Source organism: Triticum aestivum, chromosome 4A (assembly GCF_018294505.1).
Source record: "Triticum aestivum cultivar Chinese Spring chromosome 4A, IWGSC CS RefSeq v2.1, whole genome shotgun sequence".
Classification (NCBI taxonomy): domain Eukaryota; kingdom Viridiplantae; phylum Streptophyta; class Magnoliopsida; order Poales; family Poaceae; genus Triticum; species Triticum aestivum.
In genome coordinates, this window is record NC_057803.1 from 754043196 (window position 1) to 754115284 (window position 72089).

Here is a 72089-nt window from a genome sequence, read left to right on the forward strand (position 1 = left end):
CAGTAGCCCCTGAGGCTTGAAACAGTTGGCACAACTGATTTAAGGATCATTGTATGCATAGGTTCTTGTAGAGAAGAATACCCACTTAACTCAAGAGCTGGAAGAATGCAAGACCCAGCTAAGGGCAACAGTTGCCGAACGAGAGGAATCCCAGAAGGCCTCCACTGGTAATACTTGCCTTGAGGAAGAAAATTTTAAGGACATATACCAGTTGTTATTCGGCATGGTTTACAAATCTCAACAAAATATTGTGCAGACAATCCTGGAGAGAATCCGGAGATCGTTAAATACGATGAGACAAACTCTTTCAACTTTCACGCAATACATGAGCATGAGCCATGGACATAGCACTATATGTGGAATAGAATGGTGGTTGTGGAGAAGACAAAAAGGAGAAGATAGTCTCACGTCAACTAGGCGTATCAACGGGCTATGGAGATGCCCATTAATAGATATCAATGTGAGTGAGTAGGGATTGCCATGCAACGGATGCACTAGAGCTATAAATATATGAAAGCTCAACAAAAGAAACTAAGTGGGTGTGCATCCAACTTGCTTGCTCACGAAGACCTAGGGCATTTTGAGGAAGCCCATCATTGGAATATACAAGCCAAGTTCTATAATGAAAAATTCCCACTAGTATATGAAAGTGACAACATATGAGACTCTCTATCATAAAGATCATGGTGCTATTTTTAAGCACAATTGTGGAAAAAGAGATAGTAGCATTGTCCCTTCTCTCTTTTTCTCTCTTTTTCTTTTTTTTCTTTTCTTCCTTTTTTTTTCTTTGGCCTTCTTTTTTTTTCCTTTTTTTGGGCTTTCTCTTTTTTTTCTTCCTTTTTTTTCTTTTTGTAAAGTCCGAAGTCTCATCCCGAGTTGTGGGGGAATCATAGTCTTCATCATCCTTTCCTCACTAGGACAATGCTCTAATAATGAAGATCATCACACTTTTATGGATTTACAACTCCAGAATTACAACTGAAAGCTAGAACAAGGTATGACTCTATATGAATGCCTCCGGCGGTGTACCGGGATATGCAATGAATCAAGAGTGACATGTATGAAAATTATGAAGGTGGCCTTGCTACAAATACAATGTCAACTACATGATCATGCAAAGAGCAATATGACAAAAGTAATGCGTGTCATATGGACGGAACGGTGGAAAGTTGCATGGCAATATATCTCGGAATGGCTATGGAAATGCCATAATAGGTAGGTATGGTGGCTGTTTTGAGGAAGGTACATGGTGGGTGTATGGTATCGGCGAAAGTTACACGGTACAAGAGAGGCTAGAAATAATGGAAGGTGAAAGGGTGCGTATAATCCATGGACTCGACATTAGTCAAAAGAACTCGTATACTTGTTGCAAAAATTTAAAAGTCATCAAAAACCAAAGCACTACGCGCATGCTCCTAGGGGGATAGATTGGTAGGAAAAGACCATCGCTCGTCCCCGACTTCCACTCATAAGGAAGACACTCAATAAATAAAATTGTGCTCCAACTTCATCACAAAGCGGTTCACCATACGTGCATGCTACGGGAATCACAAACTTCAACACAAGCATTCTTTAAATTCATAATCACCCAACTAGCATTACTTTAATATCACTACCTCCATATCTCAAAACAATTATCAAGCATCAAATTGATCATAGCATCCAATTCACTTTCTATGATAGTTTTTATTATACCCAACTTGCATGCTCATCATTCTAGGACCAAATTATAACCATATCAAATATCATGTTGTTCTAAGGGACTCTCAAAATAATATAAGTTAAGCATGAGATACTAGCAATTTCTTCAAAATTAATCCACCACCATGCTCTAAAAGATATAAGTGAAGCACTAGAGCAAAAACTATCAAGCTCAAAAGATATAAGTGAAGCACATAGAGTATTCTATCAAATCCTAAGTAAATAGGCTTCGCCCAAAAGGTGTGTTAAAGCAAGTATGATTGTGGTAAACTAACAAGAAAATACCAATATAATACACGACGCTCCAAGCAAAACACATATCATGTGGTGAATAAAAATATAGCTCCAAGTAAAGTTACCAATGAATGAAGACGAAAGAGGGGATGCCTTCCGGGGGCATCCCCAAGCTTAGGCTTTTGGCTATCCTTGAATATCTTGGGGTGCCTTGGGCATCCCCAAGCTTAGGCTCTTGCCACTCTTTATTCCATAGTCCATAAAAGCTTTACCCAAAACTTGATAACTTCACAACACAAAACTCAACAGGAAATCTTATAAGCTCCGTTAGTGAAAGAAAACAAAACCACCACATAAGGTACTGTAATGAACTCATTCTTTATTTATATTGGCGTTAAACCTACTGTATTCCAAGTTCTCTATGGTTCATAAATTACTTTACTAGCCATAGATGCATCAAAATAAGCAAACAACACACGAAAAACCGAATCTGTCAAAAACAGAACAGTCTGTAGCAATCTGTAACTAACGCAAACTTCTGGAACCTCAAAAATCCTACCAAAATAGGACGTCCTAAAAAATTTGTTTATTGAACAGCAGCAAAAATAATCAATGCAAAATCTCGTTTCTGTGATTTATTGAAGTTTTTCTCGTGAGCACAAAGTTTCTATTTTTCAGCAGAATCAAATCAACTCATATCATAGGTTATCCTATAGGTTCTACTTGGCACAAACACTAAATAAAACATGACAACACATCCAAACAGAAAGTAGAAATTTTTTTTAACACTAAACAGGAACAAAAACAAAGAACATAAAGAAAATTGGGTTGCCTCCCAACTAGCGCTATCGTTTAACGCCCCTAGCTAGGCATTGAGATTTCAATGATGCTCACATGAAAGACAAGAATTGAAGCATAAAGAGAGCATCATGTAGCATGTGAAAAACACATCTAAGTCTAACATACTTCCTATGCATAGGCATATTATAAGCAAACAAATTTGCAAGGCAAGCAAGAACTAGCATATGCAAGGAAGAAGAAAGAGACGATAGCAATCTCAGCATGACGATTTAGTAAGATAAAAATTTCTACAACCATATTTTCCTCTCTCATAATAATTACATGTAGGATCATAGGCAAATTCAACAAAATAGCTATCACATAACATATTGTCGACACGATCCACATGCATGCAAAGTTGACACTCTTCCAAAATAGTGGGATTATCATTAACTAAAGTCATGACCTCTCCAAACCCACTTTTCTCAAAAATTTCATAAGATTTAACATTATCCAAATATGTGGGATCTAAAGTTGACACTCTTCCAAACCCATTTTTAATATTAATGCAAACGCTATTATCAATCTCAGATTCATCATGGGGGTTAAATAAATTTTCAAAATCAAAAGAAGAATCACCCCAATCATGATCATTGCAACAAGTAGTAGACATAGCAAAACTAGCATCCCCAAGCTTAGGGTTTTGCATATTATTAGCACAATTGACATCAAGAGAATTTATAGTAACATCATTGCAATCATGCTTTTCATTGAAGGAACTACTAAGTATGGGTGCAATAGCAACGATCTCATGTTTAACATAAGGAACTATAGCAAATTTGTCTTCATAAATATTGGCATCATGGCCACAAGAATAGCAAGCATCATGTTCGTCAAGGGATATTTCAACAAAATCATCAGAATCATCATAATCTATAGATTCATGCATATCATTATTTTCTTCCAAAGCAATTGTCATTCTTTCAATAAATTCTTGTACATGGACATTATGAGCAAAGTTTTCATTGCAATATTTAAGTATGATGGAATTTTCAAACTTGTTAAGAGTAAAGTCGTACTTTTCAATCAAAGAAGCAACTTCATGAGCACCCTTAAAAACGACAAATTCTTCAATTTGTTCTATATCATAGTAACTATAAACACCCTTTGCATAAGAAGATAAAATTTCACTATCATTGAACTCACATAGGTAGGGAAGGTGTTTTTTAGGGTTCTTTGAGCAACAAGTAAAATCACAAATTTCACAAAGATTCCAAGCATAGCATAGCAAACTGTTTATATGGAACCATAAAACTTTCCCTTTTTCAGACAAACGATGGCACACAAAATAAGCATGCTCATCTAAAGATTTCCCATCAACTAGGCTAGTTGGGGTTTCAGCACGAGCGCATAAGGATCGAAGATGATCCAAGTAGAACACTTTAAGTGGATCCATATCAATAGATTTTTAGCAAGCAAAGATGCAAGCACATAGAAGGCATATGGAGACATGAGCAAACAAAAAGACAAGCAAAAGAGAGGAGATTGGGAAAGAGAGGGCGAATAAAACGGCAAGGGTGAAGTGGGGGAGAGGAAAACGAGAGGCAAATGGCAAATGATGTAAATGCAAGGGAGATGAGTTTGTGATGGGTACTTGGTATGTCTTGACTTGAGCGAAGACCTCCCCGGCAACGGCGCCAGAAATCCTTCTTGCTACGTCTTGAGCTTGCGTTGGTTTTCCTCGAAGAGGAGAGGGTGATGCAACATAGTAGCGTAAGTATTTCCCTCAGTTTTTGAGAACCAACGTATCAATCCAGTAGGAGGCTCCTCAACAAATCCCACGAACCTGCACAAACAAACAAAGAACTCGCAACCAACGCGATAAAGGGGTTGTCAATCCCTTCACGGCCACTTGCGAAAGTGAGATCTGATAGAGAAAGTATGATACAATAAATATATTTTTGGTATTTTGTAATATAGATGCAGAAAATAAAGATGCAAATAAAAGTAGATTGAAAGCAAATATGATAAGAGATAGACCCGGAGGCCATAGGTTTCACTAGTGGCTTCTCTCGAGAGCATAAGTTTTACGGTGGGTGAACAAATTACTGTCAAGCAATTGATAGAAAAGCGAATAATTATGACGTTATCTAGGCATGATCATGTATATAGGTATCACGTCCGCAACAAGTAGACCGACTCCTGCCTGCATCTACTACTATTACTCCACACATCGACTGCTATCCAGCATGCATCTAGAGTATTAAATTCATAAGAACAGAGTAATGCATTAAGCAAGATGACATGATGTAGAGGGATAAACTCAAGCAATATGGTATAAACCCCATCTTGTTATCCTCGATGGCAACAATACAATACGTGTCTTGCAACCCTTTCTGTCACTGGGTAAGAACACCGCAAGATTGAACCCAAAGCTAAGCACTTCTCCCATGGCAAGAAAGATCAATCTAGTAGGCCAAACCAAACCGATAATTCGAAGAGACTTGCAAAGATAACTCAATCACATAAAATAATTCAGAGAAGATTCAATTATTATCCATAGATAAATCTGATCATAAACCCACAATTCATTGGATCTTGACAAACACACCGTAAAAAGAGATTACATCGAATAGTTCTTCACAAGAGAGGGGAAGAACATTGTATTGAGATCCAAAAAGAGAGAAGAAGCCATCTAGCTAATAACTATGGACCCGTAGGTCTGTGGTAAACTACTCACAACTCATAGGAGGGGCAAGGATGTTGATGTAGAAGCCCTCCGTGGTGGATTCCCCCTCTGGCATAACGCCGGCGACGGCTCCAAGATGGGATCTCGCGGATACAGAAGGTTACGGTGGCGGAAATATTTCTTCAGGTGGATCCTAGATGTTTTAGGGGTACGTAGACTTATATAGGAGGAAGAAGTACGTCGGTGGATGCCCGAGGGGCCCACGAGACATGGGCACGCCCTACAGGGGGGGCGCCCTCCTATCTCGTGGAGGCTCCGGTTGTTTCTTGACTTGCACTCCACGTCCTCTGGATCAAGTTCGTTCCAAAAATCACGCTCCCGAAGGTTTCATTCCATTTGGACTCCGTTTGATATTCCTTTTCTTCGAAATATTGAAATAGGCAAAAAAAAACAGCAATACGGGCTGGGCCTCCGGTTAGTAGGTTAGTCCCAAAAATGATAATAATGTATAAAATAAAGCCCATAAACATCCAAAACAGGTAATATAATAGCATGGAACAATCAAAAATTATAGGTATGTTGGAGACGTATCAGTCCTCGAGGAGCTCTTGCCTATTTAGGTAGGCCAAGAAGGGCTCGGTCCACAGGGCGATGACAACCATGATTTCATGGGCCGAAGGTGTTATTTCGGAGGCAGAGCCTCCGATTACGTCAGATGGTTCAGAATCTGGGGTTGTGTTCGAAGCCGGACTGGTATTGCCGGTCTCCCCTTCCCATACCACGGATGGCTTGAACAACCTTTCCAAGAAGATATTAGGTGGGACGGGGTCGCGTTTAGCGCCGATGCGGGCGAGGATATCTGTCTCTTGATTGTTTTCTCGGGCCACATGGTGGAATTCGAGCCGCTCGAACCGAGCTGACATTTTGAGGACGGCATTACGGTAGGCCGCTATTTTCGGATCCTTGGCATCGAAGTCCCCATTTATTTGTGATATTGCGAGGTTCGAGTCCCCGCGCACTTCTAGGCATTGAATGCCCATAGAGACTGCCATCCGAAGACCATGCAACAGAGCCTCATATTCGGCTGCATTGTTGGAGTCTGTGTATAATATTTGGAGTACGTATTGGACCGTGTCTCCGGTGGGGGATGTCAGGATAACACCCGCTCCCAATTCGGCCAGCATTTTAGAGCCGTCGAAGTGCATGATCCAATTGGAGTACGCACCGTACTCTTTAGGGAGTTCGGCTTCTGCCCATTCAGCGACAAAGTCAGCTAGTACTTGCGACTTAATGGCTCATCATGGTTTGTATGTTATGTCGAACGGAAGGAGCTCGATAGCCCATTTAGCAATCCGGCCCGTGGTGTCGCGATTATTTATTATGTCATTGAGTGGTACTTCGGAGGCCACCGTAATTGAACACTCTTGGAAATAGTGTCGTAGCTTCCTGGATGCCATGAAGAGCGCGTATGCTATCTTTTGATAGTGTGGGTATCGGGATTTGCATGGAGTGAGGATAGTGGACACGTAATATACCGTCTTTTGGAGCGAGAACTTGTGTCCGTCCGCTTCTGTTCGACGACGAGCACTGCGCTTACAACCTGGTGTGTTGCGGCTATATATAATAGCATAGGTTCGCCAGTATTTGGCGCGGTCAGGACTGGATTGCTTGCCAAGAGGGCCTTTATTTCTTCCAGTCCGGCCGTGGCCGCATCCGTCCACTCGAAGTGTTCGGTGCGTCGAAGAAGGCGATAAAGAGGAAGTGCCTTTTCTCCCAATCGGGAGATATAGCGGCTTAAGGCAACCACACATCCAGTTAGTTTCTGGATCTGCTTGAGGTCTGTTGAGATAGCCAACTGTGACAGAGCTCAGAGTTTTGCCGAATTTGCTTCAATTCCTCTATTGGAAACGATGAAGCCGAGCAACTTCCCGGAGGGTACGCCGAAGACACATTTTTCCGGGTTGAGCTTGATGTCGTATGTTCGGAGGTTGTCGAACGTGAGCCTCAAGTCATGTATTAAAGTCTCGACGTGTCTTGTTTTGATGACCACGTCGTCACGTATGCCTCCACTGTTTTGCCGATTTGCTTCTCCAGGCATGTCTGAATCATGCATTGATAGGTTGCGCCGGCGTTTTTGAGCCCGAAAGGCATGATATTGAAACAGAAGGGGCCATATGGTGTTATGAAGGCCGTTGCGGCTTGATCAGATTCCGCTATCTTTATCTAATGGTATCCGGAGTATGCGTCGAGGAAACACAATGAGTCGTGTCCTGTGGTGGCATCAATGATTTGATCAATGTGAGGGAGGGGGAAGGGATCCTTAGGGCAAGCCTTATTGAGGTCTTTGAAATCGACACATAGGCGCCAGGATTTGTCCTTCTTTGGTACCATTACCAGGTTTGCTAGCCAATCCGGATTTTTTATATCTCTGATGAACCCGGCCTCGAGTAGCTTGGCTAGCTCTTCTCCCATGGCTTGCCACTTAGGCTCTGAGAAGCGCCTAAGAGTCTGCTTGACTGGCTTGTATCCTTTTAGTATATTGAGGCTGTGTTCGGCCAGCCTGCGTGGGATGTCCGACATGTCTGAAGGATGCCAGGCGAAAATATCCCAATTCTCACGTAGGAAATTTCGCAGTGCGGCGTCTATTGTGGGGTTCAACTGTGTCCCAATGGAAGCTGTCTTTGTAGGGTCCGTTGGGTGGACCTGGAATTTGACTATCTCGTCCGCGGGCTTGAAAGAGGTGGACTTCGGTTGCTTGTCGAGTATCACGTCGTCTCTGTCCACTGTGGCGTGCAGCGTTGTTAGTTCTTCGGCTGCGAGGGCTTCAGATAATGCCTCCAGGGCTAGTGTGGCAGTTTTATTTTCGGCATGGAGTGCGACGTCCGGATCACTAGCTAGAGTGATGATTCCATTGGACCCGGGCATTTTGAGTTTCATGTACCCGTAATGTGGTATAGCTTGAAAGCTCATGAATGCGTCCCGCCCTAAGAGGGCGTGGTATCCGCTGCTGAACGGGGCCACTTGGAATGTAATTTCTTCGGACCTGTAATTCTCCGGCGTGCCAAATACCACATCCAGTGTGATTTTTCCTGCACACCGTGCCTCCCGACTAGGGATGATTCCCCTGAAGGTCGTGCTGCTTTGCTCAATGCGGCTTTTGTCAATTCCCATCTTGTTGAGGGTTTCCTTGTAGATGAGGTTTAATCCGCTTCCACCGTCCATGAGCACTTTAGTGAGCCGGAAGCCGTCCACGATTGGGGTAAGGACCAAAGTGGCTGGTGCCCGGACTATTCGGAATTGAGGTTCGTCACTGGCATTGAAGGTTATAGCCATGTCGTTCCACGGACTTATTGTTGCCACGTGGCAAACTTCTGCGAGACTGCGATGAGCTCGCTTGCGCCTATTATTTGAGGCGAAAGTCTCAAAGACTATCAGTACCGCATTGTTATCTTCGGCAGGATGTTGCTCTGCTATATGGTTTATGAGGAGATCCTCGCCGCTCTTCGCTACCTGCTGGAGTATCCAACATGCTCTAAGGCTATGTGTTGGCATGGTATCCGGTGTGCTATGAATTTTGCATGGCCCATTGAGCCATTCCTCCAATACGGTTAGACGCCCTGCAGCGGGCTTTGGTCTTTTGTTAATTGAATCGGGTGACTTACGAGAGTTCACCCTTTTAGTTCGGACGAAGGGTTTAGTGAGAGCCGGATTATCCTAGAAGTTTGTTTCGGTTTTCCAGGCGCTTTCCATCGCACAGTACTTCTGCACTATGGCCGCTAAGTCAGCAAAGTGTACTATGTCACGGCGACTTATAGCGTTGAGGATCCCTTTGTCCGTGCAATTTTTGCAAAAGAGTGAGATTGCGTCTTCCTCGCGACAGTCCTTGACCTTGTTTATCACAAGGAGGAATCTGGCCCAGTAATGATGTACTGTCTCTTGGGGCTCTTGTCTGATACGGGAAATATTGAATAAATCTGGTTGGGTGGGTGGATTTAAATCCGAATCCTGACCCAATCTGAGACCCAGGGGCAGAGAAGCTTCTGAGCTTGGCGGCTCGGGCTCCGGGATGTTGCCCAATTTTTCTGGCCCGCCGCCTGATTCTAAGTTCGGGGTTTGGGTCATGTCCTCTCGCGGGCGGGTGTCCGGCTCGGAGAGCTTGGGAATCCGGACATAGTTCGTCCTCAAGATAGAGGGATAATTCGTACGATGCTCCTCCACTACCGCTATCTCATGGGTGACCGGTGGAGAGTAAATCTCCCTTTGGTCGGGTTTAAGCCCGATCCGGTCATAATCCGTAGCGACGCCCAGAGCGGCGATGCGATCCCAGAGCTCATTAAGGGAGGAGAGCTCCATTGGATTCATCTGTTCGGAAAGTTCCGAATCGACGTGGAGGCTGTTTTTGATGACCTAAGAAGTCATCGTCGGCGCGACAGCCGATCGGGCAGTCATGACGCCGCCGCCCAGCCGAAGAGTTTGGCCTAGAGCCAGAGCTCCCCCAGAGGTGATGTTGTCCTTGACAACGAGACGAGCCATCAAGCCTTAACGCGACGACACAGTGGAACTCTCAGTGAAAGCACCAATGTCGGTGTGAAAACCAGCGGATCCCGGGTAGGGGGTCCCGAACTGTGCGTCTGAGGCTAATGGTAACAGGAGGCTGGGGACACGATGTTTACCCAGGTTCGGGCCCTCTCGATGGAGGTAATACCCTACTTCCTACTTGATTGATCCTGATGATATGAGTATTACAAGAGTTGATCTACCACGAGATCATAGAGGCTAAACCCTAGAAGCTAGCCTACGATTATGATTGTTGTTGTCCTACGGACTAAACCCTCCGGCTTATATAGACATCGGAGGGGGCTAGGGTTACATAGAGTCAGTTACAGAGAAGGAGATCTAACATCCGAATCGCCGAGCTTGCCTTCCACGCAAAGGAGAGTCCCATCCGGACACGGGACGAAGTCTTCAATCTTGTATCTTCATAGTCTAACAGTCCGGCCAAAGTATATAGTCCGACTATCCGGATACCCCCTAATCCAGGACTCCCTCAAGTATGCATATGCTGAAACACATTGGACCCGAGGAAGTGGATCCACTCGGATAATCTCTGTCATAATTTTCTCTGTGAGGCCGGCCTCGTTCGACCGGATTTTGGGCAAGAATGGATCTTGCATTGAATTGTGGGTCACGGTTGACGGTGTCCTAGAATAGAGGGTACTCACCACATTGTCTCCCGACCAGTGGGTCGGGCCGAGGACCCCCATGATGATTCACTAATGGGCACTTCGGGCAGCCCATGCCGAATACAAGGAGGCTTCCACAAGACTTGGTGCACAAGACAAGGACTCCACTAAACCCTAGGCCTACGGTGCATATATAAACCGATGCCAGACTAGTCAATAGACAATCTCATATTCATTAAGTACAATCTCGTGGTAGATACATGTACTCCATACTATCCTCATATCAATACAATCAAAAGCAGGACGTAGGTTATTATCTCCTTGAGAGAGCCCGAACCTGGGTAAAATCCTGAGAGAGCGCGAGGGGGGAGCAGCAGTGACGGGAAAGGATGGGGAAGGCAGCGCGAGGGGGGAGCAGCAGCGACGGGAGAGGATGAGGGAGGCGGCGCGAGGGGGGAGCACCAGCGACGGGAGAGGATGGGGAAGGCGACGCGAGGGGGGAGCAGCAGCTACGGGAGAGGATGGGGAAGGCAGCGTGAGGGGGGAGCAGCAGCGACGGGAGAGGATGGGGAAGGCAGCGCGAGTGGGGAGCAGCAGCGACGGGAGAGGATGGGGAAGGCGGCGCGAGGGGGAGCAGCAGCGACGGGAGAGGATGGGGGAGACGGCGCGAGGGGGAGAAGGGAGGGGATGGAGGCTAGGGTTCTCACCCAATGACCGCAAAGGATATAATTTAATGTACTATGTCGGCAGGCTAGCCTTGATTGTTTCAAATAGTTGGTATCAGTGACCACAAGTTAGTCAGTCTCTGATGAATGGCTTATAGTATTAGCTTTACATTACAAGTCCCCGACGGGTACGATGTTGCAACGGAGGGATATGTAAAATAAAACTAATGGCCGGCCGGCCGCATCGATTTTATCTTCTTGGCCATGCATCAACTTGTACAAAATATTATTTTTTCAAGGATACGTCTAAGTTAGATGTACTTAGACGTATCAGGATAATAGAAGAAGAACGCAAGGATATGACAAACCAGTTGTACAAAATAGTATCAAGGCCGGCAGCTTCCTCCCTCCCTCTTGCTTCCTTCCTCCTCCCTGATGTTCAGTGTTCAACTAGGGGCCGCGCGCCATGCCCGGATACTCCTCGACAATTCATGCTCTTGTGCTCCTCGCACTAATTATTCCGCTCGTCGTAGCACAGCCGTGGCCGGTCTGCGGCAAAGACAGCTACTACTCGGCAGGCAGCACATACGAGAAGAACCTTGTGGACCTCCTCCGCATCCTCCGCCAGGACGCCTACGACTCGCCCTACCTATTCGCCTCGGGCTCCCTCGGACACTGCCTGGGCCCTGGTTCTCTGCCGCGGCGACGTCAGCTCCTCCGACTGCTACGACTGTGTCCACGGGGCCGATCGGGACGCGGCCACAGCCTGCAACCGCAGCAGGGACGTGGCCCTCTGCTACAACCACTGCTACGTTCACCTAGCCAACCACGACTTCCTCGACCCCAGCAGCAGCTACTTGGAGCTAAATGTCTTTAGTGGTCACAAAATCACCAGCAACGACGTCGACGGCTACAACCGGGCGGTCACCGGCCTTCTCAGCGCCACGGTGCAGTATGCGGTGGACAACTCCGCCAGGCTCTTCGCCACGGGGCAATGCATGGGTAGGGCCCGACCCGGGGTTCCGCAATATCTACTCGGCGGCGCAGTGCGCGGCAGACCTGTCGCCGCCAGAGTGCCAGGGGTGCCTACAACGCCAACTGGCCATGTGGTCGACCAAGTTCCACGACGGGGTAGAGGGCGGGAGGATGGCTGGTCCGCGCTGCACCTTGAGGTCCGAATTGAACCACTTCTACTATGGCGACGCGATGCTCCTGTTGCCCACCAAGGCGGCCGCACCGGCGCCGGCGCCGGCACCCACAGCTGTGCCGGCCACTACCACAGGTCAAATCCTACTACTACCGGGTGTAACTACACCCATATCTTATATACTACCATGTGGTAGTATATATATATATACTAATATATCATTTTGAGTATGTTCATATACTATATACAAGATACTCCAAAGTGAGTTACATGAAAATTTTGCAAGTTGACCAACAGTTTTTTATTATATTTGTGAAATACATATGTATTTCACGTAAAAAGGAGTATGCTAAAAAGTAGTATAATACCTACCTAAACATTCTTATATACTACATACTACGCGTACATACACTCCAATATGATAGATACTACCTACAACATACGAAACAAAAATGGGAGTAATTACACCTGGTCGTAGGAAACATTTGTCCTATATATACACCTCAAAAAAGAGAATTGAGAGATGTGACACCCGTATTTTTTTTTCAAACCTGAAAGTCATATATGTATCCATGTCCTACTGTTCTTCACTATCTTGCAGTGTATTTATTTCTTCCATATATTTCATTGGCAAAACTATTGGACGACACAGTTCTTACTCATAAATGCCATGTAATATTCCAGGTAGCAAGAGGACCATCACGAAGATTATGCTAATAGGTAGGCTACAACTTTTGCCATCTTTTCACATGTGACGATTTAAATACCAGTAGCCCACTACTAGTGTTTTCTATGACAAAAGTGCAACTTTAAAATTTACCATGCATGTAATCATTGAAAATTCATTCTGACATTAAAATTTCAAACAAGGAGCTCTCGGTTTGCGTATAATACACGAATTTATGGAATTTAGCTTGTTGATACTTTTGCCACCATGCACTCTTGCATAAAGAGCAATTTAAACTACCGATGATCTTGGAAATCATAACTACTATACTATAGCCTTTGGTTTACAAAGAAGTAACATATGCTTTCATCTCAGTTTTGACATCAGTAGGTGCAACCTTGCTCTTTCCGTGTATGTATGTGCTAATATGGCATAGAAAGGGGAGAAGACTATGGTTTCACCTTTGCAAGAAGAGTAGCAACAACGAAAAGAATTATGAGGCCATGATAGCATCGTATGGATCTCTAGCTCCAAAACGGTACATGTACTCAGAGGTAGTGAAGATAACATCTTCTCGTAACAATGAGCTTGGAAAAGGTGGCTGTGGTGTGGTTTTCAAAGGAAGACTGAATGATGGTCGTCTGGTTGCTGTGAAATTCTTGCATGACTGCAAAGGAAACGGGAGCGAGTTTGTGAATGAGGTTATGAGCATTGGCAGGACCTCTCATGTTAATGTTGTTAGCTTATTTGGGTTCTGTTTGGAGGGATCAAAACGAGCTCTTATATATGAGTACATGTCCAACGGTTCCCTGGATAAGTACATCTACTCAGAGAGCCCCAAAGAAATTTTAGGATGGGAGAAGCTCTATGCGATTGCAATTGGGATTGCTCATGGCCTCGAATACTTGCACCATAGCTGTAATACACGCATCGTCCATTTTGATATCAAGCCTCAAAATATCCTTCTAGACAAGGATTTTAGCCCCAAAATTGCTGATTTTGGGCTCGCTAAATTGTGTCATACGAAAGAGAGTAAAGTTTCAATGACTGGTGCTAGAGGAACAATTGGATTCATCGCTCCGGAAGTTCATTCTCGAACCTTCGGAGTGGTTTCGACAAAGTCAGATGTTTTTAGCTATGGAATGATGTTGTTGGAGATGGTTGGAGGCAGGAGAAATGTAAAATCAATTGTTGAAAATTCCAGCGAAAACTATTTCCCAGATTGGATTTATGACCACTTTGCTCAAGATGAAGCTTTAAAGGCATGTGATGTAACAAGTGAAACTGTGGAGATAGCAAGAAAGATGACCTTGATTGGCTTGTGGTGCGTACAAGTTTTACCTGTGTATCGCCCTACAATAACAGGAGTCCTGGAAATGTTTGAGAGAAGCTTAGATGAACTGGGCATGCCACCAAAGCAAAACTTCTGTGAACTAGTGTAAGTTATTTCTCCCGTATTTTTGTTCAGTTGTTTTTGTGGGAAATTATTATTTGGCATTAACTTGATCTACACACTTATCTCTCATTTGCAGTGGAAGTTCAGTTCACAATACGGATGTACAAACGAATGCAAGTTCTACAAGTGCCAGATCTGAGAAGATAAGTGCTGTGAATTCAGAAATACTAGAACGGTCGTCAACTCTTTGAGCAGATATATAAGCCACGTGGATCCAAAAAATCCTACAATGATTTCCAACTCTTTTGAGAAGGTGACCTGCAATGGAGTACATTCAGAAATTAAACAAGCGCAATGAAAATTCGGCATTGTAAATATTCCATATGTATGCATGACCTACACTCAAGAGCATGAACATCTTCCGTTTTGTCTACATGAACATCTTCGAAGTTTGGGTCATCGCCATCCGATCTCATCTCGAGGGCCAAAACTATGCTCAAAGTACTAAGATTTGGTATTCAGAGTATTATTCGGCCAATTAAGCCTCCAATACTGCCTCAAATGAGAAAACTTTGTACAATAATTGTCTTCATCTCGTCGAAATGGTTGATTTTGATATAAAAATCGCCTCAATCCGAGAACTTATGTAAAAGTTACAGCCATCTGAGTGCGGCTCTGTCATGGGGCAAAAGTGGCGCGCCCCATCAGACACGGTGTCTGATGGGTAGCGCGAGTAACAGCCTGTTTTGCGCGAGCGATTCGGCCTTGAAGATGCCTCGAATCGACAAATGTTCAACACAAAAGTTGTTCGACTCGTTGAAACGGTCAAATTTGCTTTTGGGCTCATCTTCATCCGATGTCGTTTGTGGCCTGTGGAACCTAAAAACCAAACTGATGTTACAGACTTACCTAAATCCGAGTTTGGTTAATTTTGCAAAGATTTGGATGTGATCTGGAGTCCTTTTCTTATACGGGAAGATCATCCGCCTCTTATATACCTAATGGGTGACGGCCGATTAAACAACACACAATCGAGCAAATCATCTACCACTTTTTACCTTTAATTTTATCCCTTCTTCTTCTTCTTCTTCCTCGTTCTTCGTCTGTTCTTTTTGTTGCAGGGCGGCGATCCACGAGGCCCTAGGGGCGATCAGGTCGACCTAGGGCAGCCCATAGCCGCCGCGCGCCCTGACGGGGTCCCTCCCGGGTGTGTGGGGTTTCGAGTCCTTAAAAGCCCCCGCCGGATTGCTCGCGTACCGCGCTTCCGGACGGGTCTCCTTCGACGTGAGCTGCGGTGCATCATCCTCGGTGTTGGAGGTACACGGTGACGTGTTCGTGTGCGAACACACTTTTTAGCGATTCCGCTGGGGATGAAGCTTTGAACGGTCTCCAGCCCATTCTTGCTACGAAGAGATCCTCATCTAGGGTTTGCAATCTACAAAGGTAATATGAGTACCCAATTCCCTACTGTATATGCAAATAATTCATATGGTGTTACTAGATCGTTCAATGAGTATACTCTATCGGCCAACCCTAGTTTTTTTAATCATGCATCTAACTACGTGCAAGGGCCGATTCAAAGTAATTTACACGTTTCAACTTCTTATGATACTAGTAACATGAGACATATGTATTCCAACTCACATGCATCGGCAACCCAGCAAATTCATATGCCAATGAGCAACATGATAAGTTTGGTTAATCAATTTGAAACACCCCAAGTTAGAACTTCTAATAGCATGCAACAAAGTGTTTCTCCTTCTTATTTCATCGGCAACGAACATGCAATATGTCAATCCAAACTTGCCGATGGATGGTAGAATTGGCCATGTTACTTCTAGCTATTCGGCCAGTTACTCTCAACCATCATATGCTACACCTCTTGTTAGTAACTTTTCGGCACCGTATAGAACTATAGATGTTCATAATTTGGCTTCATACCTTCCTGGTCATAGCTGAATAAATGTAAATTTTACAGGAGCGGTTGTGCCCAATATTATAGAAAATGAGGTAGTGGTGGCTGCATTGAAGAGTTTAGCCCAAATAAGAAGATTCGTGCTCTTTGCCTTGAAGAACATGATAAAGGACTAGTTCCTGATTATAATGCAATAAGAGCTAGAGTTTTGCAAGAAGATGAATCTTTGCTAATTGATAGAATTGACGAGCAAAAATATGGTTCTATAACAATGCATATGCCTTCACCTAGTACAACATCATATTATACACCCCCTACGCAATTTCAAAGTTTCGGCAACACACATGTGTCATTGCCAAAAGAATCTAAAAGCACCGAGGGGCAATTATATCCGGAGTAGGCTGAAATTGAGAAAAAACTTAAAGCCAATTTTACCGCTCGCTGCTAGAAACAAATAGAAAAAAATTTAGCTCAGATAAAAGAAGCATTGCCAATTGATAGTATCAATGAAAAGAATGATGATTCAGAAACTAAAAGTGCTTCGGTTGAAAAGGCTGAATTAAGTAGTACCTCCCAAACTCCACGCCGACGCTGGAGCAGATGTCGTCGCAATGGCTGAGCCCGAGGACTCATGTCCACCACGAGGATGCCGTCGTCGCCACACCATCCTTGCTTGAACAGACATGATTCCAAATACATCCGCAATGATAGAAGCAATCGTCTCATCGGAGTAGAATCTGAAGAAATTTTATTCAGCGCCGCCAACGCCGTCGCCAAAGCCAAGACAATGAACAACCTAAAAAAAACTAAGCTATTTTGGCTTAAAACTATCCACGCGTGGATCCGGCGACCCCCCACATCGCCGACGACCGAGATAGTCGACGGCGGAGTGCGAGTCCCTGGCGGCGGAAAGCTAGATGGCTTTTCCTGTCTTCGGGAGGAAGATAGGAAAACGATACCGTGTTATGGACTCCAAGGGCTTTGGCTCATACTCGGACAGTCGGACTCTTAAGTCCTAGTAACGCACACGCGTCTACGAGTACAAAGTAGTAGGAGGAAGGAATTATGTACTACTGTAGAAGGAAGAGAGATACGGCCAGAATTTTTAGTTTACGATCGATCGAGCTGCTTCGTCTCTCTCCTCATCGACTAAGACAAAGACTAGGTCTAGATCCGATCCGATCCGATCGATGGGGTCGTGCACGTCTCGACCTGCGTCGTGGGCCGATCTGCCGCCGGATCTCATCCTCGCAGTCTCCGCCCACCTCCAAGCTCCAACACCCCGCCGATATCGTCCGTTTCCACGCGGTCTGCAGGCCATGGCGCGACGCGGCTGCGCTGCTCTCCCCTGCGACTGCGGCGACCTCGTGCCTGCCGTGGCTTCTCACGTCGCGGGACGGCCGCATGGTGCACTCCGTCGTCGACTTCTGTCACCCCTACCGCAGCAACGATGACATCCTCCTCCCACAGCCGCCGGCTGGGGGTACAACCAAACCAACCACCGTCGCGGAAAAAACAAGGAACCGGGTGGCCAGCGCGGACGGCACGGCGGCTTGGTTCTTGGTCGCTCGCCCCGAGCCAGAACTCATCGACTTTTTCACCGGAGCCGTCACCCACCACCTACCCCCCTTCCCAGAGCAGGCGAGGATGGCCATGGACAGTTTCCGCGGCATCGTCTACGGTGATGGCACCGTTTTTCTCTACAGTTTTCGCAAGCAATCCACTAGGAAAAGCAGAGTTCACGGCGGCTATCATGCGCCCCGGCGACACGTCATGGACGGTCATGGAAAAGAGACTGGATATAGTGGCACGAGGAGGCGATGCCATGTATCATGAGGGCCAGGTCTTGGTGTGGGCCGCCGACTCTCTCTGGTGCTTCCTCCTCCAAATCCAAACTAACGGCGGCGGAAGCGACGACCTTGCGTCATGGAGGTGGAATGCAGACAACAACAATGACAATCATCATGATCACGAACGCAGCTACATGTTAGAGTCACAAGGTGAGATACTATGGGCATCCGTCCTGATGAAAGAGAACAGTGGTCCTTACGACTACGACTATCTGCCATACATACTGCGGGTGACGGTGCGCGCGCGGCAGAAAGAGCAAGGCAGCGGCAAGATGCGGTGGGTCGTCAAGGATGGCCAGAGCCTTTGGCAACCGCATCTTGTTCCTCGGGTCTCCGGCTAGTTTCTCCACACCTCAGCTGGATAATATAGGCAACAGCAGCAGTGCCTACTTTGCCTATTGGGGCGGCGTGTTTAGATACGATTTTGTGGACGACAAGAGTGAGCTTGTCAAGCGGCTGCCGATTAGATTGAGTTACACCGATGCATGCGCGGTGTGGCTCCGCCCCAACCTTACGTTTCCTTCGGTCCATGAGATTCAAGAAAGGCTCGAGGCTCAGAAGAAGGCGCGGTCAGTATCTAAACTCAGAAAGGTGAATCACTATTTTAGCAACTCCATTGTAGTTTTGTCTCGAAATATTCGGCAACCAAAATAACAAGGCGTTCTAGTTGGCGACCTGGGTCTATATATTTGGACACAAGGATCTGGGTTTTTCTTATCCGGCTAGTTATTGGTCAGGTAAAGGAAAAAAAAAAGCATATAAGAGGAAAACATAAGCCGGATGAAGAAATAAGAGTGGAATTAGGACCTGCTGCTCCCACTGATTACAACATGAAATTAGCAATTGAACAAACCCAATTAGTAATTCACAACGCGTCCCGAGGTAGCATGCACATTGGGGGTGTAGCTCATATGGTAGAGCGCTCGCTTCGCATGCGAGAGGCACGGGGTTCGATTCCCCGCACCTCCATTCTCCGTTATTGTTTTTCATTTCAGCCATTCTTTTTTTTAGCACACAAATCATTTTTAGGGATATCTCATATTTCCTTTCTTTTAGGCAATAACGATTCCCTTTTCAGGAGATGAAACATACATAACTGACTATGATGCATTGGTGTGGCACAACTAGGACACCACTTTTGGTTCCAAATTATTTTTGATTTGGGAAATCAATCCTTCTGCAGTTGGGAATGCTTGCAGGCTTGGAGCCAAAGCTGAGTTGACCCTGAAGCCTTTTCATGAATCCCATGGACCAAAGCAAACATAAGGGCGACTCTAACCGATCCCTATACATAACGGAGGATCTAGCGGAGTAAACCCTTAGTGGGATATTTTTACTCCACTAACTTTTCGCCGGACCTAGCCATACCCCTATATATAACAAAGTAAAAAAATCATTTGCATTTCATTTTCGGCTGCCGAAACACATTTCATTGCTTCTTTATTTCATCCAACAATATTTTGATATATTGGAGTACATATTTCATCAATTCTTCGCTACGAGAACAAAACCAAAGAAAAATAAGAACAACAATTAGACACTTTGAAGGATATCCAACTTTGATAATTGCTCCCACTAGTTGGATTGATATTTTTTTATGTCTTCATTGTTGATTCTCTCTATTGGTTTATCGAGCATGCACACTTCTTTCTTCTTCGATTCTGACAAATTCGACGTTGCTTCGCATCTAATCTCATTTATAGCCTCTATTCTAGCAATGAGTGCACGGACATCTACCAAATTTCGTGCTATCAATAGATAGGTGTAATCTTCTTCTCAATACCAAAACATGCATCCATCCTACACACAAATTCGAGCAAATAATGAGCTGCCGAAATTGCGCCGAATCCAGTGAACAATCGAATCAAAAAAAGCACATACCCCATCTTTCTTGCACTTAAAGAACATCTATCCGGGATGTTCAGACGTGGTGGAAACTCAGCGCAACACCTTTCAGGGGCAGTCGTCGCACTTTTTGACCAGCAACGGGGAGACGAGGAGATGTTGGACCAGCATCGTGCCCGTGCGACGGCTGAATATGTCTTTGTCGGTGAACTGCCGATGGGAGAGATCTAAGTGGCTAAAGGCGGGGTCAATACTTGCATGCAGCGCGGAGGGGTTCCTGGTGCTGTGCAGTCCGGCACCCGGCCAATACATGGCAAACGCCCTGTCGCCGGCAGCAGTCGCAGATCTACCGTTTGTGCGCCGGCGACGGGGTGAGAGAGGCACAGAATTGGGTGGTCAAGGACCACGGCGGAGCCTATGGAGCGTCCGCAGTGGCTGGGGGGGACGTTGCCGGCGTAGATGCGACGTGGGAGTGGGGCGGCGGGGGAGGCAACAGAGGGGAGGAGAGCTTTTTCTCCAGGCCTGAGTGGTGGAATAAAAATAGAGACGGGCTGCACGGTTGGGGATAATTTAATCTTCACTAACGACTACAGAAGATTGGGTAGGTATCGATTTGAGTAGTAAAATCGAATTTTTTACTCCTCCACTCGGTTATAGGCGATCGGTTAGATTTGCTCTAAGAGGCTGTTTGTTTCCAGGGATTTGTTGGTTTAGGGACTTAAAAAAGTCCTTATAAGTCCCACCTAAACCAACCATAAGGGACTTATTGGGACTTATTGTGGTGATTTGGGACTTATCAAATAAGACTCAGGGAGGAGCTTATTGGGACTTATCCCGAGCCGGACCTACCCCGCATCGCTCCAGGCTCGTCCCCCGCACAACGCCTGCCTCTCGGTCCAATCGCCGCTGCCGCCCCGCCTCTCGCCCCATCGCCGCCCGTCGCCGCACCGCCTCTCGCCCCGTCGCCGCCCTGCCTCTCGCCCCGTCGTCGCCCCGCCGCCGCCCTGCCTCGGTTCGTCCTGCCTCGGTTCGCCGCCCCGTCGCCGCCCCGTCGCCGCCCCGCCTCTCACCCCGTCGTCGCCCCGCCGCCGCCCTGCCTCGGTTCGTTCTGCCTCGGTTCGCTGCCCCGTCGCCGCCCCGCCTCGGTTCGTTGCAGCGGTGCCTCCAATCGCCGGACAGGCCCTCTCCTGAGCCTCGTTACAGCGGTGCAACATGAACTTATAAGTCCCTGTAAACAAACAGGTAGGGACCCGAAACTTATAAGTCCATGCAAACAAACAGATAGGAAGGTTGGGACGGAGCCATAACTCGCATGCCTCATCGGTACGCGTTGGCGAGGCAGGACTCCACGGGTTGCATGGCGAGGTACCGGAGAGATTCGGGCGTGTAGATGGCTGCAATGCGTGTGTGCTGCGTGCACCGGTGCTTCTGCATGCTGCGTGTTGCGTGCTTCTTCTGTACTGTATAAAAGAATGCAAACGAACACTAAAATGTTTCGGTTAAGATTGTTTGAGTGTGCGGAGATTCCAGGTTTGATGCGGTGCATTTTAATTTACTTTGTTTATTTCTATCTACTGATAGGCTGGACCCACATAAAGGTAGAGACAGAGGCTGACTAGACTGCATTATGTGCCATAAAGTTAGTTTGACTTGTCAAACTAGAAAAAATACAAAGCTATATAGTGACCAGTGACCGTATAATCACATCAAGTCGTATTCAGTGATCGTATTCTTATGTATAGTGACCAATGTGAGTTTTCGATACAAGTACAGTGACCGCCGATGCATTTTACTCTAGTCTAAACAAGCCTCCTTCCAAAAAAATAAAGTACGCACAACCATCGCTTTCGCTTGTATCCACTTGTTGTCCTACACCTGTCTGGCGGTCGTGCCTCCGGCGGCTGGTGTTCCACGCCCAGATCTGGCGTCCCGGAGTGTGGCCTCGGTCGTCGGCTGCTTGTGCAGTGGCTTGAGGGCCTATAGCGGGCTGGTGGTGGAGGTCGCAGGCCGGCAGGGAGATGGTGAGTGGGATGGTCTGCGGCGGAGGTGGTCTCTGCTCTGGCTGGTAGCTGAGGGGGACACCGATCTGGCTCCTGGTTCTCCCCTCTGTGTCGCCCTCCCTGGCGACTCGGGGGCGAAAAACCTAGCGCCGCCTCCTTCCCCCCAGCCGCCTCCTCGTCTCGCCGCCGCCAGAGGCTCCGGACGGCAAAGCTCGCCTGGATCCAGGAAAGGCGGCGGCGGGGCAACTCTCCGGATGGCGCGAGGTGGTAGGATGCGGTGCCTCGGGCGCGTGTGTGGCGATGTGGCGGCGGTGCAGTGGTGCGCGGCGGCGCAGGGGTGGAGGGCGACAGACTCGGGCTGGCTGCGTGTGTCTTGGCCGGAGGGGGCGGCAGACTCGGGCTGGTTGCGTGTGTCTGGTGGTCATGCCTCCGGCGGCTGGTGTTCCATGCCCAGATTTGGCGTCCCGGAGTGTGGCCTCGGTCGTCGGCTGCTTGTGCAGTGGCTTGAGGGCCTATAGCGGGCTGGTGGTGGAGGTCGCAGGCCGACAGGGGAGATGGTGAGTGGAATGGTCTGCGGCGGAGGTGGTCTCTGCTCCGGCTGGCAACTGAGGGGGACACCGATCTGGCTCCTAGTTCTCCCCTCTTGTATCAGCGGCTTGGATCACAAGGGATGGTGTGGGTGGAGGACCGTGGTGGTGCTGGTGCTGTGGCCTGGACTGATCCTCCCACTGTCAGCGTCAATGCTCAAGGTGAGCAAGGGCATCTGTGGGGTGCCTCCTTTTGGACCCGGCGAGGATGCTTTCCATGGTCTGGTTGGGGGAGGTGAGGTCTCGCGCTCATGTGCTTGCCGGACTCGGCGGCTTGTGTGGAGCGGTGAGATCCGGGATGCGATGCTTCGGGCGAAAGCCTACTGTTGACCTTGTCGGCAGCGATGATGGCGCCGCTTCCCTTTTTGAAGGCGTCATTGTGAAGCTGCATAGCCTGTTCCTAGTGTGCTCCGGGCGAAAGCCTAAAATCCTTCCATGGATTGGACAATGACGACATCGAAGATGTCGTTTCCCCCTTGGGGGCATAGTCTTGGAGCCATGGATCTGTCGTGGGTTGCTTGGTGTCTCGGTTGGAGCGTGGTTGGCTTGTTGGACTGTTTGGTGGCGGTGGTGGAAGTGATATGTGACGGCGGCCTTTACCTTGGTCATCCTGGTGTTGTTGGTCGACCTCTCTCTTGGGTGCTCGTGGCGGCGGTGATGACTCGGAGTTTTGGTACCCTTCGACGACGCCTGAGGTTTTGTTGCATCGCATAGTGTTCTGGTTCTCTCTATTTGTGATGGAGGCCGTGGTGTGGCCCAGAGGAGGTGCAGGGCTGTCTCGGTGGAACATTGCCCTTCGGCACGGTCAGCGGCTCTCTCTGTCGCGTCGTGGCTAGGCAGTGGGAAACCCTTCGGCGGTGGTTGTGACTCTTCTAATTCTTCAAGGTGCTGAGTAATCGCAGAGCAGCAGGCGACTTCTTCTCAACGTCTTCTCGGTGTCGGATCTCCCTTCGTCTGATCCAACAATCCTAGTCCCCATTCTTTCTCGGTCTTCCCATTGAGGATGGGTGCTAAGTTCTTGGTGTCGGCTGTTGTCGTAGCTTGCTTCTAGTTCTTCTTATAATGTTCCCTGTTTCTTTTCTTTGTGTGTTGGGTGCTACTTGTTGTTGTGCCGTTGTGTTTGTATCTCGACCTTGGTTTTAAAAATGAAAATTGTTCAGGCCGGCTTTTGCCCGCCGTAGCAGCGTAAAAAAAACAACAACTCACCGTTTGACTCCAAAATGTGGCTGAATTCGTAAGAATAAGTTATGTCAGAGTAATAGCACCTAGATCCTACAACTTGCGGAAGATGTGACAATTTGGTCTAAAACTTGAAAAGTGAAGTGAGCCTTCCCACAACGTGCACTCCGTGTGATAATTTGGTCCACAGCCTATGATAGCATGACAAGTGGCAGCTAGGTGCGCGGACTGGTCGTCGCCTGCACTTTTGCACAAAGCTCCCTGCCGTTCTACCTAATCAACCTGCACTACAGGCACAGAACACATAACACAACGCACAGCATCGTCACCGCTTGTCGTCGGCCAGGACAACTCGCTGGCCGCCAAGAGGAGCAAGCCGGAGGCGGCCGCCGCCTCAGCAGCTGTGTCCCACCCAACGCTGACGCGGACCGAGGCGCTCGCGGCTGGCGTTGTGCTCGCGCTCTTCGTGGCCGGGATCTTCTGCATCTTCCTCGCCACGCCCTGCCGCGAGTTCGGCCAGATCCTCCGCCTGCCGCGCAGCCCCGCCGACGTGCGCCTCCTTAAGTAGGGCTTAATCCTCTCCTCTCACGCTTGCCGGTTCCACTGTTTGTTTTAGATCAGATATTTTTGTGACTGCGGAATGTAGTTTGAATCGTACAAGCGAAGTGAGGTGTCGATTTGATCCAGTGAGTTTGATTCGATTGGATTTTTTAGATGTGTCACTTTCTAATCACAAGAAACTGAAATCATACTCGACGCAAGCACGAGGCATTCAAGCAATAAACAACAAGGTGTACTAGTTTCGCGGACTGAGCTTCGGTGCCGTAACTGCAAGTGCTGTTGGGTCCATGACATGTGGGCCAAACTGACGACTGGCCTAGATGTCACTGACGCAACTGCATCTGCAGGTACGACACCGAAGCAGCGTCCTAAGGGTATATTAGTTCATCCCAACAGACGACAAGAGAATATTCTTTTCTTGGTTGCTGTCAAGTTCCCTGCGTGCAGAACAATATCTGGCAGCAGCTTGCTCGTGGGGTGCCACCGAACCTGCTGCTTTGAAATGTGTACAAGAACTGTCCGGACATGGTCATTTCTCTGGCAGATCTGGCATATATCATGGAGGCGAGCAAATACGGACCCCTGCGGACGCTATTGGATTGGCCATGTATGCCGGTCTTTCGGGTTTGGGTTTGCCAACATACTTTTTCTGTTTTTTTAGTTTGCATATAAGATTTGATCAAAGTCAAATTTTGTAAAACTTGACTAGCTTTGTAGAAAAAGATATCAACATCCACACTATGTAATATTAGATGCATCCATAACATATAACTTTAGCATTGAAGATGTTAATATTTTTTCTGTAAAGTTAGTCAAACTTTACAAAGATTGACTTTGACCAAAGCTTATATGCGTACTAAAAAGAAACGGAGGAAGTATTTGGAACTTCACATAAAATAAAACTTTTTGAAGTTTTTTCATATATTTTTTTAAAGTGTACAATGGGTTGTTGGTTCCAATATCATCGTGCACGACCCACAGCCCAACCAAATATAGCCAGGGCCCACTTCAAGGAAAAAAGATTTGGAGCTCTCCTAGGCCTTTATTAATTGTATAAGATATAATTATTTATTACCCCTAAAAAGATATATTTTTTGTATTTTGTGATTATTTATCAAATTATTTGAATATTTTCTAAAATTCATGATCTTTAAAAAAATTGTGAACAATTATAAAACTCGTGAATGGTTTTTAGAATTCATAAATGTATTTTTATATTCATGGAGAATTTTTAAATTCACAAGCATTGTTTAAATGCACTAATATCTTTCTTAAAAATGAAAATTATTGGAATTTTAGAAATAGAAAATGGCAAATATTTTAAACTCGGTAAATTAGAATAGATAAGAGCGCCAAACGAAAAAGAAAGCAAGCAGGACTCCGTGGCCCAATGGATAAGGCGCTGGTCTACGAAACCAGAGATTCTGGGTTCGATCCCCAGCGGAGTCGCATCTTTCTCTCTTTTTTTTCTCTCTCTCTCACTGAGAAAATAGAAAAACGGGCCATCCTCTCTAAGAAAACTACCATAAGAAACGGCCCACGTACAACCTGCCGGCCCACGGCAATGAGTGAGTCGCACCTTCTTTGTGGGTACACCCCTAAAAAAACAATTTCTTCTTTGTGTGTGCTGGATAGGATATGAGTGCATCCAAAACACATGGTGCATGTTTTTTTTTCGTAAGTTCAAGAAACCAGATCTTTATGGCTTGAAATTTTCAGATTTTTGCGTGCATGCACATATAGCAATGCAGTATAACGGGCCAAAAAATCAACATTATACATGTTTGCATGTGAAAGATAAAAAAAAAAATAGAACACATGCAAATTAGGGGCTTGTTTTTTGTTGTTTGTGGGCTGAAAATTTGTTTTTTTTTTGCGCAGCACATAATACAACGTACTATTGAACGAAATTTCACAAGTACTTAGCCCACAAGCATGCGTATTCATGTAAAAAATATCTAAACTTTTAAGCACCTTTTTTGAGCAGTTCAAAATAACTTGCTATGTTGCCCCCCGTGCTTTCAGAAATTCCTTTTCAATGAGTCCATGCATTAGTGTGTGTGTGCGTGCATGTGTGTGTGTCCTCTATTTCTAAAGAAAAAAGAGGAATGAAGACATTCAACTGAAGCCCAAATTTCTTGTTTTCAAGTCTTGCTCCCATGCAACATTTGAACCCATTGGCCTTATCCGCCAAATCTTCTTTTCTCTTTGGGTGCGCCGGTTTTTTTTTTCTTTCGACGGAATCGTTTTCCTATAACATTATTTGTTAAAGTTACTTTGACTTTGCGCCCATTAGGTGTGTGGTCAACATGTCATCATAGATCCAAAGTTAGGTGGTAACTCAATTTGGTTCCCTATAAAAGGTACGAAGTCGTGACACATAGTATATCTGAGAAAACATAAAGCATGAGCAACGAGAACATGACAACTATAGGACAAGGTGCTTTGCCGTCTTCAACCTTGGATCGCGGGTATGATCACCACCGTTGGCCGCCTCGTGCTCATTAAATCGGTCCTCACTTCCATACCAGTCTACCACTCCATCGCCATGGAACTGCCGGCGTGGCTCATACAGGGGTTTGAGAAGAGGATCCGAGCCTTCTTCTGGAAGGGGACTGATGTGGTGAGCGGCGGGCACTGCTTGATTGCTTGGGACCAGGTATGTCGGCCTGTCGAGTACGGCGGCCTTGGCATCCTCGATCTCAGGCTCTTGGGGTATGCTTTCCGTGCTCGCTGGCTTTGGTTGCAGCGTACGTCTGTTGAGCCTGAAGTGCAGGATGTTTTTGATGCGTCTACCAACGTCGTTCTTGGGAACGGGCATAAGGCCCTTTTTTGGTCTGATCGTTGGCTGGAGGGCCAATCCATGAAGCTCACTGCACCAGACCTGTACGCCGCTGTTGACACCGCTGCCCGTGGCTCTCGTACGGTGGCTGAAGCCCTGACTAATAGGCGTTGGATCAGCGACATAAATGGGGCTCTAAGCGTACGGGTTATCACGCAATTCCTACTGCTTACAGGGCTTCAGTACGGTGGCTGAAGCCCTGACTAATAGGCTTCAGTAGATGGACATAAATGGGGCCTGACGCAATTCCTACTGCTCCCATTAGGTGTCTGGCCCACATGTCATAATAGATGGAAAGTCAGGTGGTAGCTCAATTTGCCTCCTTATTAAAGGTACCAAGTCGTGACACATAGTAGGAGTGAAGTCTGAAATAAACCCTGACTTTGTAGAGGCTGATCCAAATAAACCCTCACCTTCGAATCCCTGAAGTTGATACCCTGACCCTATTTAATCCCGATCTTTTCTAACCCTAGACACGTTTGGCGCACTGGGAAAAGGGACGATCCAAGTCGGGTTCATCCGCTACTCTCACTGGCAGTTTGGGTCCACAAGTCATATTCATCTCTCTTCTTCTTCCTCTATCCTCTCCTCTCACGATCCCCTTCCCCTCACGACTACCGACCCCTCTTTCCTCTCCTAGGAGGCTGGCCGAGCCGAGCACTGGTTGGCGTCGATGGCCGCCGAGCCGACTCCGTCGGGCCGACGACTGGAGGCAGCGGCTGTTGGAGACCTTCAAACGGTGGGGCTGGACAAAGTGGTGGTGGCGGGCGGCGGAGTGCGACGTGGACAGCAGGGCTCGCGCGCGATGCGGTTGAGGCTGGGGGATCGCGGCGGCCGGCACACGGCTCGACCCCGGCAAGCACGGCGAAGTGCGGGCAGCCGGCCGGTGACGTGCGCAACCAGTGGGTCAGAGCTGCCGAGGCACGCGGTGGGCTGTGGTGGCCGGGCCGGCCTATCACGCAGCACCCGCGGCTCATGGCGTAGTCCAGGCTTGGCGCGGTGGCGACGACTGCGACACAGCTCGGCCATGCGAGCTTGCCATCCAGCAAGGGGTCGTGGTTGTGGCGTCCAATCGATGACCTGTTTGAGCGGCGGTGCGCAGGCAAGCCTCGCGGACTGCCTGGCTGCGGCCGACGGCGCGTAGCTGTGAGAAACAGTGCATCTGTGCACGAAGCAAGTGGGGTTGGGCACGAAACCGAGGCAAACCGCGGCGTGATTAGCGAGCAATGCGGCGGCCAATGGCAGGATGGACACATGGATGCGTATGTGCATGTGTGTGCACAAACAGACGTGAGTGCAGCCTGTAGGACGTCGTCTTGGCATGGCATGGCTTGATGGCATCGACGACCGCCGCCTCCAGGTTATCTGGAATGGCGTCGACGGCCGAGCCTACCGCGTCCAGCACACTGAATATAAAAGGCCAGAGCCCAATACCCCACACATGCATCTAGGCGTATAGTTGTGGCTGACTAGTGTTTTCCCTCTGGATACAATGTGATCCATCCGATGGATTGAGTGCGTCTTCTACTGGACTCTTAGGGCTTTGCCGTGGCCGCCGGCCGCCGTGCATGCCATCCACCATCATGCGTGTCCTACTAGAGTGTTTGCCATTGCCGGCGCGGCCGCCCGTCACGATGACTACACCATCCACTGGTCTAAGTCCGATGTCCGGATACGACTAGACACAGGTGGATTAGACCTCAGAAATTCAGAAGGCTGCTAGCCAGGTGACCAGGATCGAAGATATTGGCAGCAGGTACCAATACGCACCAGTAGTTCCTTTCATGAATTATGATCTTAGTCTGGTTAATTAGCATTGCCTACAAAATAGAGCTTTCGACAATTTTGTGCATCTTCGGATCCACGACATGAGGTATTTCACGTGTCTAATACATCCACAGCGGTGGAGTTCTGTATCCTGTAGTCTTTTCTAGTCAAGAATGGGCTCAATTTGAGTCTAAGCTTGCCCATTTCTAGCTAGATGTTTGCAACCATCTAAACCTAAAAATCTCATCTTCACATGCCAATTTAATTGTCAGATGGTTTTAAACAAGTAAAACCACTACACACTCAATGGTTGATCGGTTGGTCATAACTCTTCTAATATCAACCGCGACAACCAAACAAGCTTTTTCGGTAAGAACTAGTCAAGAAAATGTTTTCGAACCAAGATGAAGACATTTTTTTTCAACATTATATGATTGTCTATATTGTTAAGGAAAAATAGTTGTAAAGTTCACATTATCAACTTGTCCAACACTGGTGGTCGTAGAGTCAATTTAAGTTAACAGAAATATCACATTTTTTTTGTAGTTTCAGATATACATTTTGATGATTTATCATCAACACTATCGTAAGCCTTAAAATATCGTGATTTTCCATGACTTTTTGTGAATGTTGGCTTTTCGCCCCCCTCATGACCAAATCCTGGCTCCGCCCCTGCTCTCAGGTTGGGCTTGCCCAGGTGTAGCACACTGTTGAGGAGCTCGTCGGCGCCGCTGCCGGTCACCACTGCACTGCACCTGGTCGGTTGGGGCGCTGCCGGTCACCGCTGCACCGCAGCTGGTCCGATAGGGTATGCATATGATAATAGGTGGGCCCATGTAGTAAGTCACTGCAGAAATCAATCCTGGCTGGGATCGCACCTTTCCAATTACACAAAACAAGATTTTACTCATGCAGGGTCGGGATTGACCGGGATTTGTAAATGTAGGGTATCAACTTCAGGGATTTAAAGGTGAGGGTTCATTTGTGTCGACCTCTACAACGTCAGGATTTATTTCGGACTTCACTCCACATAGTAGTATATCTGACACGTGACACTAATCGCGTGCAAGAAGCCACGCCACGGCCAGGCAGCTAATTTTCGACAACAAATTGAAAATAAATCAAAGCTAATCATCCACCGCAGCCTTAGGTCATCAATCAAATCAAAGCTAAGAAGAAGGATTGCTTATGATCAAGAGCCTCATCTCATCTTATAGTAGTAGAAAACATATACATATAGCGTACGTTGGTACAATTAATCAATATGCATGCATGACACGTCCGGTCTGACCCATCAACAATGAACCCAAACTCGCAAGAACAGCGATATGGAGCTAGCTTAATTAGTTGACGGTGACCTTTCCGACCATGCCGGCCCCGGCGTGCGGCTCGCAGTAGAAGCCGTAGGTGCCGGGCACGGTGAGGGTGACGGAGAAGGTCTCGCCGGGGGCGTTGAGGTACTCCTCCTGGGAGATCTTGGAGACGTCCACGCCGGAGGGCACGGCGTCCTCGTCGAACACCACGTTGTGCGGGTACCCGGCGTTGTTCTTGAAGGTGATGGTCTCGCCGGCCTTGACGCTGAAGTCGTTGGGCTCGAACACCAGCACGCCGCCGTTGGCGCCCAGGAGCACGTCCTGCGCCATCGCCGACCCGCCCAGCAGCATCGCGCTCGCGGCCATGGCCACGGCCGCGCTGGCGGCCTTCTTGCCCAGCGACGCGCGCACCACCATCCTGCTGCTGCTGCTGCGCATGGGGGTGGCGGCGAAGGAAGGGACGGACACCGCTGCAGAGGAGAGAGCGGCCATGGCTGCTGCTGCTAGCTAGCAAGTGGGAGTGGTTGGCTGGGAAAGAGTACGTACGTAGATAGATAGAGCTAGACGAGGCAAGGTGCTGGTTGGTTGGTTTTATATATACCCAGAAGAAGAGCATGAGGATTGGGTGGCCAGGATGAACGGTAACCAAATCTGGATGCCGGCGCCTGATTGGCTGCTACCTCCCCATCCGGATGAGGTGAGGTCCATTGGCTTGCATGTCATCCATACAATATCCTCCACATGTCCTACTGTCCTGATATATATGGTCCACAAATGCATCATCCCATCCTCGTCTTGTCCACAGCTGCAACGTATGTACATGCATACACATTCACTCGACTCCACTATTTATGTATCATCATCAACTCAACTCATTCTATGATACATATGCTACCTCCATCATTGAGTAACTTGGTTATCTCACCGTGCCAAGGAACAACATAGGTATCGTTTTACATAAAAATTACAGCTATTTCCATCGGCAATCAAAATATTTTCGCAGGAAAATGATTGGGATAAGGTCGTGCCTGGATTGTGCCATGTGGCAATCTAATCTATACGGCACCCCGGCCCCTTGTAGACGGCGAGACTTTGAGATCCCCCCTCTCCTTGCTCTGCTCCACTTATGCAGAGTAATCAAGTGTTGATAAAAGCCATAGCGAACGATGTGTTGATGGCCCCACCAACCGAGAATAGAAGACGATATTCAAGGACAAATTATTACTCAATCCGTTTCACAATGTAGTGCATATAGATTTTTTGAAAACTCAGCCAAATAGGTATAACACGAAAATACGTCTTGTGATGTATGTAATGATATGTATTTTGGTTTTCTAGATGTATAGGTTTTTTCTCTATAAACTTGACTAAAATTTATAAAGTTTGACTTCATAAAAAATATACACACTACATTGTGGAAGTGGAACGGTGCGAGTAGTAGACACATACCATCGAGAATTATCTATTTAATTCCATCTAAGCTTGATAGTCCTATACCCTAGAAACAACTTTCGAGTTATTTGCTAGATTACTAGATCCATACTCTCTATGATATTTAAGTATACAAGAAAGCACCATATGAAATCATAATTTGAAATATATATTTGCTAAGATTTATAGCAAAAATCCACTATAACAACATAGTTTCTTAATTATCCTGAACTAAATAAGAAAATTGCAACAAAATATACAAACTTAGGTAAGCACCAACAAATGATTGTGTAATACTCCTTTTGTTCCTAAATATTTGTCTTTCTAGGGATTTCAACAGGTGACTACTTACAGAGCAAAATGAGTGAATCTACACTCTAAAATATGTCTATATACATCCGTATGTGGTAGTCCATTTGAAATCTCTAAAAAGACAAATATTTAGGAACGGAGGGAGTAATAAGTATATTGGCATAATATACAAGTGTGTTTACATTGATAATTTTGCTAATTATACCTAATATTTTAGTATTCAACACAATAATACTGAATGTTGTTTCAAGAAAAAAAATACATTTAAATACAAGTTGAATTATTTTGATGTAAAAAAGTTTAGCATAAACAAGTAAGAATGCATAACTCAAGGTAATGAGGTTTGCCATATATTTAGTGCGCGCAAATGAATAATTTGTTGATCAGCTCAGGCGTCTCCTCTTCTTATAGTTCAAGGCAGAACTGTTGTTATATCTGTTGTTACTTGTGGGTGCCTCGGCCAGAGCAGCACACCCTCATTTTTCATCCAATCGCATCAAATGCGCCTCTATAGGCTACTGCCTAGAGCCCTAGAGCCCTAGAGCCCTAGAGCAACAGTGCCAGAGTGCTACTACAGGAGTTGCAACGCATATGGCTACCATGTTGCTACATCTTTGCTCAGGCGCATGAATGTGTGGCAATGAACTCTTTTTACCTGCCAGCTGCTGGACAAGTGTGACAGCTGAAGCGGGCAGTATGTAATGCATGATTCTCTTGGAGGATCTTCGTATATCTATCGGCTTTACTTCCCGCCTGCGTTTGCTCCACAGATTGATGACGAGACCTGCTCTTGCTCATCATGTTGAATGCAACAGATGAATTGGGTCTTTTCATTTTGTATCGTAAAAGGGTTCCCTTTGTTTTTTCCCAAGTAGCACGCCCAACATTGGTCCACAAACACATCATCCCATCCTCGTCTTGTCCACGACTGCAACGTGTGTGCGTACATATATATTCACTTGACTCCACTATTAATGTTCATCATCAACTCAACTCATTCTATGGTATAATACCTCGATCATTGACTGGGGTATCTTACCGTCTGAAGAAAAAACATGGGTATTGTTTTAGATAAAAATTGCGGCTATTTCCATCGGGAATCAAAAATTGTTTATTTTCTCCTAATATTTCAGAATTTTTAGAGTTACAGAAGTATGGTCAATGTTCAGATTGCTACAGACTGTCCTGTTTTTGAAAGATTCTGTTTTTGATGCATTGTTTTGCTTGTTTTGATGGAACTATGGATTTTAATGTTGGTATAAGCCATGAAGAAGTTAGAATAAAGTAGGTATAATGCAAAAGTAAAATATGAATGGGTTTGCAACAGTACTTAAAGTGGTGATTTGCTTTATTATACTAACGGATCTCATGAGGGTTTTGTTAAGTTTTGTGTGATTGACGTTTTCAAGTTTTGGGTGAGATCACTATGAAGGAATAAGTAGTGGAAAGAGCCAAGCTTGGGGATTCCCGAGGCACCCCAAGGTAATATTCATGGACTCTCAAGCAACTAAGCTTGGGGATGCCCCGGAAGGCATCCCCTCTTTTTTCTAACGACCATCGGTAATTTTATTTGGAGCTATATTTTTATTTGTCGCATGATATGCATAAATCTTGGAGCGTCGTGTGTTTTTCCTTTTCTTTTAATAATGCACCATGCTGGTATGAGATAGTCCTTGATTGATTTATAAAATGCTCTTTGCACTTCACTTATATCTTTTGAGTATGGCTGTATAGAATACTTCATGTGCTTCACTTATATCATTTGAAGTTTGGATTGCTTGTTTCTCTTTGCATTGAAATCCGCCATTTGTAGAATGCTCTTTGGCTTCACTTATATTTGTTAGAGAGTGGGCAAATCTTTTGTAGAAAGAATTAAACTGCCTTGCTTCACTTATATCTATTTAGAGAGTCAACAACAATTGGTCATTCACATGGTTAGTCATAAAATCCTACATAAAACTTGTAGATCACTGAATATGATATGTTCGATTACTTGTAGTAGTTTTGCGATATACAGATGATAATATGTGAGAGGTAGTAGTGAATGATTGTGGTTTAGTAAGAATATTGGTGTTAAGGTTTGTGATTCCTGAAGCATGCATGTATGGTCTCCCGTTATGCGAGGAGGTTAGAGCATGATTTGTTTTTGATTGTCTGAACTCTGGTGCAGAGGAGTCGAGAGTGAACGGTTTTGCCGCCGGAAGCATCATGTCCCTGATTTGGAGTGGAGTTCATCGCTGATTGATTTGTAAGTGTTCGGTCTATGGGTTGTGGCTGGCTAGGGTTTTCGAAACTGTTGATTCGTCGCCGTATGTAAATATCACACAGTCTAGTGTGCATTCTCCCTGTTTAAAGAAACATAGGGTGGATAGCAGACGCCATTAGGTTGAGGAGGAGGGAGCATCTCCGTCCGTCTATCCCGTGGTCTGAAGGAGGAAGATTGTCAGGCCCCAAGTCGAGTCGACCTGATGCCTGAAACAGACCTGAAGCTACAACCAAATATTCAGAGTTGAGGAAACAAAACAGAAGCAGAGGAAGCTATTGACAGGCAAGTGCAAGTTAAGAGTTTATTTAAGAAAACAGAGCAAAAGCAGAGGAAGCTATGATATCGACAGGTAAGCACAATTGCAGTATGTATCAATACAACTATGTGTATGCAACGCAGGCCCTGGGCAAAAGAGACAGAGAGAATGAATTAAAAGCAGCAGCAGCAGTCAACTACATACATATATAAGCCATCGGTGCGGAGCACTTAACCGAGCTTTAAGAAACACAACACACGAAGCATGACTGATCCTCAGCTTTTGCACCACTGCACAACATATACACTTGTGAAATTCTTCCTTTCCAACCACTTTGTAAAGTTCTGATACTATACTGGGTCCCTTGAGGTGCGCGGACCGGCGACGGTGGTGCATGGGATCTTAATTTTGATTGTTTGTTATGTATTTTTTTAATTTTGATTGGATCTTAGATATGTATTTCAGAGTTAAAATAAACATCGCATATTATGAAGCTTATGTAATGGCATGTGAAGGAAACTATTTGACTCCTGATAACAATGAACCCGCTTTTAAAAGTCACATGGAAACATCAGATTCAAATATAAGTTAAATTATATATTTATAACATTGTCTTATAAAAACTACTGCGGAGATGTACTAATTCTAATTTTACCTAGGACAAATCTTCTCTATTATTATTTATCATTTATTCAACAAAATAATGTTCGTATAATTTTATAAAATTATTAGGTTTGATCTTCCTGTCATCTGTGTAGCAAGCCCAATTTCTAGGTAAGAAGCAAGCACAATTTTTTATTCACTTATTGGGTAGGCTGTGCAAACTCCTCCATGCACACACATGCACATGCGCATATTTTTGAATTCACATTTTTTTTTACTTATTTCCATAGTCCAACAAAAAGACTTACTCCACATCTGTTTTGCCTATGCCTTGTTGGGTGGGGCGTTCATATGTGTGCATAGTTTCTTGTCGCTGCCTGGCTCACCTACTCTTTTATCTTAGTTCTACTATGCCTATTTGAAAACCTAAGTGTGACTATGAGTCCGTGATATTGTTATCTTTACCTGATTCTTCATAATAAATCTTTTGTGACATATGCAGTACATTCGTATCTCCGTTGGCATACACTCTGAGAACATCTATTTAAAATAATGTAAGATGTTAGTTAGCCTTTTTTGTGGGGACATCTTAATTAGCTTTGTTCTATTATTATTACATGTTTTCTCTTATCACCTATAGTGTAGGATCATGCTTTTGCATCACTATATATGTAGCGATCTCTTGCACGTCTACATTTCTTTATATATAACTATATATTGTCAATTTGCCTAGCGGCTCCCAGATATAGGTATTGGACTCACAGGCACTTCATGTGCGTTTTCATATATATGTCTGTTTTTTTTATCCTAGATGTAAAAGTAATCTGTTTGACTTGTGAGATTATTTTATATGTACATGTATTTTCTTTTTGAACTTTGGGACGTGGGTACGTGCCTAGGTCTGTGCTAGTTTGGTCATGCAAGAGATGACATCATCGTGTGTTTTTGCTTTGTATGTGTCATCATAGAAAAAAATTGTATATGGTTTGCTATGTACGTGTGTGAATCGAATGATTATCAGGCACGGTGCACCTAAGCATGCATATCTATTTTCATTAGGAGGCCCCATCTATAAATTTCCTTGTATATGTTATCCTCTTCCTTCGTATGTGTCTTCGTATGTGTCCATGACTACCTTTTGGTCCTATATGTGAAATCAATGGAAAATCATTTTTTTAATGTCTCTATTTTTTCAGCTAAAAAATACGTGCATATACATTTTTTTTTGACACAACACCAACCCGTATTTTTCTCCGGAAAGTCTGGCCGTTTTTTTTTGTAGAATAGTCCAATAGTATCTGCATAGAGGTATGTTTCTTTTTATTAGAACAGTTGGACCCTAACTTGGGCTTGGCCCATGAGAACTATACAATTGCTTTGGAGGAGGCTAGTTGGCCAATGGGCAGGGTGGTTGTCTTTTTTCTTTTCTTTACTTATGTAAGAAACCAAATCGGACTTGATTACATCTTTCCTTCCTTTACATCTTTACTTATGAAAGAGGATAATCAATTCCTATGTACATGTACGGCAGGAATTGTAAATCTGTACCTGTCACCAAATCTATTCCTACACGTGAACATGGTTTGACTTTTCAATAGTAGACAATTTTTTTACGGAATCGATAACTCCCGAACGCGCTGCGTTTTGATGTTTCCGTCCGAACGGCTCCGTCGCGCGCGTCGACTGCGACAGCGGGAAGAGGAGGCACGCAGTTCCCTCGAGGCCCTCGCGTGGGGAGCATGGCAAGCCTGCGGCAGGCGCGCGGGGAGGAGCCCCGCAGGTCCAGCGGCGGCCTCGGGGAGGAGCATGGCAAGTTCCGGCGGCGGCTGGGCGATGAGGAGGTGCGCGCCGATGCCGTCGAAGTTGGTGTTTGGTGCGGGCAGAGAGGAGCGGCGAGAGGGAGATGGGGGGAGAGGCGGTGGGCCGTGGGCGACGCAGGGGGAGGGCGGATCCGGCGAGCCGCACGCGGACCACCCTGATGCGCCTTCGGCTTCCATGCGGGAGCCAGCCGCCCCGTTCCCTGCGACGGCCATGAGCGCCAAGCTCCTCAAAGCTACAGCCATGGCGTGGCGGCTACCGCGCCGCCGGGGAGGAGATGCAAGGACGAGGTACCGACCACCGTGCCGCCGGTGTGGAGAAGGGGTAGGCACGGCTCCTGTTCTAGAGAAGTGGAGTGTGTTCTACAGGGTTACATCTCGCCGCGCGTTCTACAAATTGCGCAGCTCCGTTCTTGCCCATGCCTCTCCTGTTCCAGTTCTGCTACTAACTAATGTGAGTTTTCCGGAGACGAGTTGCCTTTCTGCTGATTGCTTGATTTTTGGAAGATAATCAATAGAGGTGTTGGTTAGTATTAGCTGCAGGAGAGGAAAGCGCTGGGTGCTCCCGTCGTCGCACACGGTCGCTGAGGAGAGTCGACGGCTATGGAGGACGTCGAGTGGCAGTGGCAGTCGCTCCCACTTCTGCTACGAGTGTATCAACGGCGTCGTCAGCCATCGACCCCTCCATTTCGGGCTTGCTCGAGGTACAAGATGCATCCGTCCATCTCATCGCTACGAAATTTGTTCAAGCTGCAAGTCCGATGAATCAATCCATTCACCGATGTTGTTTCAGTATTTGCCATGCTTTTGTTTTAATTGTGTTTTTGCACTGACAGTCAGGACGAGTAGTAGAATAGGGTGTCAAGCATATCAGACATACATAACCTGGTCCCATGTTGCTTTCATGTTGATTCAATCAAATCTAATTGATCGTTTGAGACGATCTCTATTTTGGTTCAGTAATGTCATGTTCATTTTACTGTCGGAGTGATCCATCGAGTCCATGCATGCATTTTTGGTTGATTGGTTCAGTACATATGGCCATGCAATTGAAGAAGAAACAGTCTACAATCATTGATCGAGCATACTATGGGCAAACATTTTTTATTGCCATGCCAATTTAAACTTTTTATTTGACATGACGAATTAACTTCTATTGCCAAGACGAAGGCAATTTTTTCGGCAAATAACAATGGAAATTTTAGTTCAGGAATCATGGCGAATTTCTAAATTTAACCATGGCAACTCTATTTTCATTTGACCATGGAAAATTTTGTTCAAAGATCATGGCAAGTTTCAATTTCTCATTAAGTAACCATGGCAACTTTTTTTTCATTTGATCTTGATAAGTTTAGAAATTGATCATGGCAATTTTAGTTCGTAGATCATGGCATTTTTTTAGTTTCATGTATTTCGCATGGGAACATTTTTTTAGCCAGGACGATGGCAATTTTTAGTAAATGACCATGGGAAATTAAGTTTATGATGCATGATAAATTTAATTAATTAAACATGGCAAAAGAATATTTAGTAAATCACGATGGCAATTTTTCTGAATGTTAAGTACATCCACAACTTTTGTCGCACCCTTGTTTGGCAAATTTTACTCCATTTTTTGCCATGGCAAAAATACCTTTATTCACACGGCAAAATTTAGTTTAAGTTTCCATGGCAATTTTTTTGTTTAAGTTTCCATAGCAAGTTTATTGTAAAGAGCATGAAAATTTTGTTTTAAATATGATGGAAAATTTACATTTCCAGAACATGGCAAATTTAACTATGTAGCACGGCAACTATACTTGCATAGCCATGGCAGTTTTTTAATTTATTTGCCATGGCAAAAGTACTCCATTTTTTGCCATGGCAATTTTTTACTCCATTTTTGTCATGGCAAATTTAACTTAATTTTTTGCCATGGAAAAAATACTTTTATTTTTCACATGGCAAATTTTAGTTTTATTTGCCATTGGAAATTTTATTTTTAGTGGCCATGGAAAATTTATTGTAAAGAGCATGGAAAATTAATTTAAATATTATGGCAAATTTACATTTGTAGAACATGTCAAGTTTTACTATGTAGCATCTTAAATATATTTGTGTAGCCATGGTATTTTTTAATTTATTTTCCATGGCAAAAGTACTACATTTTTGCCATGGCAAAAATTAATTTTTGCCATGACAACTTTAACTCCATTTATGCCATGGCAAACTTCTTTAGTTAACATGTTCAAAAACATGCAAACTTGCTATGGCAAAGTTATAGATGGTCAAAACAGGGCAATCTTTGCCATGGCAACATAATATGTTAAAAAATATGGCAAATTTGCCATGCATTTTAAAATGTTCAAAAACATGGCAAACTTGCCATGGCAAACTTTAATATGTGCAAAAACATGGTAATTTCTTTTAATTAAGTTTTGTCCAAAAACATGGCAAACTTCTTTTAATTAACATGTTGACAAACATGCAAACATGCCATGGCAACTAAAGGTGTTCAGAAAAATGCCAACGTTGTAGATGTTAAAACATTCCTAAACTTGCCATGGCAAATTTAAGATGTGCAAAAACATGGCAAACGGTCTAGGAACAATTTTTTTTACAACTTACTAACGTGGCCATTGCAAATTCCAAAACTTATTTTACCCCGCATTTTGCCATGATCTAAGAAGGTAATTTGCCATGATTTTTTTTAAGAATATGGCAATTTTTCTTATTTTTGGAGCATGTCGAGTGTCTTTTTTTTGACTCATGGCAAATTTATTTCATGAACCATGGCAACTCTTCTTGTTGCACCATGGCAAATTTATTTTTTCGGATTGTGGCAAATTTATTTCAAAAACGTCGCAAACTTGCCATGACAAACTTTAATATGTGCAAAACATGGTAACTTCTTTTAATTAAGTTTGTTTAAAAACATGGCAAACTTCTTTTAATTAACATGTTCACAAATATCCAAACTTGCCATGGCAAGTAAAGATTTTCAGAAACATGGCAATGTTGTAGATGTTTAAAAACATGGCAAATTAACATGGCATGTAAAGATGTTCAGAAACATGGCAACGTTGTACTCCCTCCGTTCCAAAATAGATGACTCAACTTTATACTAATGTTAGTACAAAGTTGAGTCATCTATTTTGGAATGGAGGGAGTAGATGTTTAAAAATATGGCAATTTGCCATGGCAAGTAAAGATGTTCAGAAACATGGCAACGTTTGTAGATGTTTAAAAACATGGCAAATTGCCATGGCAATTTAAGATCTCAAAAACATTCACAACTTGCCATGAAAAACTTAAGATGTGCAAAAACATGGCAATCTTTTTTTTAAGTAAGTTTGTACTAAAACATGGCAAACATGCAAACTTCTTTAACTAAGATTTTCAAAACACATGGCAATCTTGCGATGGCAACTAAATATAAAAAAAATGGCAACCTAAGATGTTCAAAAACATGTCAAACTTGCCATGGCAACTAAAATTAGTGTTATTTATATATGTGTTTTTTCCATGGCAACTAACTTCATTTTTTTCATGGTTCATTGTGTCTTTTTTGCCATGTCCATCCGAAGAATGTTTGCCATGGCCATTACAAATTAGTTTGAGAATACGGCAAGTTTGTTCTTTCAAATTTATTTTTTCCATGGCAAAATGTTTTGATCCTTTGAAATTTGTTTTGCCATGGGGATTACATGTACGATATCATTACAACTTAAGATGTTTTCTCCATTTTTTCCACAAATTTACTATGTGTCTAGAGAGAACTTTTTCAACTATATCACTTCATGGCAACTTCTTCGTTTTTTGTAAACTCCGTAGTGATGGCAACTTTTCATATCGTTGAGATGCAGATTTCCGTGACTTTCCTTTTTGCGCCATTTTTTAAAACATAAAGTTGAACATGGCAATTTTTTCCATAGAATGGCAAAAGATCATGGCAATTTTGTCGTGCAAAAGACTAGTGTTTATTAGTCACGTATAAAAACTGGGCTTTTACTAGTGCTTTAATCTGGGCTATATTTTTTTCTTTTTTGCAGGAAAAAGGCCTGTAGGGATCGTGGGTGGGGGCGTGGGCGTTCGGGCTGGGGCTTTTTCCTTTCGAACGAGTGGGTTTGGTCGATCCCCCTCTGGTAACGAACGAGTTGTTCGGTCTGGCGGTCTTCCAGGCCGAACGTTCGCCACTTATCGGCGTCCTTGTTTTATGGGTCCCGATAACTGCCACACGTGTGGTGTATCGGGTGTTGTGCCACACGCCTCGTGTGGCATGGACAGCAACCAGCCCGCACGACCACGTTCGCGCGCGCAAAGGCATGGCCCGCATGTCCGGTGTGTGGCAACCCCGCCCGGACGTGCGGACCAGAGGACCCAGCTGCCCGCACGATCCAGCCGTCCTGGCCTCTTCTCCCACCTCCCGAATCCCGACTGCCGCCATCTTCTCCCACCTCCCGAACCCCTACCTCCATCGCCGGCCTTCTTTGGTTGCCATGGCAACCAGAGCAGATCCGTAGGGCATTCCCACCGCAAACCACACCCCCACCCTCCCCACCCACCCCACCCCCACCTCCTCCCCCCCACACCCAATCCAACAACACCCTCCAAAGACGACCAGCTAAAAGCAGGTGAATCTCCCGATCTCCCTACTGCTTCTCATCCTTCTACGTGGCACAAAAAATTGCAAAATTACCGACGAGGTTGGCAACTAGATCCATCCTATAGGGGTAATATACTACATGGGTTGTGTGTCTTCGCAGTTGCCAAGCAGAATACACTAGATCTGCCATGTACTATTTAGAGATAACCGTAAGTTCTCAGTAGATTGATGCACGTAGTTGGTAAATGAATGGATGTGTAGGAATCCATAAAAAGGTAGAGAAAATTGAGAAATTTGGAATAATGGGGGGGGTGTGAAAATTAATTTCCACTGGTGTCTAACGTCAGTTGCCACCTATCATTGTCGTCAACTGCCACCATGTTAACTTATTGCTTACCATCCTATTGTAGTGGCTGATGCCATCGAATCGAACGGATAGCTAGCACCCATATTTTAGAAAAGATAGTGGATGTACATGTCCTACTAGCCATGATATGTTGGTTGCCTATGCATGAAAATGTGATAACACTGACATGTTAACTTCTACATGCAAGCAGTACAAGGATACATTTTTTGTGGATTGTTGATGCGTTCTTGTTCGTGAAGTGATTGATAGCACATTGGCAGAAATGAGACGCGGAAAAGAACGAGTCATGGAGATGGCGTTGACTTTTCGGTTCTCAAAGGCCAGAAGCGCCCCCTTGGGATGCATCAGAGTATAGTCAACTCATTTCTGCAGGGCCGTTGCTGCCACTACTAGAACAGTACGCAGGCATTGGTATGATGAATGATAACAAAGAAAAAGAACATTTGCCATGTTCGCGACGATGAAGATGACATTCTACTTATGTCCTACACTGTAATTTTTTTGCAGGTTCTTATGACCAAAACACACTCAGGGGGGCACCATGGCAAGTTCAGTCACAGGGCGCTAACACTCACAAATGTCCGGGCAGCCAATTTCAAGTAGCTAATGTGGCAAATCAAGGTAACGCATACGAAAATGAAACATACTGGTCTGAACATGAAAAATAAACTTGCGAAGGATGGCAAAAGACTCACGAGTTATGTCGGAAAAAAATGCAGAGCCTTCGTGTAGCACGTGGCATCAGGCGGCACCCATGTACCTGCCATCAACGTCATACACAGGTGAGTCCATAAAAAGTAAAGTTGCGGACGATGAATTAGCAGAAGGAGCATAGTTGACAACTGCAGTTGGCATCCCATAATAACTGCAGTTGCCATCCATGGACAACTGCAGTTGCCATCCCTGGACAACTGCAGTTGTCATGACTGAACAACTTGCAGTTGCCATGACTGAACAACTTGCAGTTGCCATGCATTACCCATCTAATACCATGCTTACAAGTTATTACGATGCTTCTACCCCGGCAAACGTCCCATGGCAAGCTTCTCACAATGCAGATAGAGCACATCAATTTGGTGTTACAGACCACACAAGATGGGCACATGCAGCACAGCAAGGTAAAATGAAAAATTTGCATAGTGAGCTCGAGACTAGAATATAAAAAAATTGATGCTAGAACACACTAGTTTGCCATGTGTTGGCGGCAGTATTTGCCATGTATGCAGGACTATAGCTTCCATGCACATAGAATCCAAAGTTTTCGTACTGAAAAATGAGCTGGTTGCCATGCATGACTGCTGCAACTACTGAAAAACCAGAAGTTGCCATGTTTGTTGGACAGTAGCTGCCATGACTAGACAACTATAGTTGCCATGCATGTCGACATGCAGACTAACAACTTGCTTGTTTGAATGATGTCATGCTAAATCACTTGAAGTTGATGTACTCCGTTACGATAAACATGCCATTCAAGCAAAAGATCTTACGCTTGTCCCTGTTTTTTCTATTACAGGGCCTACAACTACAGTGAACAGCGGCGTAGGGGCATCTACTGCGGGGAGCTCTGAGCGCACGGAAGATGCGGTCCTCCAGCCAACCACCAATCATGCCGCAAAAAATACCGAGTCGGAGTCAGAAATGGCAATCATTCCTGCAATGCCGACAAGCACCCCTTTGAACACAAGCACTGGCAAAACTCAAGTAGATCAAACTGCCTCCGATACTGAAGTGAATCATGAAACTGATGACAAAGCGCAATGGGATCAAGATGGTGGGCAATCAGAGATCATGGTACCTCAGCCATAGTACGTTGGGCAGAGATTTGAATCGTTCGTAGAAGCAAAGGAATTCTACCAGACATATGCAAAGTTCCATGGGTTTGCGGTTAACACCGAATACCATAGGAAGATTAAGAAAACAAACGAGTACAACAGAGGTGAGATGAGGTGCCACAAGGCACGAAGGAACAAGAAGGGGAAAGGTGTTGTGCCTGTCGTTCCGGAACAAAAGAGAGGAATCATTCTCAAGACGGAATGCCCTGTCCGGTGTAAGCTAAACGTAAATGGAGCACAGTGGGTGGTCACTACATATTTTGACGAGCACAACCACCAACTCATAAAGAAGTTCGACCTGGTGAAGTTTCTGACCGCCCACAGAGGATTCACCCCACTCGAGAAGAAATTCATAAAGCTGCTACATGATTGTAACGTCGGTCCATCAAGAATGGTGCAGATACTATCACTCATCCACAACAAAAATGGGACTCTGAGTAGCATGCCCTACATACCAGCTGACGTCACAAACCTAAAGGCAAAATACCATAGAGAGAGCAAGTTGGCTGACATTGAAGCCACGATGGCCTACTTCGATGAGAAAGCGAAGGAAGATCCAGATTTCTTCTACAGGATAAGATTGGACGATGAGGACCGTGTCAGGAATATGTATTGGGTGGATGGTGCTGCAAGAAGAGCCTACAAATGTTTCCGAGATTGCATTTCATTCGACGCGACTTATCTCACTAATATGTACAAGATGCCGTGCGCTCCATTCATAGGAATAAACAACCACAATCAGTCATTGCAGTTCGGATGTGGGCTTGTTCGGAATGAAGACACGGATGGGTACGTTTGGCTGTTCAAGACCTTCTTGGAGTGCATGGATGGACTTGCACCGATGAACATAATAACAGACCAGGATTTTAGCATGCGTGCAGGCATAGAGGGGGTCTTTCCGTTGGCAGTGCACAGGCACTGCAGGTGGCACATTATAAAAAAGGCTGAGGAGACGCTAGGACCGTTCTTTGCTGACCGTCGAGAGCTGCACAAGGCATTCGAGCTGTGCGTGGACCACAGCTTGACAGTGGAGGAGTTTGAAAGGAGCTGGATGGCCATGATTGAAACATATCAAGTCCAAGACAATGAGACTCTTGCTAGCCTGTGGGAGAAGCGAATGTACTAGGTGCCGGCCTACTTCATGCAGTGCTTCTTCCCTCTTCTGCAGACTACGCAGCGCAGCGAGGAGTTCAATGCTGTTTTGAAGCGATATGTGAGCCCTGGCAACTCATTGCTGTAGTTTGCCAAGCAGTACACAACTTTGCAACAAAAAATACTGGGATCTGAGCTACAGCAAGAAGCGAACACCGTGCTAAAGCAGCCAAAATTGTTAACGTATTTACCGATGGAGAGGCAAATGAGCAAGATATATACCAACAAGATCTTCAACAAATAAGTCAGTTCCGTTGCAAATCTTATTTGCACAAGTATGAAGGCAGTAGAGGCCATATAGAATGCAATGCAGTAGCCGTGATTTGAGGATGCCATGTTTAATGAACTACTGTTTGACATGTTTACTCAACTACAGTTGCCATGTTTAGTGAACTACTATTTTGCCGTGCTTAATCAGCTACAGTTGCCATGTTCAATGAAATGCACTTGCCATGTGTAATACAATGTACTTCCAATGGGCATGTTGGTATGCAAATGGCAATGCCAATTGAAAATGTTATGCATTTTGCCATGTTTACTGAACTGCATTTACCATGTTTGCTGAAAATGCAATTGCCATTTTTACTGAAAATACAAATGCCATGTTTACTCAACTGAGGTTGCCATGTTTAATAAATGTAGTTGCCATATTTTATGCACTGTGCTTCTAGTGGGGGGTGTTTGTATGGAATGACAATGACCAGTTGAAAATGCACTGCAGTTCCCATGTCTAATGCACTGCAGTTGCCATGTCTAATGTACTGTAGTTGCCATGTCTAATGTACTGCAGTGGCCATGTCTAATATACTGCAGTTGCCATGTCTAATGTACTACAGTTGCCATGTCTAATGTACTACAGTTGCCATGTTTAATGTACTACAGTTGCCATGTTTAATGTACTACAGTTGTCATGTTCAAACGAAATGTGCTTCTATAAGCCACGACAACATAATGTGCTACAAAAAACAGCACACCATAGTTTAACAAAAAACACACATAACTTGCAGATTCCAGGAAGAAATAAAGCGTTCCAGCATGTTCACGGCTTTCCAGGTGGACGAACATACGTTCAAGGTGTGTTCTATTTTGGGCATGTCAGATTCAGAACCTGAGGACCCGGACAAGGGAAAGAACTACTTCGTGAAAGCCTCGATCGGCCAAGGCGAATACTACTGCCAATGCTGCAAGTTTGAACGGGATGACATTGTGTGCTGTCACATACTAAAAGTAATGGACATGAACACGGTGACACAGATGCCCCGTGTCACATACCTAGCTCTGGCCATGCCTAGTGCTAGCATCTGGTGTTGCATCATGTTTACTTTTCACAGAAAGTTGAAATGGGGATGACAGAACCCCCATCACTCCCACTGAAGACAACTAGGGTTTACTGAAATCTTTTTCAATGAACCTGAAATGCCCTTCTAAAATGTCCATCATTTTTGTCCTGGGTTAGAACCTCTGGCAAAATTGGTTCACATTTTTCTAGGACAACATTGGGTCACTGAATTAAATCATACTGTAATTGCATTTGGGCATTTAAATGCTATATAATATTTTAAACATCCAAATAATCCCAAACTGAAATGTTCCATGTTGGATATGTTCTAAACAATGGGCATGTGCAGTTTGGTGATTTTTTAAAATGCCTAAGTATTTTTAGAAAAGCCACAAAGTTACAGAAAAATAGAAAACAGGAAATAAAAATAGGAAAGAACAGAGGCTCACCTGGAACTTACCTAGCCTACCTGCTACAGTATATGGCCTGTTAGGCCGAGCCCACCCCGTCGCGCGTCGTCTTCCTCGCGCCTACTGGCGTTGCGCATGGTGCGCGCACAGCCGAGCCGCGGCCACCTCCTGCTTCCACCTCCTACTTCCTCCCCGCCCCCATTCAAGCGCCTGGAGACGCCTCGTGGCCCCTCTCTCCTCTCCCTCACTCGCTGCTCTCCCTCCCCCTCCTCTGTTTCTCCTACGCGTAGCCGCCGAGCGCAGCCGTTGCCGCCGACGAGCACCGTCGAGGCCACAGCCACTGCCTCGCCCCGCCGATGCTCTCAGAGGCTCCGTCGCAACCTCTTCTCCCCCCCTTGCCGAGCTACATGAGCCAGAACGGCCCCAAGACGACGTTGTGGCCTTCTTCCCTGACCACGGCCGCCGGATGCCGCCGTCCGATTCGCCATCTCCGCCGCCTCCCCGAGCACGCCGACCTGCTCTGCGACCTCACAGTGAGCCCCTGCTCCGAACCCCTCTCTCCCCGCCGTTGTTATCCTCCTCCAGCCGCCTTTTCCACCGAAGCCGCGAGGTTCTCGCCGCCGGCGATGGTGCAGACGAGGCCATGGGCCCTGCAGCCGTATCTGAGCACACCAGTATGCTCAGCGCGCCTCCATGAACTTGCAGCCACCAGTAGCTCCGCCTCCCGTGCCCTCTAGCACCGTACTCGACTGCTCCCGAACGCCGGCCGCCGCCACGAGCTCGACTCCGGCAGTTCGTTCCACCCCAGCCCCTCCCACTTGGCTCTCTGGATGCGCAAGAGCGAGGGCTATGCCCCAGTGCCCTCAGCGCGCTAAACCGACGCTTCTAGCGCAAGTCCGGCGTGCCCCCGCCATGTTCTGTGGTCGCCGCCAGCTGGTCTCCGACGTGCTGACGTGGGGCCGTCATTAGGGGCTAATGACCCTGCTAATTAACCCCTGGGTCACTAACATGTGGGCCCACGCCCACTAAACACTTTTAGTTAGGATTAAATTAGCACTAACAGTCTCTCTTAATTAGCCTAGTCACTGACCAGTGGGTCCCGGCGTCAGGTTTGACCTGGGCCGACGCTGTTGACCTGATGACATCATTTTGACGTCAGGCTGATGCAGTAATGCTTTTCTGGATTTTAAATAAATCTATTTGATTTATTTAATTTCAGAAAATATCCAAAACTTCTAAAAATCATATAAAATCAACCGTAACTCCAAATGAAACAAATTATATATGAAAAATTATGAGAAAAATCCAATCTATCCATCTGTATCATTTTCATGCATGTTAGAACAACTTATGGCTGATGTTTAGGACAAATCATATAAATGACATTTGAATTTCACATATGGAGTTTGGATTTGAACTTAGGGTTCAAACCAACTTCATTTAACTTTGTTGCTAGCTGCATTAGCTCAAAACACCAGCATGTTGCCATGTCATGATCATGCATCATAATGTTGCATTGCATTGGTTATGTTTCCTCTCTGTTGCCGGTAATTGTTCCCTCTCAGTAGACGTGGTTCCGACGATGAGATCAATGACACCGATGAAGAGCTATATAATCTTCAGAAGTGCCAGGCAAGCAAAACCTCCTTGTTCATTCCGATACAATCCCACTCTCTCGCTCCTGCTCTCTTTTACTGCATTAGGACAACAACGATACAACTGTTACATGCTGCGGTAGTTGAACCTCTTTATCCTCTGCATGACCTGTCATTGCCACAGTAAATAGATGAAACCCACTAGCATGAGTAGGAGTTGTTTGAGCCCTGATGTGCCTACTCATTCATGCTTGTTTGTCATGCCTGCTACTGCTTAGAGTTGAGTCAGGTCTGATTCATCGCGGATGAATTGGAGGTGTGTGAACATGTCCTACTGTGTGTGAGCTAAGTGTGTGAACATGATTTGGTAAAGGTAGCGGTGAGAGGCCATGTAGGAGTACATGGTGGGTTGTCTCATTGAAGCCGTTCTCAGGAACTAAGTGCTGTGTTTGTGATCCATGAACAGTTACTACCACACATTGGGCTCCAGGCGCTCCAAGCTCTCTCGATTTATTAATCAACTTGATCTCTGTCCAGGAGTTGCAACTAGTTTCTGGTGTTTGTAGGTAGTGTTAGTAGTCTACCAAGTGGCACCCGGTACAGGTGGGCTTGGGACAAACTAGGCACAGTGGCACGGTGTACCAAGTGGCACCCGGATGGTGGGCTTGGGAACCCTGCTCACATTGTTTGGGGCCATGAGCGACACCCCGGCCGGATCTCCTTGCGGATGGAACCCGAATAGGCGATAAACCTGGACGAGAGACTTGTGTGGTTAGTCAGGTCGCGGCCGACACCCTCGCTGGGCTTCCGCTTGAAGGTTGTCGAGTACATGTCGTGTAAACGGCAGTAAGTGGTGAGAGGGTGTGTGAAGAAGTACACCCCTGCAGGGTTAATATCATCTATTTGAATAGCCGTGTCCGCGGTAAAGGACTTCTGGGTTGCCTGTACAGTTCATAGACAAGTGAAAGTGGATACTCTAAAATACGCAAGATAAGCGTGAGTGCTATGGATGGCGTTCTCGTAGGAAGACGGGAGCGGATCCATAGTGGTGTATTGATATGGTGAATATGTGGACTCGTGTGCGCCACCTCAAAAGAGTTACTTGCAGTAGTAGTTCAGGATAGCCACCGAGTCAAAGCTGGCTTGCTGCAGTTAAAACCCACCACCCCCTTTGTTGATAATGATGCATATGTAGTTAGTTCTGATGTAAGTCTTGCTGGGTACATTTGTACTCACGTTGCTTAATTTATATTTTTGTAGAGAGACTTCAGTCTCGCTAGTAGTTCCACGTGGACTTCGACGTTTAGCTTGTTACCTCAGCTACGATCTTGGGCCCTCGGCAGGATCTGGTAGATAGTCAGGCTTCTCAGCCTTTTTCATTTGTAGATGTCTGTACTCAGACATGTTAAGCTTCCGCTTGTGCTTTGACTTGTATACTCTGAGTGTTGGGTCATGAGACCCATGTTTGTAATATCTCGCTCCTCGGAGCCTATTGAATAAAATACTTGAGTTGTAGAGTCATGTTGTGATGCCATGTTGTATTTGCACATATCGAGCATATTGTGTGTATGTTATTGAAATGCTTGGTATGTGTGGGATCTGACTATCTAGTTGTTTATCCTTAGTAGCCTCTCTTACCGGGAAATGTCTCCTAGTGCTTCCACTGAGCCATGGTAGCTTGCTACTGCTCTGGAACACTTAGGCTATCCGGCATGTGTCCTTCTTCGTTCCTGTGTCTGTCCCTTCGGGGAAATGTCACGCGATGAATACCGAAGTCCTGTTAGCCCGCTACAGCCCGGTTCACCGGAGTCCTGCTAGCCCAGTGCTACAGCCTGGATTCACTCGCTGATGACCGACACGTTCGATGTTGGGTCATGGATGCCTGTCCCTGTAAGTTTGTGCCACTTTGGGTTTACGACTAGCCATGTCAGCCCAGGCTCCTTATCATATGGATGCTAGCGACACTATCATATACGTGTGCCAAAAAGGCGCAAACGGTCCCGGGCAAAGGTAAGGCGACACCCGTGGGGATACCGTGCGTGAGGCCGCAAAGTGATATGAGGTGTTACATGCTAGATCGATGTGGCATTGAGTCGGGGTCCTGACACCCCGCCATTTCATAAGGCGGTGATGGACTTGGGACACTGACGACGGGTTGGCGCTGCAAACAACAAACGCAGTTCTGGCTGTGCATGACGAGAGACCGGAGTCAACCATGGAAGTCGTGAGGCACGTTGTGCTGACAAAGAACTATGCTGAGCTAATTGTTGAAGCATGCAAGAGTGATGAGACAGTGAGAGTCGCAGAAAAACACTTGAAGGCCCTGAAAAGAGAGCTTGATGAGATCAAGAAGAGGAAAGCTGAGGAAGCCTTACACAGGTTCGCCCGCACATCAAGTGTGCCTTCGTCCATGGGCCATCATCAGAAAACTCGGAGATAGGATCTGGAACAGCAAGCACACAAATCCGGGGCAGGAACCCACCCCGTTCCATCACAAAGGGGCGTCCGAAAGAGATAAAGTACAAATCGGGATTGGAGATTCAAGCAAAACACAAGAAAACAAAGAAAGGGACAGGCAATCCGTAAGCAACATTGGGGCGCTGTGACATGGTCCTTGTGGACATTTTGTTTTGTAACCTAGATGTTGTGAATTATTTTTAAATTGGGAGAATGACTCTTGAGGGGCATCAGAAGTAGAATGAAAAATACATGGAATGAATAACTGCAGTTGCCATGTTGTGGGTACTTAATCTGCCATGTTATGTGTACTTAATCTGCCATGCTATTTTATACTAAATATGCCATGCTATTTTATACTAAATATGCCATGATATTTTATACTGGATCTGCCATGTTAATTATACTCGATCTGCCATGTAGTTTATGCTGTACTGAAATATGTCATGTTATTTGTAATGACTCTGCATTGCATATATTTCCATGTTAATTTGCCGTGGTTTAATCACACATAGTGTGTTGTGTGCAAATGTATGGGAAACAAGTTGAAAAAAGCGTAACGTGCATCAACCGCAGGAAAGGTTACGGCTACATGATCAAACTACCATGCTAGCCGGTGCAGTTAGCAATGAAAAAGAAAGAAGCAAAACAGCCAAATGAAAAACGATGATGAATTTCACTAACCATATCTGATGAACTACATTTGCCATGTTTTAAAACATCATAGATACATTCGAAGCAGCAAACTAGAGCTACAAATGATGAAACCATAATAATAATGATAAACATAAAACGTATCTGCTGTCACGCCTAAATAGGTTCACATCCACACAAACATTACAGAAAATATTCAAATGTCGCTCACACATCACCACTACATACTAGGCTACGCGGGGTTGCAGTCATAACATAGCACATGGACATAGTTTTGACAAGAACAAAGATAGTACCTTACATTCCTCGGCAACAGAATGTAAGGTATGCATCCGATGTGTAACGCCACATGATCACTTGTACTTCTTGATGACTTTCTTGACACCTTCCTCCACGAACTCGCATGCTCCAGACCGCTTGTTGAAATCTTCATTCGTCAATCAGTTCCATGTGTAAATTTTCCGGAGCTCAACGACCGTTGCAGCTATGACGGCGGGAACAAGTCTACCTTCCCACTTTGCAAAGTATTCCAACGTGTGAAAGCCACAGCCCGTCCTGCACAAGAAAATGAGTGAGGTGAACTCGCAAAAAGGACAGACATAGCAATGTTAAACTTCAATTAAGATGTAACAACAAAGAGGGGTGGATTGATGTAAATGGCACATGAAGGAGGGGGTAGGAAATTACGTGTTCCCTTGGTTCGTAGTCGCCACGTACTCAATCGGGAAATGTCTGATCTGGACCTTTGAGTTTTCATAGTGACGGTTCCATGTCTCTTTGACATTGTTGATGAAGAATTCAACATGCGAAGTAAGGTCTGCATCAGCTGCCGAACGCATTGAATCAAGCACCTCAAAGCAATGGTTCTTTAGGTCAAGACATATCGCGTAGTGGTGACCACACTTGTCGTGTGGGTCGTGTGGTGCAAGCTCCTGAAACATGGGGAACAAGACCTGCAAGTAAAAATGAAGGAAATGAGAAGCAGAGTTCACATGAAGAACAACAGAGGAAAAAAAAGAAGAATCACGTAGAATGTTTGGTTATAGTGGGTAGTTGAAATAAAGTTGTCGTCCATGTATGAACAAAATTTGTCGTGTATTTTATTTTGAAGTTGCCACATAGTTTGCTCAGGATGCAAAAATCAGAAAGTCAGTTTGCACGACAGCTGATGCCACATGATACATTTGCCACATAAACAGAGTGCAGATAATGGCAAAAAAACCATACCATGTGAAAAATAAGTGCAAACAGGGAAGGAGTACTCACATATTTCTTCACTGTGAGCTTGAATTCGCCGTGTTGAGCAAAATTCTTCCTCAGGATTTTGTAGTGGAAGTCACCATCCCATATTTTGCAGGTCACACTGTAATGCATGATTGTTTTGTTGGGAGACATATCCATATGCTTGTTGATGTAGTCAATCCCGCATGCAACTACATTCGTCGACATTTTACCATTTGGCCTCACGGACTCGGCAAGATCACCCAGGTCGACGTACATCGATTCACATTGAATGACCTTGGTTCTGTCCAAACATGAGTTGTATGAAAATGATATAGCATGAAAGAATCATGTCTACTAAGTAAAAAGAGAAAAAACTAAAACGTAAGCGGATCATGTCTACAAAGTATGAAGAAGATGAATGGTAAAAAAGAGCAAAGCAAAATGAGAGATTATGTGGTGAGGTCATTTACGCTTTCAGCTTCTTCATGTGCTTGCTGCTAGCCCTCGCATTACCAAATCGCTTGACAATATCGTACATCTGGGCTTGTTCCTTTGTGTTCCTGACTTCAGGCTCGTAGTCTTCCGTGGGGGGTGGGTGAAATACCCTCTGCTACCTCACAGAACCAGGGGTGGCACTCCTAATGGTATCCTCAGATACCGTATCTGCAGGCACATTGGAACTTGATTGCCCCTGACCTCGTGAGGACCTCCTCTACAATGCTGCCTCCTCAATCCTATGGTAAGCTTCATCAAGAGACAGCGAAATCTCCTCAGGGGTGCCTGCAAGGATCAAAATGTGGTTTAGGATACCTGAAAAACAAAACAAAAGTAGAGCAAATAGAAAAGGTGCATGATATGTAATGTAGATACAAAAATTGGGGAGTTGCCATGTGGAGGCAAATCCAGTTGCCAGGTGTATTGCATTGTAATTGCCATGTGAAAGCAACTGCAGTTGCCATGTTGTGTGAACTCCAGTTGCCATGTGAAGGCAAATCCAGTTGCCAGGTGTATTGCACTGTAATTGCCATGTGAAAGCAACTGCAGTTGCCATGTTGTTCCAACTCCAGTTGCCATGTGGTTGCTGGATGAGAAATGCAGCATGGAAACAAAAAATGCAGGTGACATGCTACAACAAATCCAAATACAAATGTATAGAGCGTTATAGTTGCCATGTGAGAACAAGTACAGTTGCCATGTTTTATCAACACCAGTGCAAATGTGCTTGCCCTAGTGGAAACTACAGCATGGCAACAAAATTGTAGGTGAGATGGTGTAGTAAATTTGATTGCCATGTCATCACATGGCAGTTGCCATCACATATGAGAAACCAAAAAACAGAAAAAAAAATTGATTGGGATAAAAGTCATACTGCACAGGTGTATACAAGAAAAAAGATAAACACACAAGAAATGTACCTTGGACGATTGGCTCTGCGAACTTGACAGCCTTCTTGCCCTCAACCATTGGTTGCGCCATCATTGCGGGCATGCCTCCCGGAAAAGCAAAGGCAACTGGCATAGGATCTTGAACCACTGGTTGATCTTGACTAACGCCAAGGCTGAAGCTCGGTGGGGTGAAGGCCATTGGATGCCTCTCATGCCTACTGGCTGGACCGCGAACAACTTGCGGGGCAGAATCCAACGGTGAAAGATCAACAAACATATCTGAATCAGCCGCTGCAGAATCATCAGGCTTGTCAATAGGGCGGGGCATGCTATCAGCGGTGACGGGCGTAGATTTGTTGAGAATCCTCTTGTTGGGGCTGTAGGGGACACCGATGTTGATTGGGAGCTTGGAAGTGCGCAGATTTAAGCAGGGGATTTCCACTGCGGGTAAAGGCGCAGTCTGCTGAGGACGTTCATCTTCATCACTCGTGCCCGGCTTGGCACCTGCATCAGTTGTACTCCGGTCTTCTGGTTTCTCCACAACATTGCTTTTGGCAGTTGGCGGGAACAGTGTGGACGCTGGGACGTAACCAGACTCATCTCTGCTGCTCCTAGCTGTAGCTGGTGCGTTGGATACGTCTGTTGATTGCTTGCGGGGGCTACAACGCCTAGGTGGAAGACTAGCACGTGAAACAGTGGCCTTAGCAATATCTGCACCGCCAGGAGCTAGAGCTGTTATGCCAAGACTCTCACCTGTAGATGGCATATCATTATGAACTGCCACCTCAGCCACTTCTGCCGTGGACACATGAGTGGCACCACACACGCGCTTGGAATCAGTGTCAGATGAGCGGGAATCTTCCTTGCTTAGGTTGGTCTCGGGGGCATCCACTTCAACGCTTGCTGATGGGGTGGCATGGCTTACAGCAGCATCCTTCATTGCCAGAAGAGCGGGCAGTATTTCAGCTGTCCTGGCAGATACCGACTCATCACTCCCTGATGTATGGATGCCCGTTGTTCTAGCCTGCACATCTGCAATAGGCGGAGATGGTCGGCTGCTTGCATCAGAGTTTGTGTGAACAGTTGGTGGTGCAGCAGCAGTTTTGTCGACTAGTGGCTCGTGAGCATCTGAGTTGCCACCTGTTGACAGCTTTGAATGAAGACGTTCGAGTGGGTCCCTAATGGTATGCTTGACCACGCGTGCAGTAGTCTTCTTCACCCTACAAAAAAGGAAAGCACATGAAAAATGTATTAAAAATGAACAAAGAATATTTCCCATGTTAGAAATCTAAAAAAATGAAAAATAAGTGAAAAAGCTGGTAGTTGCCATGTAAGGGGAATATGAGTTTCCATGTGGCATAGTTAGCAGTTGCCTTGCAAATCTAGCAATAGTTGCCATGTTGGCCAACTTGAAGAATGCTAAAAATGTCTGATCTGCCAGTAATGCAATTTCAAAACTAGGTATGGGATGAGCACACAAGCCAATGGAAAAGATGGCAGTTGCCATGTAGGTACAGTAAGAGTTGCCATTTGGCCTAGATAGCAGTTGCCATGTAAAAACAAGTAGGACTTGCCATGCACTCATAAAAGGGAAGGAAAATCATTTTGAAAAAACAGCAGTTGCCATATGGGGATGATGACAGAAGCCCATGTGACAAGCTGAACGGATGCATTGAATAATCAAAAAATATAGCACTATGTCAATGAAAGCGCATGGAAAACCTACTTCTTGACTGGCTTTCTCAGGTCTGGCAACACGATAGGATCCCCGGTGTTGGACGTCGTCGTACAAGGAGATGACCTGGTGGAAGGGGTGTCACCAGCAATGGGGGCACCTTTGTTCAACCGAGCAGAAGCACGGGTTGGCGTTGGTGCCTGTTTCTTCGTAACTGCTCATCCACTAGCTGTCACCTCACTGCACGTATAAGATGGAGGGAAAAAAGGTGGCAATTGTCAGACAGCAAATTCGTTGCTGCGCTTAGTAAAATCAAGTGCAAAAAGGGATCATTCTGTTCCAAAAATATAGACAAAGCAAAAAACTAAAATTAAAGTCGAACCTCCGCTTGGCAGTTACGTGATCGGTCCTAAACCTCTTGCCAGGAGAACCCTGCCCAACATCCTCTGGAGCCCTCCCCCTCTTTGGTGGCAACACTCCCTCGCCTCTCGCAGTCGTATGTTCTTTGACTTTCTCTGGTGGGGGGACATCTGGTGCATCCTTCCCCTTGTTACCACCTGCACGAACTTCAACATGTTCATCATCATCGGTGTCCTGTTTCACATTCTCCATGTCATCGTCATCATCCTTGCTGAGACCAGCGTCTCCATCTAGTTCATCTTGTGTGTTAGCAAGCTCTTGGGAACTGTTGTAGTTACCGGCCACGGCAACCAGTTGGCCGATGTGTCCGTTCTGGGACAAATGAAGTGAAGTGCCTTGCAACCGCGTCGCTGTCAGAGCCACTAAGAGACGTCCACGCCTCAACCAACTTCCTGAGCAAGCCGGTCATTCCGGATGCAAACTGCCCAATTAGATGCTCAACAGGTGCCCTCGCCTATGCATGAAATAAGAAGGAGCAATAACCACCCATATTACAGTCACTTGCACGACATCAGAAATAATCCAAGGCAACCATAGATGTAGATCTTTTGATTACCTCAGTAGGGCAAGACGGAGCTGAGTGCACGTCCATCCACTTTCCAAAGTTTTGAGGCCCCCCAAACATGCTGTAGTCTATAGAATGCTTGGCCATTAGCTAGAAAAAACAAAAAAAATAGCTAGGATGTAAGAGAGAGAATGATGAACACTGACAAGCAGTTCATGTGTTGCAAAAATGGAACAAAAAAAGAAGACGCCAATGTAAGTTTCAGCACGAACGACAGAGTTGCCATGTGGAGTGAGACATGGATACCATGCGCAGACAGCCATGGATAACAAAGGTAGTCATCTCTTGTGAACCACAGACGGTTACCGCATGTCAAATTTGTAAGCATGCCGTGTAGAGAAAGAAACCAGAACTGACCTGCAGTTTCCATATTTGGTATCAGTTACCCTGTCTGCAGCAAGCACAGCCTTGACATAGTTGATAGTCCACACAGAAACAGCAAACTTGTGCATAGGCGGCGGGCCACCTGTCCTAGTGAAATCCACGGTGGACAGATCAAGACAGTCGACGTACATGAGCCGATGTACAACAATTTTAAAAAGAAAGAAATATCAGTTGCCATCATGGTACTTTGCAGAAAAAACAGGGTAATCTATGTTCCCATGATAATCAAGTTAAAGTGCATGAAAAAGAGAAAAAGAAGAAGTTGCCATCTGTATGCGCTAGTTGCCATCATAGTGTGAAGGCAGTTGCCATGTTGTCATGATGGCAGTTTCCATCATAGTATGATGACAGTTGCCTTCATAATATGATGGTAGTTGCCATATTGTCATTATGCCAGTTGCCATATTGTCATTATGGCAGTTGCCATCTTGTTATGATGAGGTTGCCATGCATGAATAAAAGGGTGTTAAAAAGAGTGTTCACAGAAGACTGGTAAAAAATACCATTAAATGCAGTCGACAACCCTTTTGGTACATCTTGCTTGAGAATGCATCGTGCAGGAAGTCGGCTATAAACTGACACCAATTCATGTTCTTCACATCTTTCAGTTTTGCCTGCACCGCACAAAATTTCAGGACAACGAGTTGCCGCATCAGAAATCGAATGGAAAAAAATATCAAAAAACACTGGCAGTGACTAGCTTTACACATGACATCAGAGCCAAAAGATTGAAGGAAAATAAAGTAGTAAAGATGGATCATTCACCAGGATGGGGAAGCATTTGTTGCTTGGGCAAAGAGAAGTGGTCGGCGCGAAAACAGCTGAGATGAGGTACATGAGTAGCTTTATCTTAAAAACATCTCCATGGGTTGTCATGGCCTGCAGCGAATCTACCAGTACAGACGCGTTCGGCATGGATTCCAACCCAGGAAACAAACGGGGGAACAACGCTTCCTCGATCTCGTTATTGACCTCGTACGAGACTTGGATCTGTCCACGAGGCACACCCAAAGTGCAGAACACGGATTCCTCGTTCAACGGTAGTCTTCCACGTCCCGGAATCACAAATTCCCTGGAGGCGGGGTCATAAATCTCACCAAGCCAGTCGCATACAGGGTTGACAAGATTCATGCACCGGACATTCATCAGAGCCTGCATACCCATCATAGCAGCAGCTCCCTTCTGATCGTCACTAAATCTGTCAGTCAATGTAGTCAGTCGTTCTTGGGAGGCTCTGTTGCGAATACGTTTCTCTTCTGCAAAAAACAGACAAAAAGTGATCAGTTGTTGCCATGTTTTGCACTGTCATGAAACTTTAGTTCATGACAGACGACTGCAAAGCTCGAGGTGGCAACCAATAACATATGCAGGAGGAGGAGGGGTGTGTGGACAGTTACCTCATCGCCCTCTTTTCTCCGTCCAGTTGCCCGATTCTGCTGTGATGGATCCATGAAATCATCATCATCGTTTTGATGATGAACGTGAGCCATTCTGCTGAGGTAGGAACAGAACAAATTTTCATGGTGGAAAATGAAAACGGGATGCAGGAAGTAAGCAGTTGCCACATAACAGAAAATGTCAACTAGTGAATGCAAAATATCACATGAACATGCACCCCCCCTATGATTGTCGAAAACATAAATGTGTCAATTAAGCACATTGGTTACATTTGAAAAAAGTGTACATATCGTAAATGCACTTGAAAACAAAATGTTGAAGTTGCCATGTTAGCACAGGATAGTACTTATTGAAAGTCACAGAATCCTCCACTGCACAAAACCTAAGATGTGGCAGCTCACGCCCTGTCCTAAATACACCAATGAATTGCCATGTGTTCAGCGTCAAAAATGTGCTAGGTTGAAATTGCCATGTTAAAATGCAACACATAATACAAAAAAGTGATGAAAAACATCTAATGAAGAACCAGAAAATTGCCACAATGTGTTCAGATATCGCAAGTCATCATGGTAAAACACGAAATTGCGTCTGCCGTACAATGAATTTGCCACATTATACTGACTGTAACATGGCAACAGACATGCTGTGCTCAGACAAAATACTTGCCACATGGAAAGCATATGTATGGCATCTGACACAATTGATTTGCGAATTAGTTGCCATGTTATGCAACCAATTTACCACATTATCCTGTCTACAATATGGCAACAGACACGGCGTGTTCACATTCTATTTGCCACAAGAATATATTATCCATGTGGCAACAGACACAGTTGATGTGCAGATTAGTTGCCCATCCAGTGCAATTGGTTGCTGAAACTGCAGTGACTACCGATTAACTACACTTTATCATTCATACAGTGTGGCAACTATCACAATCATTCAGGAAAATTAGTTGCCACAATGAGAAGCATGTTTGTGGCCACTATCACAGTAATTCAGGAAATTAGTTGCCACATGGAAAAGCATGTTTGTGGCAACTATCACAGTCATGCAATAAATTAGTTGCCGCATGGGAAAGCATGTTTGTGGCAACTATCACAGTCATTCAGGAAGTTAGTTTCCATACACTCATGATAGTTACTCAAGCTACCACGTTTTCCTTCATAGCGCAGTTTCAAAAACAACTAAACTAGATCTAGGGTTCAATGGCAACTATAATGACTTGAAATTCAACCTCAAAATTCTCCCCGAACTGATCACAAATACCAATTCGAAGCAATGCGCAACTAACAGACCGGAAAACAACGGCCCAATCCCAAGGCACAACCAGTGTGTGTCTCCGGACAGGCAAAACCACACCGGCGAGACCGCCGCGGCGGCGGCGACGAAACTGCCCAGTGCCACCGAAAACAGCAAGCACAGGACTCCGCCGCCGGCGGGAACACCGATGCATCGCCAAATCGCCTGAATCTCTATGAATCTCAAGCAAAGTATCGAACATGGAGGGAAGGGGGAAAATGCAGGAAAGGATTGTGAGAGTGGGAGCGAGCATTACCTTCAATCTGCAGGCGCTCCGGCGAAGCCGCTCCGGTCCGGCGAGCACCACCGACGGCCGTGAACACCGTCGACTCTTCCGCCTCCGCCGTCGCCTTCTCCCCTCGTCTTCTGCCCCAATGGTTTGAAATGCGAAGTGGGGCAAAGTGTCGGGATGAGTAAATGGAACCGTGAGGGGGAGGGGGCGAAGTGCGCGACGTGTTTGACGTCAACCACGGTCGGCACGTGGCGTGCGGGCGCATAGCAGTTCCACCGCACGCCCTCGAGTGGCAACCGCTGAGCGCGGGAGGGCAACCAACATGCGGGCGAACTGTGTCACAGATCACACACGCGCCTTGTCCTACGTGGCACAGAAAATCGACCAGATTCTGCTAAGATTCATGCATAAAGTACTGGACGGTGATGGATGCGTGTGGTCGAGATGGTGAACGCCCACACGTGTGGGCGTTAACATTTCCGTTTTTTATAGATATTCCATCCTCTCTTTTTTGTGAAAGATAGATATTCCATCTTTGATAGATGTACGTGACAGACTTGATATAATTTGATCAGTGTGGACGAACATGATGTCTTGTTTGTCTTTTGTCTTACTATCACATATGCCCGTGCATTGCAACGGGAAAAATTGATGTTTTGTCCGAGCATAATATCCCACAGCACCAGATTCACCATGAAAAAAATATGCTGCAATGCAACATCCTTCTACAAAATAAACATAAAAAACTATGATGCAATTTAGTCATGTTCATATTTTCTTCGCCGGGCATAATCTCCCACTGATTCCATTTAAGTATAATTCTTCCTTTAATTACAATGACATCCTCACCAGTTTTAGTCGGAATCAAATCCTTCCTTTTCTAATTTAGTAGTCCCAAGACATTGAAGCCAACAGATCCTTCCCTCCAATTATCCTACCTTTTTACCTCAAATCCTTCCTTTAATTAGCCTCATCTATTTGAATATTTTATTTATTAAGATCACAATCTTTCTTTTAATTATTCCACCGGTTTATCCATAATCCTTTCTTTAATTAGCCACATATGTTTAAATATTCTATTTAAGCCCACAATCCTTCTTTAATTAGCTCATTCACTTAATTAGCTCGCCCTAGACATAAGGACCGCCATTTGTATATTTGAAGCGAGTTGGGATTAGTAAATGTGAAAGACACTTAGGTTGTTGGTTGTTACGTCGAAGCCAAAACAGGAGGTCATGTGTTCAATTCCCACAATGTTGATTTATATCGACCCAATATTTTTCACGGTCTCTATGGAGGCCTATAAAAGACGTTCAAGCTGATGGAGGAGAGCATGAGACGCTCCTCCTCCAGGAAGGGAACGGGAACATGATCGAGGCCAGGTTGTTGTGAGCCACAGGAGAGAAAAAACGGCAATTAGGAAACGTTGTCACAACTCTGTATTGTAATTCATTCTTTAGTTTAGAAGAGGAAGAAGACTGATTGATCCCTTTGTCACTAGTAGAAAAATGACCTAATGTTCAGTCCTTTAGTTCCGGTTTGTAAATTAACCGATACTAATGATTTGTAAATTAACCGGCACTAATGTGATCATTAGTGTTGGTTCAAATGGCTATGCATTACTCCCGATTCGTGTTGAACCTTTAGTACCGGTTCGTAGCATGAACCGGTACTAAAGGGGTGATGACATGCTGGCGTCAGGTCGGGGCCCCACAAGCCCCTTTAGTCCCGGTTTGTGACACGAACCGGGACTAAAGGTCTAACCTATAGTGCTGGTTTGTGTCACTGACTGAGACAAAATGGGTCTAATCTTTGGTCCCGGTTGGAGACACAAACCGGGACTAAAGGGCAATTTTCAAACTCTACCCCCTATATCGCCATTTCAGTTTTGTAAAAAACAAAAGAAAATGATAAAAAATTTAAAAATTAAAATCCTTCAAGATGTAGTTATGTTACCGCATCTACTAGTTAGAAAAATTAAAAAACTTAAATTTGGACATGTTTTGCAAAAAAGTGTTATCAAAAAGTAAAACGGCCATATCTTTTGCATACGATGTCGAAAATAAAATGTATAATATATCAAAAAAATCAGCACGAAAATCCGCATCCGATTTTGACCGCCTAGGGCTTGTATGTAAATTTTTAGAATCCTCAAATTCTAAAAGGAAAAAAAAGATATGCTCAAATTTCCTTTTTCTATTTTTCGTTAAATCTGGTGAAATTATGATCAAACTACGGTCAAACTAATTATTCAAAAATATTAGTGTTAATAAATAATTATTTTAGTTTTTTTGACTTTTGGTCAAACTGTGGTCAAACTACTTATTTAAGAAATATTTCTGTTATTAAATAATAATTATTTTTTAGAATAATAGACTCAAACTCAAACGGTGAAACATGTGACTTCATACTCAAGCTAAATTCCAGAGGGTTAATAGGATTGACAGCTTACTATTGTCAGGTGAACAACAAGTGCAGACTTGGAAACTAGGGGGATTGAAAAAAAATCCTTTAGTAACGGTTGGTGTTACCAACCGGTACTAAAGGTCCCCCAGACCATCGCGCGGGCTCGTGCCACGTGGTGGGCCTTTGGCCCCGGTTCGTGTTGAACTGAGACTAAACACTAGTAGAAAAATGACTTTTAGTACCGGTTCGTAAGGACCTTTAGTACCGGTTCTGGAACCGGTACTAAAGAGTGGGGACTAAAGGTCCCCCCCCCCCTTTAGTACCGGTTCAACACGAACCGGGACCAAAGGCCCACCACGTGGCACGAGGCGCGCCGTGGTCTGGGGGACCTTTAGTCCCGGTTGGTAAGGATTTTTTCTATTTTTATTTTTGAAATAAAGCAAAAACAGCCCGCCTACTGGGCCGGCACCGCCTGCATACGACTAGAAACCCAATCTCTAGTTGGGCCAGGATGCAGGCCCGTATGGCCCAGTAGGCCCCACAGGGCAGAAGACTTGCAATAGGCCCACAAAGGCCTGCTTAGAGAGGAGCTCGACACGGTAGCCGCGGCGGGGCTTATAAACCGGTGCGAGCTCCTCTCAACTAGCGAGGTGAGACTAAACATTATGCACTGCGGGTGGCAGCGCACCACCTTTAATACCGGTTGGTGGCTCCAACCGGTACTAAAGGGGGGGGTCTTTAGTACCGGTTGGAGCCACCAACCCATACTAAAGGCCACCACCTTTATTACCGGTTGGTGGTTCCAACCAGTACTAAAGACCCCCCTTTAGTACCAGTTGGAGACACCAACCCGTAGTAAAGGCCACCACCTCTTTAATACCGGTTCGTGGCACAAACCGGTACTAAAGGTTCGCCACGAACCGGTACTAATGAGCGCCGCCCGCCTGACCATTGAAACCGGCACTAATGGTCACGTTAGTACCGGTTCAATTGTAAACCGAGATTAATGAGTTTCACATTAGACCCTTTTTCTACTAGTGAAAGGGGGGTATCTTTAGTCCCCATCCTTTAGTGCCGGTTATAGAACCGGGACTAAAGGTCCTTACAAACCTGTACAACGGGGCGTTTTTCTACTAGTGTGTGCTTTCACAGGCCAGGAAAGAAATCTGATGACATTGTAGTATGCAAAGTTTGGATCTGTGTTTTTGCCCCCTACTTGGCCAGAAAATACTTTTGCAGATTTTGCAGTTTGGATCACACTCATTGCTTCATGGCAATTTTGGATGACACTCACTCTTTGTTTCATGGTGGCATACTCGCATAGATCACTCTCAGCATTTGTTCTAATACGTTGTTGAAGCTCGGCGCTGGACATGATAGATTACATCTACATCAGTGAACATATGGAAATACACTGACAACCACATCAATTAAGCTTTTTGTAGCCTGCACGATTAATATTAATTACAAAATACGTACTGCATATCAATGATCTCAAGAAAAGACCCCCTCCCCCTCGCGCCGCCTGCCCCTGGACGACGCCAGGGGCCCCGAAACCCTAGCTCCGCCAGCACCCTCTAGCGCCTCCTTCTGCCACTGGCGTGGGCCACGGTGGCGGTGGGCCCAGTGCCGAAGGCACCTGGGCGGGTGGACGCGGTGGATCTCATTTGAGGCGGCAGGGGCGACTCCTCTCGTGCGATCCGAAGGCGGCCCTGAATGGACGTCGACGGTGGCACGCCCCATCTGGCGGGGTGGGCTGTTCTGGTCGGGATGGTGACGACGGTGACTGCGGATCCACCGCTCCGATCGGATCCGCTGCGGGGAGGCCTTCCACCGACTGGCGGCGTGTGGAGGGGCCGGCGAGGAGATGTCGGATCTCTGCAGGAGTACCGACAACGACGTACGTCTTCGTGGCGAAGTTCCGCTCGGTTCCAGCCAGCCGCGAGGTCGTGAAGACGTGGCTTCCGAAGAAAATCGAGCCTGACTGTGGTCTTGGTGGACGATGGCGGCGTCTCGGATGTTGTTCCCTTCTCGAGGCATCATTGTTGCAGGTCACGCCAACCTAATCGGGAAGTTTCGGGGGAAACCCTAGATCTGGGTCTACCGGATCAGACGATGACGGTGCCTTCGGTGTCATTCTCCCTCCTGGGGGCATCATTTTGGAGCAACTGCTAGTTGGAGGGGACAAGAGGGAGGAGTGGTGTTTCATCTTGCCCAGTGATGACGGCGGATCTCGGCGGCGTGGAGGAGTGGAGACTCGGTGCCCGATTAGCGGAGATGGACACGCGCAGGAGGGTGACACTGTCTGGCGTCGTGGTGGCGTCGGCGGTAGCTAGACCGGGCAACGTAAATGCAGTAGTACAACTCTGAAGATGGATTCATGGCAGGTGGCTGCAGCGGCCTCATACCCGGCAGGCATCGTGGTTGAGGAGCACGCCAGACTGGTGGGTACCCATACCCGGCAGGCATCTTGGTTGGGACCTCAAGTCTTAGATGTTAGGTTTGGCTGCGAGGTCTGTTTGGTATTAGGCCTAGACTATCAGCGCCCATTCGTCAACGTAGCGACAGATGTTCCTTAGACGGTGGCTTTAGTCTTACTGTTGTATGACTTTGTAAGGTCTTGTATCAATAATTAATAAAATGAATGTATGCATCGTCTAGATGCAGAGGCCGGGGGTCTTCCTCCTTTTCTTAAAAAAAACATACTGCGTATCAATAAACAGATGATTATAGGCACGACAGCACTAGCAAGCATGAAACGCTTGATTAAGTTAAGAGGTGACATGAATTAATTCTAAGTACAAACTAGAAAAAAAAATATAATGAAGCAGAGATTAGCCGCAGCATGTATATAATTGTTGACATCAAAGTTTCGTGTCGTCAATGATGATGTCGGCGGCAGGATGATGTGGCTTAAATGCTCCCTCCAACAGCTGCCTCACATATGTCCTGTGTAGTTGTGTAGAAGTGTCCCAATTGCAGCATTCGAAGGCCACATGTAAACTGATTTGTTTAAGGGTGCCACTTGGCAAGTGCTGGATGCCAACTGGTAGGAACTGAGGAGCCATGTGGTGACGGAACCATATGTCAAGCTGCTCTAGCTTGGGCATAGCCCCCTCCTCAAAGGTCAGTGACGCCATTGAACAGTCGAAAATCATGCGCTTGAGTGCTCTGAATGCCCCGCTGACAGTGCCACTGCCAGGGATGACTACACTTTCTTCCTTTTCTTCTTCACCCATACCATAAGTACTCAAATGGAAGTAGGCAAGTGAAGGCAACTGTGCAACAATACTGACACCATCAGCCACCTCCCTCACACTAATACAAAATTTGTAGAGGCCGTGGAGCTGACCAATCCACTCGGGGCACCTTTCAAACATGCAGGCCCACAGATCGAGCTCCTGAATATGAGAGCCCCGAGGCAATGGTGTTCTGGTAATCCAGCCTGGGACATCTGGTATGTAAACCAATCCTCCTTTGAAATTAAAGGCCCTGAGGTTGGCGGAAAGCTTGCAGATGGAAGAGTACAAGGCATCCATGGTGGTCTCATGCACAAATTGACTCGGATTCGAACACACCTGAAGTTTTCTCAATTTGGTCAGCTTGCTGAGCCCCTTGATATTCTCTACCGAGCTTCTATACAAACATACACCTTCTAGGGTGCGCAAGGATTTCAACCTGTCGATCCCGTCCGGCAACACTAATATCCTCAAGCGGAGATGCGATAACCATGGCAAACTGACAATATCTGATGGGAGATTTTCCTGTGTAGCTCCAGCTATGTCTATCGTCTCCAATTGCTGTAGCTCCCCAATTTGATTAGGTAGCTTCAACTCATAGGTTTGATAACATGGACTGCATGCTACCTTTAAATACCTTAGGAGAAACAACCTACTGATACCGGTGAGGTCTAGGTGATTGTTCCGGCAAGAATAATTATGATGTTCAATGTGTAGCACTCGGACATACTTGAACTCCAGAAAATATGGCATAAGTGAGCTCCGGCAAAATAAGACGGACCGAACATGTGATAGTGACCCTTTGTTGATTGTTTTCGAAGTTCTCGTATCCTCTTCATCATTGTACTGGACCGAGACTCGGCGGATCTCCCCTGTCTCATCTTTCGAACCATCAATTACATGAATAAAGTTCTCTTTACTTGACTTGGATCTCATCAAATCAAGAATTATATCATGTACTTTGCAAGACAACACTTCATTGCTGTAGTCATCTGTCTTCCCAGGTTGGATCATACACATGCTCATAAGCTCTTTTGAAGTACTTTTCTGCAACATCCTCTGCATCCAGCCCACTGTTTCTACTCACGTGCACGAAACCTTCGGCTACCCATTTCTTCAACAAATCATCTTTATCTATCTCCCAATCCTCTGGATACATACAAACATGAAGCAGGCATGTCTTAAGATGATCGGGAAGATGTATGTAGCTAAGATCCAATATTTGCCTCATCTTTTCAAGATCATCACTTTCAGTCACAGCACCCAAAGATTTCCATATATACTCCCAGGTTGACTCTTCCTCAGTAGCTAGAAGGCTTGCTATACTGTTAATAGCAAGTGGCATACCACCACACTTCCTCAGAATATATTTTGAAATCTCTTCTTTTCTGGGTGTATCAAGGCAATCTTTTTGGGGACCAAGTATTCTTCTGAAAAATAGTCTTCTCGAGTCTTCTTCACTTAGCGATTTCATCCTATAAACATACTTGCTTTCATGCTCGCAACAGACACGAACAACACGTTCAATCCTTGTTGTTGTTATCACTCTACTGCCATGGTTGTTTCTTGGAAAAGCAGATGTAATACTACCCCATGCTTCCGGATCCCATATATCATCAATTACTATGAAGTATCTACAAAAAATGCCACACAAGTAAGAAACAAAGTAGTAGTGAAATCTTAGTAAACTTATCAGAGGGTCAACTATAGTTTCATATATATCTATGTAAAGCACACCCATTACATGTGGATTAGTGGATGGCACAGCCATATATGCATGCAAATTAGGACAAAGTAAAAGGGCATGTCAAGTAATCAAGAAAATATTGAGTTTGAATTCTTCAATTAATGTAGGTTGCTTATGTACCCTCATCACCATGGGCTTATTTTGTGTGGGGGTGGGGAGGAGGGGATGTGCACCTCTTATCTTGGAGAAAATCTTCGAGTTTGTCTTTGAGCTGCCACACTTCCAAGTTTGAAGCATTGAAGTTGTTTCCAACTGCAATGAGAATGTTCATCAAAACTTTCTTCACATCGGGATTCTGGCCCACCGGAACAAAAGCTTTAGAATTGTATTGTGCCTTGAGCTTGTCATACACTGTCTTGGCAAGTGTGGTCTTGCCCAGTCCTCCCAATCCGATGATGGAGGCTATTATGAGCTCTTGCTTTGATACATTGCCATCCTCCTCAAACATCCTTATTATCTCATTTGTTCGTCTTTCGATGCCAATGAGTTGTTCTTTATTTATGTATATAGACATCCGAGGGCCAATGGGAACCAAGGCAGTTGCATTAGCTACAACATTGTTGACATTGAAGTTGTACTTCTGTTGCCTATCAACCACGGCCTGAACTTGGTTCTTGATGTCTTTGATCACATCACCAATCTGATGATGAGTCGTCATGTCATTCTCCAAGAACTTTAGCCCCTCATGCGGGAGCTCCTTAAAGCCATTCCCATTGGAGTCAGGCTCAATGCGCACCACGAAGCTGTCAACCATATCCTCAATGTTATATGACAGCTCCCTGACTTCGTCAACCCAAATATCTACCCCATCAAGTTTTTTCAGATTGGGGAGGTCTTTGTGGATCTTTGCCAGGTTTTCTGAGAAAGACTCAATATCTCTCTTCATGCTCCTGTCCAGATTATAGTTCTCCTTAACGAGCTTGCCCAGCTTGTCGAGCACACTGCCCATAGCCCCCCTTGTGACATCCATGGCTCGGCTCCTTTTCCCTAGGTATGTTGTGTTGGTAGGATAATGGTGTGAAAAGCTCTGTGGTGGGTAGAATTTACACTGCTCTATTTGCTCGGTACAGTGTCCTTGCGTGCTTAAATCGATGTCCTTATAAGCAGACCCAACAGTCTTTCTCTTTTTCGCCTGTGAGCATAGAAATTAATTTGTCAAGAAACAATCCAGGAGGAAGAAACATAAGACACATATAAACGCTTTAAGCCGGGTCACAATTGATCACCTCGGGGACTTCCTCGGCTGACATGTTCGTGTCTTCTCTACTCTTGCAGTTTTCTTGGGGCTTCGTAGGCTCATATACAACCATCAAATTCACCTCATCAACCACTTTACCTGCCCCTTCATGGAATACATGCTCAGTGATATCCTTGACGCTAAGACCCTCACTCACTTTTGTGCTCTTCACGATGAACTTGTCAGCATTTTGTGTAACTTGCGATGCCCATTCCTGTGGCTGCACTGTTATCTGAACAAGATACTCGTTGCATTCTGGAGGCACAATGCCTTTGTCTGGCCGTATGGTGTACTCCTTGCTTGGTCTTTCAATGTTGAAGGCAAAACATGCCATTGTCTTGTTGGTTAGCTTAACTGAGCATGACATCTCCTTGTGAAGCTTAAAAGTAAAATGTAGCTCGAGCGGCTCAATACCAAGCATGACATCGTACAGATAAGTGCTTTCCTGTGAGTCAAGAGCTAGATGTGTTATCGTAATGTACGCCTTTTTTTTCCAGAAAGTATATATAATTTAGGTTACTAGGATAGTTGTCAAACACAAATTTGGGATTATGCTGACCTAGCAGGGTTAGGATTAGCTAAACAAAAAGTATTTTAATCTGGAACCAAATTAACACAGCAGGAGAGTTGAATAACTGAACTTCATTAGCTATCTGATCTCAGCTAGAAAGTTATCTCTTTTGATTCCAAATGATACATTCATTTCCACAGTTTTGATTACAAGGTATCTTAAACTAGCTAGTTTACCTGGCCAGTGTGCCCATCCCCATCCGTACTTTCAGATTTCCTCAAAAAGCTGATTATATCACCTGTAGAAGGTCTATATTTTGGTTCTTGTTGCCTGCAGCGTACTGCTATTTCGATGCATCTAGTTACTTGCTGGTATTGTAGTAATGTTGGTGGCTTATTCCACCTATGTCTCCACCTTCGAAGTACCTACATTTAACAAATTGTTAATTATTTGTGATAATCCCAGAATCTTACAGTGCATAGTATGTACATCTCATGGTGTGTATATCTTGCTGTCAATTTGTTAGTTCAATGTCAGAGGTTAGCCTTGCAGTGTGTGTGTCACTTCTCCCCAACAGCGTAAAAGAAACATATTCACCCGTGTGCTATATATGTCCAAAAACATGTTTAAATTACATATACCATTCATATTCAGTAGGATAGTATGCATGTTAAAGTGCAAACAGTTAAAAGATGCAGGCAAAATATTGTTGTCGTTCAAAAGAGTGAGAGGAATATCCCCTTACATTATTTTTGTCAGGGACGCTCATACACCCTGTTACTAATTCAAAAATAATGGCACCCAAACTATATATGTCAGACTTGGCTGAAGTTTTTCCATCTTTCACGTATTCCGGAGCGATATATCCTCTGCAAAAAAAATACGAGTGTGATGCATTATGGCACAAAGTAATTGTAGGATTGTATGACAGAGAAATGTCAATTAACTAGTAGTTCTTCTGACGCATAGCTTACTGTGTTCCAATAGGTTGACCCTTAGTATGTGAGTTTTCATCTGGTCTTGACAAACCAAAATCAGTGATTTTTGGAACCATATATTTGCCATGTAGTAAAATATTTGCCGGTTTAAGGTCCATATGAACAATCTTTTTTTCCTCGTGAAGATAACACAGACCCTCGCAAATTCCGGTGATTATTTCATAACGTGTTTCCCATTTAAGTCCCCTCAATTCATCTGTAGAAGAATGTATACATACATACAAAAGTAAGGAGTTATGTTGGACTACATACTTAGCAATAATAAACTTTTAGTTCAGTCCCTGACTGTGGGTCCGGACTCACTAGTCTAGACAATAAGGTATAGAAGTAAAGAGAAGAGCAATAAGGTCGTACCGGTAATATACTTATCAAGGCTTCCATTGCTGATGTACTCCAAACAGAACAATCTTTCTCTCACGTTGGCCAAGACAGTTTCTTTCAACCCAGCCTTTTCTATGGGTTTCATGTATGTATTAGAACAGAAGCCAAGACACCGGACTACATTTTGATGATTAGTCTTCCACATGCTATTAAACTCACGGCGAAATAGCTTGTCATCAAGATCAATCTTGTGTATGTTAACATAGATCCTCTTCACAGCTACAAACCCGTTTTGCAGTGCACCCTGTTAGTCATCATTTAAAACATGATCAGACCTACAATACCAAAACAGTCGCCAAGTTCTGCTTCTACAGGTGGTTTTTTATTTGGAAGCAAAACAACTGGGGACTTTCCCACTTTTAGTGTTATTAAAAAATTAAAGCATGTAAAAGGGTTAAAAAAAGAAAGAAGAATCGATATTGTCAATCGAACTGTACCTAGTAAACCGCTCCAAATCCACCCTGACCAATTTTTCTCTCTTCGGAGAAATCATTCGTGATGCGCTGTAACAGTGCTAATGACAGATCCTTCGGGTCCTCATCTCCGTTAAGTATACTCTCCAGCACAGCTTCGTCCCCCATTGTAGGTATACGGTGTTGTCTGGAACAAAAGCATGAAAAAGTTAGTTTGCTTGGGACAGACAGGCTTGCAGGAATTGGTAGCAAGGAAATGCGTACCTGCTGGAGATTTAGCCCTGTATGTAGTAGTGTATGAAGCATAAACTGGAACTGCTCCAAGCGATTTCGGCACATTAAAGAAGATGAAAAGATGGTTCTTAAGATATATGCTCTAATTAATGTGTATAGGAAAATGATAACTCAAGAGGCGAGAAGGAGAAGGAATATTCCAGCACAATCAAGACTGCTAGCTCGTAATAAAGATGCTCACCAGACATTTGGACGTATCATGGAACAGGAGCAGAGAGCAAACCAAAACTACATTACTATGCATGCTTCGCCAACCGGTGGCCTGGCTGTTCTGCAATTCTGCGTTGTTGTTGTTGCCGTTGTTGTTGTTGTTTGACAGGACATGTGTTCACTGTGTTTGTGTGTAGAATAAGTGCTGCTTCGCATATTCTAATCGACAAACTGAACAGAGCATTCACGTCTAACATGAAAGCCTTCGGAATCTTGATGAGTTTTTATTGGTGGTTGACACAGGATATGAAAATGCAAACATATAAATTGACGAAAAAGAGTTTCCCCCGCTTTATATATAAAGCAACCATCACCACAACATCGAGCAAGAAGATACAAACGCACACCGACACCGCACTCAACACACACACCCAAGGCGAGATACCACCAGTAGAAAAACGACCTTATGTTCACCTCATTAGTACCGGTTCCAACGGCTAGGCGGGTGGCACTCATTAGTCCCGGTTCGTGTTGAACCTCTAGTACCGGTTCTTGCCACGAACCGGGACTAAAGAGGTGGTTGTAGGCTGGTGCTAGGATGGGCCCCCACCAACACCTTTAGTCCCGGTTCGTGGCACGAACCAGTAATAGAGGCTCACCTTTAGTCCCGGTTTGTATCATGAACCGGGACTAATGATGTTCCTATATAAACCCTTCGTCAGGTCCGAGCTCTCCGTTCTTCCCCTTTCCTCTCCTCTCTATTCTTCCCCTCTTCTCGAGCTCATCCTTCA

At 45.2% G+C, this 72089-nt stretch overlaps 1 protein-coding gene, 2 non-coding genes and 2 pseudogenes across 3 annotated transcripts; 3 read left to right on the forward strand and 2 right to left on the reverse strand.

Annotated features, from left to right (window-relative positions):
- Positions 1–11718: 11718 nt before the first annotated feature.
- On the forward strand, positions 11719–14508 carry LOC123084656 (LEAF RUST 10 DISEASE-RESISTANCE LOCUS RECEPTOR-LIKE PROTEIN KINASE-like 2.4; annotated as a pseudogene).
- Positions 14509–19123: 4615 nt separating this feature from the next.
- On the forward strand, positions 19124–19196 carry TRNAA-CGC (transfer RNA alanine (anticodon CGC)). The gene has a single exon. It is a non-coding gene; the product is annotated as a tRNA-Ala (tRNA).
- Positions 19197–25775: 6579 nt separating this feature from the next.
- TRNAR-ACG (transfer RNA arginine (anticodon ACG)) lies at positions 25776–25848 on the forward strand. The gene has a single exon. It is a non-coding gene; the product is annotated as a tRNA-Arg (tRNA).
- Positions 25849–30194: 4346 nt separating this feature from the next.
- LOC123088670 (plastocyanin, chloroplastic) lies at positions 30195–30894 on the reverse strand. Its single transcript, XM_044510904.1, has one exon. It carries the CDS (start codon positions 30811–30813, stop codon positions 30352–30354), a length of 462 nt encoding a protein of 153 aa, XP_044366839.1. The 5' UTR covers positions 30814–30894; the 3' UTR covers positions 30195–30351.
- A 34236-nt stretch (positions 30895–65130) lies between these two features.
- LOC123083689 (disease resistance protein RGA5-like) lies at positions 65131–71022 on the reverse strand (annotated as a pseudogene).
- Between the last annotated feature and the right edge of the window lie 1067 nt (positions 71023–72089).

What these genes read in the sequence shown, in the direction of transcription:
- LOC123088670 (XM_044510904.1), bottom strand. Translation starts at nt 30,813, where the DNA reads ATGGCCGCTCTCTCCTCTGCAGCGGTGTCCGTCCCTTCCTTCGCCGCC.